Raw genomic sequence first — 65540 nt, forward strand, 5'->3', positions numbered from 1 at the left:
CAAAAAAAAAAAAAAAAAAAGAACCTTTGCATTGACTCATCTAATAGGAGAATCTATGCTAGCTGTGAGCCTTACGGACACTCCCAAGCCCTCCTTCCCTGACCTGGGCTCCAACTGACACCAGGACCCCTCACAGATGAACTCAGGGTATGATGCCCTTCCGCCCGTCTTTGCTCCCCACTGCTGCACCCTGTGGAGGAGGAAACTGAGGTTCAAGTGGGTGAGCAGACCTTCCTGCGATCACAGTTTTATTAAGTACCCAAACCAGCACCCGGTTTAATCCCTGTGACTCCAGGTGGACTTTAGAACCCACCTGTGTTGGGCTGGATTCATTCATTCGATAAACACTGAGCACACCTGGGCCAGGTTGGTGCTGGACCCTGGAAACTGAAGGGTCACTGTCTGGCGGTGCCGGGGAGAGCCGTGGGACCCTGAGAAGAGGCACCTGCTGGGAGGTGGGCTCTGAGAGGCCCCAGCAAGAGTTTGCCAGGTGGGCAGGGAGGGGAGGAGAGACGGCCGGGCATCTGGTCAAGTGGTATGGCCCTGTTTCTCCAGATTCTCAGTGTCAAACAGATGCCAAAGGAAAAGGATCAGGAGAGGGTGCCCAGGGACAGTGCTGGAGGCCACGTCCAGTGCTGGCGGGCATCGTGTTGTGACGCTGTGAGGGTGTGTGGGCTCTGTCTCTATGGCCAGCACAGGAGCTGATGACCTCGGCCACCCTGAGCTGCACATGGCTGCGACCTAGCTTCATGGTGGCTTTGGAGTTGGAATCCCATCCCACGTGGGGCCTATTTGCTAAGCGTTAGCTGTGATGGTGGTGTGGCCGCAGCAGGGAGAGTCCACCTCAGAAGACGTGGGGGAGGCCCCATATCAGGAGTTCCGTGGCAGAAGGAGCGTGGAGAGGCACCTGAGGCGGGAAGAACAGCCCGGTCTGGAGAGAGGCCGTGGCGGCTCCGCGTAGGTTTAGCCGCCTACAGTGTGTCTTCAAGGAGTCCTGAGGGGGCCAGGCCCCTGGCCATGTGCTGGACGCTCTCAGCCCTTCTGCAGGGAAGCTCAGGAGACCGATGTCCCCAGCCATCCCTGTTGGGCTCACCTCCTTCCCAGCCCTTGGCTTTGCCGCTGTTTGTCTCCGGCTCCCTGATCCTCGGCCGGGCGCTGGCCATGGCTCGAGTAGCACAGCAGGAACCAGGAGCTTCAGGACAGGCCCCGGCAGAGCCCAGGCTGTCCCGGGAGGCTGTTTGTGGCCAGGGCCAGCCAGCCGCACATCCGCCTCTTCCCCCAACGTCTGGGACAGCTGGGCAAGGGCAGTGGCTTGGTCCTCCTCGCTGATTCCCCAGGGTCTGCAGCACGAGGGTCAGGACCCAGGCAGCCATGCACTGCCCTGTTTCTTAGTTCATCTTCAGCCTCTTCTCTGCACATCCAGAAACAGCTGGTTCATTTGCTCACTCAGCAAATGTTCTACTGAGCTCCTACTATGTGCCAGGCACTGTTCTCTGTGCAGAAAGGAGCCAGAATGCTCTCTGGCCTCCACGGAGCTGGCACTGCAAGGGACAGAATTTCCGTTGAGACAGGAGCTACCCTTCCCCACTGCCTCCCCTTGCCTGTGGCTGCCATTGCCCCACATGGCAGGCCCTTCCCCTCCCCACCAACCTGTTCTCACCCTTCAAAAGTTGCCCAAAGTGTTCAAAGAGCTGCCCTGACAGGGACGGGACATTTCAGCTCTGTGCACCTGCCCCCCCCCCACCCCATCACAAACAGAAGCTTCCAGCAAAGGGAAACGCCTGACATGGAGTTGTGATCTCACCGCTGTACAGGGCTCCTGCTGCATCCTTAGTTTTAGTTTCTTTCTTGGTGTAAAATGTGCAGTGTTTACTCTGAAACAGGAAGAAGTCAGCCTGTGTCTCAGGTTTCACATTTCACGAGGCTGACTTCATTCACGACCGCGTTTCACACGTTCTCATGTTTCAGACCACCACCGCCATCCGCTCCTGGGATCTGGGGTTTGATGGTGTTTGACGCACCAGCACATGACGTCAGGCTCCGGCTGGGCAGTCCACGGGGGTGGGGGGGCATAGGGCCATGTTTCTCCTCCCGGCCCTCTTCTGGGTCCCCACAGGTCCTCATTCCCTGGGTCTTGGCACACAGCACCCATTTTGGCCCTGCCTGCTTGCCATCTCTCTCACTGCAGGGTGAGGCTGCCCCTTGTTCATGTCAAGGTCCCCAGCTCAGGGATTGCCCAGAGAATGTGCATGTGTGTCCTGCATGCATTCATGTGCAGTCTCTATGCATGGGAGAGCCTGACCTGTGAACGCACCTAATCAGATCCTTCCAGGAGCCTCAGGGCCGGGCATGTGTCCCTCCTCTATGGGTGCTGGACCTCCACAGTGGCCACATGCACACACCCATGGACAATGGAAGGCTGCTGCTCAGGTGGACTCCCAGGTTCAAAGGCAGATTCTGTCAAGACCTGGCAAGCCACACACAGCCTGGGCCCAAGAGGTGCGGGCACATTGTTCATTTACACAGGGAGAAACCTGGGCCCAGCAAGGCCTGTAGCTTCCCAGGTGCCCACGGACAGGGAGAGGCTGAGCCTGGTGCTCTCCCCTCCCCACCTCTGACTCCAGTGGGAGCTTGAGGCACCAAAGCACCGGAGAATCCAGGAGGCTCAAGCAATGGACACTCATGATGTTTCCAGCCTCAACTTTGTTAAGAGTCCAGGATGAGAAGGAAGACAGGACTCTTCAAAGAGCAGGACTCACCTGGCATGACTCAGGGTAGGTAGAGGGGCACGGCACTGCATGTACAGGAACAAGGGTCACAGTGCTACAAACAGAGGCACAAGAGCCAAGTCTGAATTTCCCAAATACTTTGGAAAATTCCACAAACCACATTATAATCCTATTAAAGGAAATAAAAAAGAGGAAAAAACCCACAATTTGATCACCCCGACCAGCCAGTCTTAATTTCCCCATGTTCCCTGCAAGGTCTTTGCATGGTTGCTTCGAGGATCTCTCCAGTGGGCATCCCAGTGCGGATGCAATTCTGCATCTGGTGGTTCCCCTAGAGCACATTATATTTTAAAAGCAAATATGAGGATACTCTATGTAGGAGACATTCTTCCTGTGTTTTGTAAATTGGACTAAGTAGTACATCATCACGGCCCATGTTCCCAATGCCATGATTAGAAAAAGCTGGGTGAATGAAAATCAGACTTAAAAATGCACGGAGGAGCCCGGAAGCCAGGGAACTTGGGAGTTGCCATTGGGAAATGTGCACTGACGGTTTTCAGCTATTATTATTATTATTTTTTCCTGAGGGCTAAGGATTGGGCTGCTGGCAGAGCCAGAAGAGAAACCACCAAATACTTGAGTGGTCACACAGGACAGGGTGCCTGTGTGAATGTGTGGAGAGGCACCTGAGGCGAAAAGAACAGCCGAGGAACTGGAGTGGGTTCGGATGCATAGCTGGCTTCCCCTACTGGTGCATTCTTGGAAGTCCACTTGGGTGGAGTGGGAAAGCTGAGCTAGGAAGGCCGAGCGGGCTGTCCTGTGGACATTCAGGGCCGTGGAGACAGAGGCCCACCAGGTTCTCAACAAAAAGCTTCCAAAGGCCTTCAACAGCGTGGCCAGGGGCAGGTTGCATGTCCAGCCCCTTTCCTGCCCAGTTTCCGTTTGGATTGAAGTGAACAGCTCTCATATTGTTTATTCAACAGAATCAGTTGTGTGTTCAGCTTCTTTCACGTAAGCACAAATAGTTTTAGGACATGAGGAGGAACCATCCTGGGGAGCGCGATGCCACCTTGAACCTACTTCTCGTACACAATGTCCAGCACACCATTCAAATCCCTAGACACGAAGAGTTAAGAACACGGGGGGGGGGGGGAGCAGTGGAGGGAAAGATGCTCACAGAACCAAGGCAGATGTTGAGATCAGTGCACCAGGATCTTAAAATGATAATGATGAATATGTCAAACAAGACAGAGGAAAATGTGGACAAAATAATAAGAAAAGGCATACTTTCAATAGGAAATCGGAATCTTTGTAGAGAAAGGGCCAAATTAACATTCTAGAACTAATAAAAAAAAAATTAGAAATTAATGGAAGACTTTAACCACAGATTAGTTAAAGCAGAGCACAGGAAAAGTAAACTCAAAGGAAGCCTGTAGAAGATACTTAAATTGAGGCAGAGAAAGAAGAATGGATTGGGCTGGGGATGTGGCTCAAGCGGTAGCGCGCTCGCCTGGCATGCGTGCGGCCTGGGTTCGATCCTCAGCACCGCATACCAACAAAGATGTTGTGTCCGCCGAAAACTAAAAAAATAAATATTAAAAAATTCTCTCTCTCTCTCTCTCTCTCTTAAAAAAAAAAAAAAGAAGAATGGATAAAATATAACAGAGGATACCAAGACTTGGGATCTAATCCAAAGGTTTAGTATACCTGTAATTGTAGCCTCAGAAAAGGAGGAGAGAGAGAAAAGAACAATAGCCATACTTTGATTATGACTAAGAATCTCCCCCAAACAGGAACAGATGCCAATCCAAAGGTTAAAGAAGCTCAACTTACCCAAATGGGCGGGGAGGGGGGAGGGGGGAGGCACAAGGAAAACCACCTTCTAGGTCCAGCAGAGTCAAATGCTGAGGAATAAACACAGAGAAGAGTCTCAGAAGGAGCAGGGGGTGCAGGCAGGACAGGTCTCTCTAGAGAACGCTGACGGTCTGGGTGGCAGAGGGGGCGCTGGAGGGGGCAGAGCCTCCTTCACTCCCTCTGAAACACAGAGCTGCACGGGACGAGGGCCACCCCCTAGAGGAGCTCGCAGACTGGGACCCAAACAGAAGATTGCAGCACCCTGGGATCAGGTTAGGACAGAGGGACTCACGGAGGACAAGGAAACCTAGAGAGGAGACAGGTCACCCTGGCCCAGGGTCGGTCTTCCTAGACCGGGAAAATGTGACCCAAGGACTCTTAAAGGACAGGTGAGGATCACCTGGGGAGAGAGAAGGCATTCCAGAGAGAGCAGCCAGCGGGTCCTCTGCGAGTGACCCCCACCCTGGCCCTCACCCACTGTGGTGCAGGCCCAGCTGTCCTGGGGAGGAGCAGAGAGCGGGCACAGGTCTTGGCTGCGCCAAAGGCTCTCTTCTTCCCCTCCCAGAAGTCTCTCCCTCCGCCAAACAGCTTCTTGGCTTTCAAGGCAACACCTCTGCTCCGAGTTCCCAGAGTCCATTTTGGAAGTGAAAGACAGGGCAGCACCCTCTGTCCTGAGGTGTGACTCCTACTCCCGGGGAACCTGTCCGTGTCCCCCGCCTCTCAGGGCAGTGTGTCCAAGTCAGGCAGCTGGCTGATACCCGTTAACACCTCACACAGCTGGGCACCAAGCAAGGCGGGAAAATTAAGGAAAGAAGGCCTGTCCCCGGGGAAGGAAGAACCTTAATGAGAAACACGTGCAGGCAGCCTTTGGGTAAATCGATTTGGGGCCAATATGCTGAAACACTGTTCCCTCCACCCCAGGGGATTAAGTTTGGAAGTACATGTCCCAGGCGCTTTTAAAACCTGTGCTGCATCCCCACACACATAAGTTACTGGCACGGAAGAACCCGGAATCAAGGCTCTACAAAATGCGTGAGAAAATCTGGAGGGTGTATAATCTCATAATTTTATGCCTTGGAGTCACAGTATGGATTTAGGCCAAACAAACAAAAAAGAAGCCCAAACTAAAAAAGAAAAGATATCTGTTAAAGACTCTCAGCCAAGACTGAACCCTGAAATCAAAACTGAAACATTCCCCAGAGAACACGTGTATTTTTATGGCAGGCTTTATTCGAGCCTAATCTCTCTCTGCGCACGAAAATCACTTTAATAAAATTTCCCCCACACTCACATTCTAGAAAAAGCCATCTGTTGGCGATTCGGAGGTCTTATGACTCATTCTGATGCCAGGGAACATTCAAAGCTTAATGGAAAATGAAACAGACCATAAAGATATGAGGTCTACCTTAGAGAAACAAGAAAGAACGGGTTCAGTTACACAGAACACATAATGCTTCAGAACTCTTCCAGAAACCGTTCTTTCTAGACTCTGAGGTCACCCCGGGGACTGGCAACAGAGGCTTTGCTGTCCGGATCCCTCTGCTCGCTGCACTTTGGCAATAGGAGATGTGTCCCTGACCCTCTGCGAACGCCACCCAGCAACACCTCGGGTCACACATGTGCAGAGAGCCAGTCCCCACCAGCGAGCTTGCCCAGGGTTGGAGCGCGTCCCTTCCAGCCTGTGTCTTTTCATTTTGACAATTTTTGAATGGAACATTTTCCAAAATGCAGAATCTATTTCCTTGCCTTTAGAAACAGGGTGTGCCATCATTTCTTCTTTATCAGTGGTTTGTGGTCATTATGTCGGGAACACAGGCATGAGCCTGGCAGGGCTACTCTGTCCAGTCCTCCCTCAACGTGCAGTCCTGCCCAGCCCAGACACACACAGGCATGGCCACAGGACCTTGGCTGGTGGGAACGGCACCCCAGGCACTTGACACCTGCCTGCGCCTTGGGATGAGCACCCCTCTCTTTTCTGGGCTAATGACCCTGGGTGGTAGGGGAGAAAGGAAGGGAAGCAGAGAAGACCAACAGCACCTTGTGCGTGGATTTTCAATTTCTGAGAGCGGGAGGGTTTGTTAGGGAAGCAGGCCGGCTCCACATGGTGCTCCAACCACTGATACGATGTTTGCAAAAGAGAAGATTCATTCATGAGGCGGCGGCACGTGAAGAAGAGGGGCAGGTCTCAAATCCCCTCTCTGAGGATAGGACTTAGGGGCATTGATGGCCGCAGCGTGGGGAAAGGGGCCAGGAGGTTAGGCATTGGTGGCTTGTGCATGCATAACGCAGGTGCACCCACGGGTATCTGAGCTCACACGTTACAGGTGGTTTTTATGGGGAGAGGATGGGAGGACTGAGACTCGGACCCAAGGCCTCGTGCGTGTTAGGCAGGCACCGTACCACCTGCTACTCCATCCCCGGCCTCACGCTGGTCAAGTGGCCAAGAGCAGGTGAAGCGAGGCTGAAGGATTTATCAGGTTTTCCTCCTCCCAGGCTCCTCCAGGGCCTTCTCCCTGCCCTAACCAGGCTGGAATCAGGGCTGTCTCTAAGGGCTGCACAACAAGGGCTGTGGGCCTCAGGGGAGTCTCCGGGGCTTGACTCTGAAGCTCTCTAGCCCGGACCCACCCTTCGGTCGGTCAGCTCAGCCGTTCATTTCTCAGGTTATCGGCGCAGCCTAGAAAATCCAAAGCCACAGCTCCCCGTCTAGATACAAACTCCTTTGTTCCCAGCATCGTGAGGACCTATTGTGTCGGGAGAGGGATTCAAGGTGAGAGGAAGAGCCTAAGGGAGAGTGAACATGTCAAAGATGGAAGGAAACAATGATGCCAGTTTTATACAGACTCTTTCAGAAAACAGGAGGAGGGACTATTTCCCAGTCCACTTGGTAAGGCCAGCCTTGCCCTCTTCACCAAGACCAAAGGCTCTACCAGAGAGGCCATCGCACTTCAGTGTCCCTCGTGAATACAGACGAGAAGGCCCTTCATGAGGCATTACCAGACCAAGGCCAGTGTAGAAAGGGCAGCACGCATGGCCAGGGGGCCTCAGCAGGAACCAAGGTAGGTCCGACGTGCCAAAGTCGGCCACATGCCAAAGCTACCCACGTTGGCAGGAATCCGACAATCACTCCAGGGTACCCAGAAAAAGTATTTGACAAAATTCAGCCCATGATGAAAGCCTGGGCACACTGGAGAGGGGTGGTCCTGGAGGCCTGGTGGTGAGACATGCTCAGTGGTTGCTGAACAGCCAGGCTGTCCCAGCTGGGGCCATGAAGAACAGGCATAAGGGCTGAGGTTGTAGCCCAGTGGTACAGAGCTTGCCCAAGACCTGTGAGGCCCTGGGTTCAATCCTCAGTGCCACATAAAAATAAATGAATAAAATAAAGGCATTTTGTCCATCTATAACAATATTAAAAAGAAGAAGAAGAAGGCACAATCTCTATATATAAGTACTGATGTGGAGGGAAGTCTTCATTTCTCAGGAACAGTTGCTAGTGCCTGTAGAAGCTGACTGTTTAGTTCTTATAGAGAAACTGCCGCGTGGTTTTGCGGAGTGGCTGTACCACGTTACATTCCCACCAGCAGTGCACCAGGGTCAGTTTCCCCGCGTCTTCACCAGCACTGGGTGTTGGCCCTCTTTCCCATCTCAGCTGTTCGGGGAGGTGTGCAGTGAACCGTCCTCTGCGGCTTTAATTCACAGGAACTTGTCGGCTAATCTATGTGCTTATTGTCATCTGTTCTCTTGGGTGAAATGCTTCTTCACATGCTTTGTTTGCTTTCTAAGGGGGTTGTTGGCTGCGTCTGGTTGTTGTTTTGTTTACTGCTGAGTTTGAGAGGTCTGGTGTCAGTCCTTTGGAGGGTGGGTGGCTTGAAGACACTTCCTCCCAGTTGGTAGCTTTCATTCTCTTAGCCAGGTTTTTCATAGCACAAAAATTTTTAAATTTGGATGAGCTGGATTTATCCATTTTTCTGTTTATGAATAATGATTTGAGTGTCAGCTCTGATAATTCTTTGCCTTGTCCTAGATTCCAAAGATTTCCCCCTACTTTTTCTAAAGATTATACAGTTTCATGTTTTTCATCTGAGCCTGTGATCCATTTTGTTTAATTTTTATGAGGCCTGAGACTTTTTTTTTTTTTTTTGCCAGTGGGTGTCCAATTTAATTTTCTTTTTCTCTTTTTGGTTTGTACTTGATTTTGAACTCAGGGGCACTTAATCACTGAGCCACATCCCCAGGCCCTTTATTTATTTATTTTTGTATTTTATTTAGAGACAAAGTCTCACTGAGTTGCATAAGGCCTCATTAACTTGCTGAGGCTGACTTTGAACTTGCGATCCTCCTGCCTCAGCCTCCTGAGCTGCTGGGATGGATGTCTGATATCTCTAGTGCTATTCATAGAGCAGGCCTCTTTCCCCGGGACTGCTTTGGCAACTGTGTCAATCATCAGCTGGGGGTATTTGTGTAGGTCTAATCCTGGGTTCTCTGCTCTGTTGATTTGTCCCTGTGACTGCTCTTCTGCCAACAGCCGGCTATATAGTAAATCAAGTGACTAGATCCATTCCTCCTACTTTATTCTTCCTTTAAAAAATTGTTTGAGCTATTCTCATTCCTTTGCTTTTCCATGTAAGTCTTAGGATGCTCTTTCTAATTCTATGTATGATCTATTCTTGCTGGGATCCCGATGGGAATTGTGGTAAGTGTGTGCATATTTGGAGAGAATCGACAATCGTTTTGTCTTTCAGCTCAGGAACAAGGTGTGCGTCTCTCTTCACTCAATCTCTTAGGTACTGTCATCTGCGTGGGATAGTTCTCAGTAGACAAGTCCCATCCATGTTTAGTTAGATTTACATGTAATTCGTTTTTTAAAGTGATCATGAGGTTGTGTTTTTAATTTTGGTATCTACACATTTGTTGTGACTACATGGAAATAACGTGGAGTTCTCGATGTTTACTTCACATCCTTCAATCCTGCTGAACTCACTAGTTCTAAGTATGTTTTGCTGAATCCAAGGGATTTTCAACCAAGGAAACTGTATCATCTGCAAATAGGGTCAGTTTCATTTCTTCCTTTCCAACCTGTAGACCTTTGGTTTCCCCTTCTTGTCACGTTTACTGGCTTAAACTTAGAGCACTATTTAAATAAGAGGGGAGAGTGGACATCCCCGCTTTGCTCCCAATTTTAGGGAAATGTACCTCATTAAGTCTAGCTGTAGGGTTTTGTAGGTGCTCTTTATCAACTTGTGGAATTTCCTCTTTATTCTCATTTTCTAAGAATTTTTTTCCACACATAAGTTTGAATTTTGTCTAATGTCTTTCCTGCATCAATCGAGAAGCTCATAGGATTTTTCTTCTCTAGTCCATTAGTATGTTATATTGTTTTTCAAACACTGACCCAGCTTTTTGCCTCCAAAATAAAGTCCACATGGTCGTGTTGTATAGTTCCACACATTGCTAAGTTCTACTAGTATCTTGTCAGGATTTTTTCACCTGTGTTTAAGGGGAATATTGTTTTTTTGTTGTTTGTTTCACTATCTGTTTTTTATATTGTCTTTCTCTGGTTCGGGTATCAGAATAATGCTATGTTCATAAAGTGAATTGGAAAATATTCCCTCTCCTTCTGGTATCTGAAAAAGATTGGTTGAATTTGTCAGTTAAACCTTCTGGACCTCAAAAAGACTTCTTTCAAGGCATTTTTAAATTATATGATCAATTCCATCAAAAGTTACAGAGCTGCCCAGATGACCGGTTTCATATTGGATGAGTTGGGACCAGTTGTGCTGTCTCCTGTGTTTGATCTGTGTGTACAGAGCTGCGCATATTGGGCTGGGCACGTGGCTTAGTGGTTGAGTGGCCCTGAGTTCAATCCCCAGGACCAAAGGAAAAAAGAAAGAGAGGAGAGAGAGAGAGAGAGAGAGAGAGAGAGAGAGAGAGAGAGAAACAACAGAGCTGCCTAGTTTTCCCTTGTCATCCTTGGGAGCTCTGCATTTATTGGTAATCTGTATACTGTCTCTCTGTTTCCTTTGGCAGTGTCGATAGGTTGGCCAATTTTAAAGAACCAGCTCTTGGGGCCGGGGCTGTGGCTCCGTGGTAGAGCACTTGCCTTGCACATGTGATACCCTGGGTTCGATCCTCAGCACCACATAAAAAATAAATAAATAAAAATAAAGATATTGGGTCCATCTACAATTAAAAAAATTTTTTTTTTTTAAAAAGAACTAGCTCTTGGTCTAATAGATCCTCTGGTTTTGATGGTGTTGATTTCTGCTCTGTATTCTTCCTTCCGCCTACTGCCAGGGTGGCTTTTCTCTTCCTTTTCCATCCCTGAGGGGGAGTCCCTGACTATGGACTCGGGCTTTTCCTCCGTTCTAACTGGGCACTGACTGCTGTGAGTTTCCCTAGTAGCACGGCTTTTGTGTCTCAAAGATCTTGAAGCATTTTATCTTCATTTTTATTCAGTTTAATGTATTTTCCTTATTTCCCTCAAGACTTTCTCTTTGGTGTATGGATTACTTAGAAATAGGCTGTTTAGTTCTAAGTGTTGGAAATCTGTTTTCTTTCTGTTATTGATTTCTTATTGAACTCCATTGTGAGTAGAAAACATGCTTGGTATGACCTCAAGTCTTCACAGTGTGTGGAGGTTTCTTTTATGGCCCGGGAAGTGGCCTGTCTGGGTACACGTTCCCAGCCACGGGAAAAACACGAGGCCTGCCCTTCTGAGGTAGGTGTCTACAGATGCTGTTCAGGTCCTCTGGATCAGTGGGTGTTGATTTCTTCTATATCCTTATTGATGGTCTGTCTAGTTGTTCTATGAATTACCAAGACGGGGTTACAGAAGGCCCTACAAATATTTACCTACTTATATTTTCAGTTCTATCACTTCTTGGTTCACACATTTTATAGATTTTTTTTTTTCTTTTTTGTACCAGGGTGAACCCAGGGGCACTCAACCAATGAGCCATACCCCCAGCCCTATTTTGTATTTTATTTAGAGACAGGGTCTCACTGAGTTGCTTAGCACCTCGTCTTTACTGAGGCTGGCTTGGAACTCCCAATCCTCCTGCCTCAGCCTCCTGAGCGGAGCCATTGGGATTGCAGGTGTGCACCACTGCACCCAGCTACAGCTGTTTTTTTTATGCAAACATATTTAGGATTGCTATGCTTCTTGGTGGGTTGGCCTTTTTATCAATATTGATTGCTCTTCTCTGTCTCTAGTAATTTTATTTTATTTTTTTGGCTCAGAGTCTATTTTATCTGATATTGACACGGCTTTCCTTTGATATATCATTTTCCTTCCTTTTGTAGTTAACTTGCCTATATCATTGCAAGTTTCTTACAGATAGCATATAGTTAAATAGTGTTTTTTAATCCACTGCCAAACTGTGCCTTTTAATTACTATTTTTAGACCATTTATATTTAATGTAATTATAGGTTTGTTAATGCTGAAGTCTGCCATTTTGTCTTTTTGTTTTACATGCATTCTGTTTTTGTTTCTGCTTTTTTAAAAAAATATTTATTTTTTTAGTTTTAGGTGGACACAATATCTTTATTTTTTATTTTTATGTGGTGCTGAAGATCGAACCCAGTGCCTCATGCATGCTAGGTGAGCGCTCTACCACTGAGCCACAACCCCAGCCCTGTTTCTGCTTTCTTTTTCCTGTTATCCTGTAGATTACTTTATCCTTTCTTTTTTTTCTTCCTTCTTTTCTTTCCTGTGTGTGTGTGTGTGTGTGTATGTGTGTGTGTGTGTGTGTGTGTGTGTGTGATACTGGGATTTAACCCAGGGTCTTTTTACATGCTATTCAAGTGCTCTAACACTTAACCACCCCCCCACACACACACTCCTATATTTCTCCTTTTATTTTGAGACAGGGTCTAGCGAAGTTGTCCAGGCTGGCCCCAAACTTGTGAGCCTCTGACCTCAGCCTCCCACATAGCTGGAATTACTAGAATTTTAATTTAGCTATAAAAATGTATTATTTAGCAATTTTAGCAGTTGCTCTAGATTATATGTACATGATATATACAGAACTTATCTATCAGTATGATATTTACCAATTAAAGTGTAGAAATACTACCTCCCTTTAGGTTAATTTACCTTCTCCCATTTATAATTGTCTTAAATCATGACAATTAAAATGAAAATTATAACACTCTCTGATGTGGCTCTAAATGTATGTGCAGGAAATATTTAAGAAGACGGGGAGCCTCCTTACCTTGGATCACAGAGGGAGTCCCGGTGCCTGACGCCACCTCAGGGGGACCTCATTACCAGCTGGCGGGAATGCGAGTCCCCTGAGCCTTCTCTGGTACCTGCCCAGGGCAATGGTGGCCGAGTCGTCACCGCCTGATGTGGCTGGGCCGTGGCTTTTTCTGTGGGGTGGAGCACTTGCTGTCTAAAGGGTCTCCTTTTAAGGCTATCCCTCTCTGGACCCTGTGGGTGGAGGATCCGGCTTCTGCTGGGTCAGTTGTGGGTTATGGTTAGGGCCAGTTTCCTCCCAAGGCTACGATATTCAAGACCAAAGGGAACCCATCGCCTTGTTGTTCCTTGGGTCCTGAGGTCCCTGTCATCTTAAGCTTCCCCCCTGTCCCCACTGGTCAGTCTCCTTATATTTGTCCAGGGTTTTTGGCGCATTTAGTGAATGGAATAGGAAAAACGATCCGTTCCATCTTCTCAGAAACAGGTCTCTCTGTGCTATTTTTATTTCTCACGACCTTCCGTGAATTTATAATCATTATGAAATGAAAAGTTAAAAAGCAATGCTAATGTTGGTGCCTAATTTGTTCAATCAGACTGCAAGGATGATGCTTCTTTTTTTTAAATTTTTTAACATTTATTTTTCAGTTTTGGGTGGGCACAACATCTTTATTTTATTTGTACGTGGTGCTGAGGATGGAACCCAGCGCCCCGCGCCTGCCAGGCGAGCGCGCTACCGCTTGAGCCACGTCCCCAGCCCCAGGATGACGTTTCTTCTAAGAGAAGAAAGCTATCCGTCCCTTCAAGTCAGCATGTGACAAATGCCAGTGTGTGGAGGGGCCCAGGATGGTGGCTCAGAGCCCGAGCACACGCCGGGGTCCCGTCACTAGCAGCAGGTCCCCGAGGCAGCGGGAGAGTACAGCGTTCCGAGAGGAGGGGCTGAGCAGGCAGAGTGGAGGCCTCTCTGAGGATCTCAAAACAACATAACGGGCATCAAGACTGCCAAGCCCCCGGGGCTGGAATGCCTGACTTCCGTCCTGAGGCTCTCCAGCCCGGAGCACAGCATTGGGAATGCTGGAGCCCCAGGGGCCGTCGGGCCGCCTTCCCGGCCCTTCACCACCCCAGCTGCACTGGCCAGAGGAAGGCGAAGGCCATCTGGATGTGCGGGTGCTGGGCTGCGGGGAGGCCCGTGCTGGGGGCCCAGCTGGCCAGCCGGACTCCAGGCTGGAAGAGATTGGAGGAGATAGAAGCATCTGGAAGGCATCATTCACTTCAGCCAATCAATGTTTAAAGGCCAAACAAAGGCACAGTGAGCACAGGCTTTTTTAATTTTTTTAGCCTTCCAAGTCGAACAGCACATCTGGGTGTTTCATTTAAGCCCAGAATCCTTTGTGGGGAGGGTGTGAGCTGCTCATGATCAAAGGGCACATTTACCCCTCTTTTACTCCCAGAAAGTAGGCTGATTTCAGACAAACAGAAATTCATACTTGCTGATGAAAAACTAAAAATTAATATTTTCGTATTTTTATTTTTATTCTATTCCTGAGCCAGGCCCCTGGGGGAAGGGCTGGGGACATGGATGGAACCCAGCTCCTGCCCCAAGTGGTCTGCCATTTCTGGAAGACATGAAACCGGACTCGTGCCAGAAAGGAGGAGGCCATGTGGAAGATCACTCCCTCTCCCCTGAAGAAATCTTTTTCTTTTTCCCCCTTTGGTACCAGGGATGGAACTCAGGGGTGCTCAATCAATGAGCCACATTCCCAGCCCTTTTTATTTATTTTGAGACAGGCTCTCACTAAGTTGCTTAGGACCTTGCTTAAGTTGCTGAGGTTAGCTTTGAACTAGTGATCCTCCTGCCTCAGCCTCCAGGCGTGCACGGACAAGCCGGACTCCCGTGAAGAAATCTTCTTGGGTTCCTTCTGCAACTCCCCCTCCCCTCGGTCTCCTCCTGCCCTGCGGCCACAGCTTCCACCTGCACTTCCCACGGTGCGCTCCTGGGCTGTGGCCAGGTCCTCCTTCTCCCACCCCTCTTTTTTTTTTTTTTAAAGAGAGAGAGAGAGGGAGAGAATTTTTTAATATTTATTTTTTTAGTTTTTGGTGGACACAACATCTTTGTTTGTACGTGGTGCTGAGGATCGAACCCAGGCCGCAGGCATGCCAGGCGAGCGCGCTACCGCTTGAGCCACATCCCCAGCCCCCTCCCTCCCCTCTTGATGTTGGCTCAACTCTGCCTCGAATCTGCAGCCGCAGCCAAGCACCTCCCTCTGAACTCAGACCCCCTCCACCTCCCCTCGTGGATGGCTCTGGGTTCTCAGAACTCAGCCTACTCAAAGCCGTCTGCCTGCTGTTGTGGTCTGAATCATCCCCGCTCCCCATCCCCGGCCACATTGTCGAAGGCCACATTCCCAGGACCTCAGAATGTGAGAGAGAGGGTCAGTGAAGACACTGAGATAGGGTCTCCAGGGGGTCAGTGAAGTAGAAAGAGGTCCCTGCCCTGGGCCATGATCCAATGCGAGGCTTGTCCTTCTAAGAAGAGGAATTAGGGACAATAGGAGCGACCACACAAGGACGCAGGAGAAGAAAGCCATCTGTGAGTGAGTGACGGAGAAGGGCCAGCAGACACCAGACCTGGGCCTCCATGACGGTGGGAAATGCTTTTCTTCTGCTTGTGGCCCGTCTGCCGGGCTTGGTGCCGCGGCTCTTGCAAACTCATACACATGCTCTCCCTCTGATTGTGGCTTCCCGCCTCTTTCCCGCTCTGTTCGTGTCACCACACCTGGGCAGCAGCCGGAGCTGCAAAGAGCCTCCTTCCCCGTGTGACCCCGACTCCCATGGCCGCATCTGGCAACTGGGTCTCCTAAATGTCTCTTCAGTCCCCACAGCCCTCCCCCTCCCCCAACGCTGGATGACCCCCCCCAGCAGGCAGAACTGCCAACCTCAGGGTTTCTCAGGCCCGGTGACCCCGGTGACCCCAGGCACTCAACTTGAATGACCCCCCACAGGCCCTGGTTTCTTGGCTGCAGGGACCCGACACATGGGTGCTGCCCAGACACTATGGAACCTGTGGGCCAGTCCCCGGATGATGCGGTGCTAGGAAACTGCCCTGGGATTGACCCCGTCACCAGGCGCTCAGCAGCCACACAAGAGTCATGCTGCCACATCAGAGTGAGCATGTGGGGCTGCAGGAGAGCCCCTCTGTGCTGGGAAGCGTCCCTGCACCCGCAGGGCTGTGGCCACTCACCCCAGTGCGGCTCCCTTGGACGGGGCGACTGAGGCATCCCCGCCCGTGTTTCCTGGGCGCTTCATTATTGAGACGAACGGTGATGTTCGTAAGGTGTGTGCGTCTTTGCACGGTCACACGTGCCCTGGATACCGCATGCCAGGGGCACCAAACGAGCGTGAGGAGAGCGGGTCGGAGAGGGGTGTCGTGCAGAACGTCACGACACCCGGCTCGGGAGGCACCTTTCCGTTTCAGCGAATGCTAAGCTGGAGTTTCAAATCACCAGTGAGGAGCCCAACTTGGGGTGGCTTTGGCACCAGGTCAGGGGGCAGATCATAAGAGGAGGCTGGCCTGGACATGGGGTCAGGGGCCCCCTCCCAAACACTAAGCAGTTACACGGGCCAGAGCGTGCAGGATTCAAGGACACAGATGCTCCCCGGGGCCGGGTGCCTGTCCTCCCAGGGCCCACTGTCCACTATAGAGGAATGCTGCGAGGTGTCCCAAGACAGGTGTGCCTGGCGGCACGGGGGTGGGAGGGGAGAGGAAGGAGGACAGGAACTGCTCCTGAAAAGACCCCCGACCGCTGATGCCTGGAAGGCCCTGGAAGAGGACGACGAGGCGTTCTCACCTCAGCAGAGAGGTGAGCAGGACGCTCTGGGGGACAGACAGCCTGGGCAGAGGCCCGGGGGCACAGGGGGCTGCGGGGATCCTGGAAAGCGGCTGGAGTGGCAGTCAGGACCCCGAAGGAGGAGGCTTTGGGGCCCAGGTCCATCCACTCTCTTGGACTGAGGATGCCCTGAGGGTCCAGGAGAGGGACATGGCCTGGTTTGTTTCTTGAACTTGGCCTCATGGCCCCCGTCTCTCAAATGACGCCTGAGCTTCCTCCTCTGCTACGTGGGGATGCTCAAGGGACCAACCCGTTCATGCAACGGAAGTGTCTGGAAGAGCGCCTGGCCACGGCCACACTCCGCCCGTCAGTGGTGTTCTCAGTGGCCTGAGGCGTGGGTTCAGGAAGACAGGCTGCCCCCTGGTGAGGGCAGTCAGGTGCTGCCCAGTGGGAAGATGTTGACTGCAGCCAGACAGGCCGGCTGAGGGCGACCAGCAGCCTGGTGGCCACCCCACTGTGAACTGGCAACTTCACGCCTGGGCAAGCGGCCACACCTGCTGAGAGCCAAGGGGACTTCCATGTCCCTTCCACTGGGTGAGGGCTGGAGACGAGCAGCCTTCTGAGTGGAGCTGGAGGGGTGGGGTGTCTCAGGAGTGGGGTCCCCTCCCTGAGCCCTCAGGACTGGGCCTTTCCAGGGGCAGTCAGGCAGATGCCACGTGACAGGAAAACCCGCTGGTCTTTAGAAGCGAATGTCCCTGTGTAGGGTTGCGAGGCCACACACAGGGAAGCTGTTGAGCATCATTTCTGACACAGAAAGGGTCAAACAAACCTGGATTCAGGCCCCTGCTGCACAGTGGGGCCCGTGAGCCATTTTCTCCTCTCTAAGCAGGGGAGGTGGTGAGACTGCTGCCCACAGCCCATGGAAACAGAGCCTGAGAGGCACACACATGTGTGGCAACTGCACAGGGCCCGGCACAGAGCAGGTGCCCCAGACGTGCCAGCCGCCAGCCATCGGGGGTGGGGGCAGCAGGCACCCATGCTGTCCACTGACGCCTACATTCCGCTGGAAGGTGGTAGTTTGGCCAGAGCTCTACTCTAATTAGGAAGCAGCAGGGAAACTGAACTCAGGGTAGGTAAGCGCTTGATGATTTCTGCAGGAGGTAGGAAAAAATGCTAAATGACAAAAACAAACTGCGAGACATTCTTGAGGGGAAGGGGGAGAGGCCGTGAGCAGCGCGGCCTAAATATAGCTAAGAGTATTTTTGTAGATGGCGAAAATGGTGCCCAAGTCCTGCAAGAATCCGCAGCCTCTTCCCAAGTTTCCATCTGGCTCTTTCTTGAATCACGGGGGGCCAGCAGCGTCGGGGAGCTAGAGCATCCGCTCCGGTGCTGGGCCCTCTTGGCACAGAGGGACTAAGCAGGACAGTACCCGACCCTGCAACTGCGAGGCCTTGTGCTTCCCTGCTGCCTCGGGGCCTTCCAAACAGCACTTGACAAAGGAAACACGACTCCAAAAAGGCAGATTTTGGTCAAAGAGCTTCATAAACAAACTGGAGGCCCTGAGCTCCCCAGCCCCTAATTGGGACCAGGTTAGTAGAGATGCCCACAGGGAGTCGACCACATGGCCCCCCGACAAGGCCTTCCCCTCCAGCTCCTTTCTTTCTGATTTTTCAACACAAACCATAACAAACACCATGCAGAACCAATTACACATCACCCCACCGAGGAGGCCCTGCTGCAGTCGGGGTGGCTGGAAGCGGGCCCCTCGGATGCCTCCTCTGTGCGGGGACCACCCCACCGGCAGTTCCCTGACGCTCCGGTGCCAGAGCCAGGCCTGCCTTCCAGAGGAAAACATACGCTGGGATTTACTGTGAATTCAGGGTGGAGCCTATGGTGCTCAGCAAATGCCGTGGACCAGGGAGCTGGCTGCTGGCCGAGGCGGCACTCCTATCAGACATCCAGGGATGGGTCTGCTCACAGGGATGGCTGGATGAGTGAGGACTCCCCTCCCCTCCCGGATATCAACTTAAGCTAGCAAGGGGCTTTGGTACTGGAATCCCAAGGAGGAGCTGGCGCCAGGGGGGTGGGGCTGGGTGGGGTGGGCTGTCTGAGGGAGCCAGGCGCCCGGTGCTCTCTGCAAATGTCTGCTGAGTGCCGGCTCCTGCCAGCTTTGTTCCAGGCTCCGTGAGCAGGGTTCCCTTGGATCCTATGCCCGGGTGGCATGCAGGCTCAGAGCAGCGCTGGTCGAGAGCAAGAGAACACGCAGCAGCAAGGTGCAGAGCCGAACCCAGCATCACTGCGTGCGTTGTGCAGCCAGAATGACGGGTCCCCACCCTCACTGACTGTGAGACTTTGCAGCCCAGGGCCTCGCTCGCTCACCTGCAAATGGGAGTGACAGAGCGTGGAGCTCACAGGTGCTTGTCAGCAGGGCAGGACACACTCCAAGACAAATACTCAGCGCACAGAGGTGACATGGGGAGCCTGGGGTGTTTGCTAGACAGGTTAAAAGTTGGACGAGCTGTCGATGGGGGTGGGGTCTGCATGAACCCCAGGCTGTGCCTAGGAGTGGGGCTCTGTTCCGTGTTGCTGGCCTAAGGACTCCCTCAGCTCCAGCAAAGAGCAGATAAACCTGGCCAGAAGTGGCCTCTGCCTAATTATCGCAGTAGGACCCACTCCTGCGTGGAGACTGCAGCTGCTAATGACACAGGCCACAGTAAAGATGGGGGCGGAACCACCAGGCAGGACTGCCCTCCAACCCCCTCCATGTGATGACGAGTGGCTGAAAGGAGTCACCCAGAGACTGAGGGGGATTAAAAGGCGTAAGAGGGACACAGGGAGGCCGCAGGGGTACCCTTGACAGTTTGCTCACACATGAGAACAAAGCTGTCTCTCCTGTACCAAGGTGTCCCCAAGGAGCTCCTCTGCTGAAGGTCACAACCACCCACGGGTGGGTAACAGAAGGGCCCCACGGAATGAGCTGTTATCACCCTCCTGCTGGAGCCACCAGCCAGGGGACAGAAGCCACGAGAGCTCTTGTGAGCTTTGCCCCTCGGGTTTCTCAGGGAAGACTGGTAGGGGAGCTGTGTTGAGAAACGGAGACTATTCATTTACCCGACAATGTTCATTGTCCGGCTGCCTTCTAGAAACAAAGCAAAGTGGAGCAAATGCACACAAATATGTCAGAAGCCTTTGGGGCCGCAGCGGGCAGAGCTCCCAGGGCTGTGGAGACACTGGCCGAGGCCCAAGAAGCCCATGATCTGTAGGTGAGGGATGGCGGGCCCCATGTCTCTTACCCCATCCTGATTCCCAAGTGTGAGTCCCAAGCAAAGGCTGACAAGGCTTGGGAAGTCTGTAGTCTTATCACTAGAAAGCCCAGCACTGCTGCCCACTAGTTCTCCACCAGCCCCCAGCCCCCAGCCTCTAGCCCCCAGCTGTCAGCCCCCAGCCCCCAGCCGTCAGCTCCTAGCCGTCAGCCGGTCTGCCTTCCAGCGTCCTCTCAAACTGGCTCTGCCCCTCTCTGGCACCTCCTTTTGCAAAGCCTCCTTTCAGTAATCCTCAAGTGCCCATCCTAGATCCCTCACCAGCAGGGACTGAGTCTGGGTGGTCTCCATGTCCAGGGCCACTCTGGAACCAGCTCCTGCCACCAGACCGTCCGTTCCATTATGAGGATGTGGTGGATGGTGAATGGGAGGAATGGGTGCAAACCTCACCCCGAGTGTCCTGGGCGCAGGCAGCTCAGAGAGGTTCCCCTTCAGCAGATCCTAGACAGGAGTTTCTACTGTACCATTTACATTTTTCTTCAAAGGTGGAGTTCAAGTGGAGGATATTGATGGATCAGGTTCCAATTCAGTTTGGGTCACAGCCAAGTGTGATCTGGGTTTTTCCAAAGATCAGTTTGGCTGGAGGTGGGGTTGGAGGGTAGGGAACTGACTATTGGGGGCTGGCAAAGGGAGCCTGCTACAATGCTCTGGGACTCAGACAGGGACCCCAAACCAGGACATGGTCAAGGGGATGGATAAGGGGTAATCCACTAGGACCAAGAGGGGCCAGCCTGGACCCATTGGGCTGCATGGCTGAGGAAGGGGGTGTCAGGAATGATTTCCAGGTTTCTCCCATCAGTGGGGAGTCTGGAGATAGAAGAGCAGTTTGGGGGAAATATGAGTTTGGTTCTGATGTGACTGTGGGACGTCCAGGTGGAGATTTCTAGAACCAGTCAGAGACAAGGCTCAGACGAGAGGTGGGGGCTGCAGGTCTAATTTGAGCTATGGGACATTTACCACCAACTGGTGAAAGGCTTTGCCCCGGTGGCTTCACCCCAGCCTTCTGATGCCAGAGAGGGGAGGAGGCAGGAGCCCCGAGGGTTGCAACATCCGAGGTGATTTATCGAGCAAACGTCTTGTGTGTTTGTTTCTCGGCGCTGCCTTCCAAGAGGGAACCTAAAACCCCACATTCTGATCCGAAGTGTAATTTCCAGTCATTTCCACCGACAACATTTGGTTCTTATTATCAAAAGATACTCACACAGATGTAGCATTAAAATGTTGGCCCCACAGATAAAGAAAACAAGGTCGTCTCCAGGCTTGAAGCAACCCTCAGACATTTACGATTCCAAGAAATGGTTGCTGGATAACTCCTCTAGAATATCCATTTCCCAATGTGTTTCTGAGTGGAAGAAGGCCAGACACTCGGTCAATGTCAGGCTGTCATCTGAACTTTCAGCCGCGAAGGCCGAGCAGGCTTGGATGATGATCCCCGGAGGCAGGCGGGCCCGGCATTCCCCCCAACCCTGGCCGCCCCAGCTTTGTACTCGGGGTGCACAGACGGGGCTAATAAAGGGTTTGTTGATTGAGAAAAGAAACAGGCGGACGCTGGGAGTCATCCCAGGCTGTGTTCCCATTGACGTTTCTTGCCAGAGGTTCCAGGGGCTTATTACGGGGGGTGAGAGGGGGACTTCTCTAGACAGAAACGGAAAATATTTATACAGAACTCGTGTTTTGAACTTTAGCAGAGAAGCTTATCCTTCCCCTGTTAAATTTTATATTAGTGCTTTTGGCTCCTTCCAAATAACACTGCCAGCCTGGCAAGGCTCTACGCGCGTGAGCCCTGGAGTCCCCAACGGTATTTTTCACGTAATAATTTATTAAGTTCATCCTATGTGCCAAATGCTTTAACAAATTGTGTCATTTAGTTCTCAGAATCATATGGGCACGATGATGTATTTACTGACCCCATTTTATGGATGTGGAAACTCGCCTGGGAAATGTAGGACATTTTTCCACAGTGAGGCAGGCAGTGCAGGGGGTGCCACCCCACAGCCGCTTTGCCCAAAGCTTTCCGGCTGCTCTGAGCGCCAACCTGACCAGCAGGGTGGGGGACACCCCTCTCTGTACATTTTCTAGTCACTCCTTCTTACATCTGGAGAAGCTGAGTCTCCTGCAGGATGAAGTCACTGGCAGCAGAGGACCTGGTTCCAAGGACACTGGGGAGCCTCTTTCCCTCCTGTTGGCCCCAGGACTCCTCCCCTGCTCCTCCCCGGCAGCCCCTCTGCTCCTTCCACGAGAACGGCACAGGCCTATGCCCCCAGGTACCACTGCAGCTGCAGAGGGGGGTCTCCGTCGGGGAAGTCCAGGGTCCTCCCGGCCTTGGTGCAGTTGTGGCTGTGCCTGGCCAGGTTCAGGGAGTCCTAGAGAGGAGGCAGAGGGTGAGCCACCAGCATCAGAAGCCCTTTGACATACCCACACCTTTTGGCTTGGGCACAAAGCCACGTGAGAGCAATGCAGAGACTGACTCGATCCCTCCCTCCTCTGGGGCTTGCTTGCCTGGTGGGCTTGAGCCAAGACTGGGGCAGCCTCCCTCTTCCTCCCCACTTGGTGCCGCAATGACCAGCCAGCTCCCTGCCCCACCCAGACAGACCTCGCCAACTTGCAACCCCCGAGCAAAGACTGGGCTCTGGGAAAACAGCCTCACATCATCCGGGATGCTGACAGCTGCGGGCTGGTGCCCAGGGCGGTTCTCGTTGGCCCTCCTCCTGCTCCTGGCATTGACCGGGGCCCCAGACACAGCTGTTAAGGGAGCAGCTCCCGGGGACTGGACCTGTGCACACACCTCGAAGAATTTACCCATGGGCCCTGCCAGGTGAGCAGGGTTAGCTCCAATCCACAGATGGAAGTCAGGAGTCCCTGATGGGCCACGGGGCTGCACAGCCTGGATCCCCCTCCCGGCTCAGTACGCAGTCTGGCGCATCCCTTTCTTGTCTGAGTCTCAGCAATATGGGTGCACCCTGAGGGTTCTTCACCTGGATCCACAGAGTCCTAAGGTGCACATGGAAAGGACCCGGTGGGGGTTCCTTGGGGAAAACTGCCTCTTTATTCCAACCAACCTATAACTGAAATGTGGCAGTTCTTCCCACAAGGAAGGTAGAGAACATTCCAGAGGAATATCTGTGACACCTGTGACCATTTCATCAACACATGTGGCCATCTCTACTCTCCACTTGGCTGTTAGACTCGTCACTGGGTCTCACTTAATGCACTAACTCATCAACTCCTTTCCTAAATGCGTGTCCCACAGAGGAAGCCGGGCCTCGGCTGGGCAGCGGGTCTGTCTCTAACCCCACTGTCCCACAGCTGTGCCCCTGGTTGGCTTTGTCACCTGCTGCCATGTCTCCTGCTGGAGGCCGGGGCTGAGCCGGGGAGGACAGCCAGCCCCTGCCCATGGGCTCAACTCAGCAGATTCTTTTGTACAAAGGGGTCATTTTTGGCAACAGCAACTCCATGCAAACAGATGCTCTGTCCCCAAACCTTGGAGTTGTCCTCAACCCCTCTTCAAACCCTGCACCACTGTGCCAAGAGGTCTCTCCACTGTAATTTTAGATTTTCCCAGCAGCAGACTCCTTCTCGCCACCTCTGCTGCTTTGTCGTGGCCCAAGCTGCCATCGTCTCCTACTGAGATCATTGCTGGGGCCTGGCCTCCCTCTCTGGGCTCAGCGCAGGAACCAGATGGATCAGTTCAACACACAGGTCAAATCCCTCCTGCTCACAGCTCTCTCAAGGCGCCAGTCTGGCTCCCAGTAAAAGCCCCAGAAGCCTGGCGGGATCGCCCGCCCCCCACACTGGCTCCAGCTGCGGGGCCTCCGCCCAGCTCCTCGGGCACCCAAGCCCCGTCTCTGCGCAGGCTGTGGGCCTGCAGCTCCTCTGCCTGGAGGCTCACACTGAAATGCCTCCCCACAGAAGCCTGCCCCCCTCGCAGATGCCGAGCCGGGTGTCCAGGCTCGTTCCTCCCCATGGCCTCGGGGAGGCGGCCATTGCTTACAGCCTTCTCTGAGCCTCACCTCGGCCTTGTCCAAGCCTGCACTCCTGCAGGGCTGCCTCGGCCACAACTGATCAGTGTGGGGCACGAAGGCCTGCTCCTGCCCCAATTCCAGATGGTTCTGGGGGCTCATTCCTGTCTGGAGCACCTCGTGGGGATGGTTGAGGCCTCTCTGGGGCCTGCGTTGTCGCTCGCTGTCTCCCCCCCACCCCGTCCCACCTACTGTCCCTAGTGAAGCCCTGCACACTCATCTCCGAGTCAGTCTGCTCCCTGGGGATCTCAGACAGTGTCACCTGCCACCCCACCCAAGCTGCGGCACCCCTGCCAAAACCACTCACCACCCCCTCCTGCTCCTGGACACCTGTCACCACCTGCACGCCCAGGTGCCACATGTTTGTCTGGTCTTCACCTGTCCTGCAGAGCATGGGCTCCGTAAGGACGGGCGGGTTGTATCTGGTCTGGTTTTGAATCCGTTCCCCAGACTAGTACCCAGCGCTTGAGCATCCAAATGCGTCACGTGAATGGGTGGCTGAGAGGCCACATCATCCTTGACAAAATCCTCCACATTATTTTTACACGATCCGGGACCCTGACATCACCTGCTGCTGTGTCTCCTGCTGGAGGCTGGGGCCGATCTTGGGAGGACAGCCAGCCCCTGACTGAGGGCTCAGCCCGGCAGTTTCTTTTGCACGAAGGGGTCATTTTTGGCATCAGCAACTCCACACAAACAGATGCTCTGTCTCCAAACCTTGGAGTTGTCCTCGACCCCCCTTCAAGCCCCGCACCACTGTGCCAACTGGTCCGTTTGCTGTATCCGTGTTTGTGCAGTTAGTCTGGGAACCTGACCCCAGGTCTTGATAACTTACCATTATTAAATTCCGTTTTGCTGCCCTTCAGATTGTGTGGGTCTCGACTTCTGGCTCTAATCCCCTGATGACCCCCAGAGCACGTTTTATAGCACCTTTTCTCCAAGTCACCAATACAAGCCTTGAGTAGAAAACACCGCTCCCCTGCCCTCCGTTGTGCTTGTCTGCATTGATCTCATCGTGCGTTTATTCGCTTGTTCCTCTCTGTCCCTCCCCAGCATGTCTTCTAATTGTCTTACGTGGGCCTGGCGTGCTGCGGGCTCTCTATGAACCTGTCAGATGGACGAGTGGCTCTCCCCTTCCCGAGTGCGAGCTCTCAGCACCAGCCAAGTCCCCGAGTCCACACGCAGCCTTACGATCTCGCTTAGTAGGGCTGGCCCCCGAGCAGGAGGATGGCCGTGATTCCGGCCGAGCCACGTGAGCCTCTTGCCATGGCCTCTGCCCCTAGGAGAGGCCATCATACTCCCTGATATCAAGCGTGGCTGGCCATGCTCCTGATACTGGGCCATCTCTCGGAACCACCACCAGGTCAAGCCACCTTCTGTCCCCTACACCTCCCCGGGATGCCTGTCCTCAGACTTCCAGGACCCTCCCTGGATCTCTAACAGCCCCCTTCCCCGGAGCTGAGACTGCTCTCTCCACCATCTGGCCACTGTAGTTGGCCCTGGCCTGGCTCCCCCAGGAGAGGCTTCCCCAGTCACCGTGCCACCAGATCTCTAGTGTGGCGGGAAACAGATGGCTCGAGAAGCAGCAAGCAGCACTCCAAGAGGGTAACACAGCTCCACATTCTGAGCCCTGGGCCCAGCTCCTCACGGCACTTACAGGTTGTTTGGCGTCATCTTAGAGCCATGCTACCTACCACGGGGCTTTTTCCTCTATTAAACCTTCCGACTCTCGGAGGCTGAAGCCTGTGCAGGGTCTAAGGAGGAGCAGCTCACAGGAACGGACGAGAAGGAACGGCTCTTTTCACAGCGACTGCTACCTTCCAGGAGGGAGTGGTCAGACCCCAGGGCAGCTATTGAGAATCCAAAAGGCAGGGACCCAGGGCTAACTGGGCTTCCTGGAGAAAGGCTGGGCGAGGGGAGGCAGAGATGGGGAGGCTGCTCAGCCCCAGGGCCACGAAGGCCCCAGCAGGGTGTTTTCCAAGTCCAGAGAGAGACTCCGGAGAACTCAGTGGAGAGATTTGGGGATTTTTTTTTTTGCTTACTCTTTGGTTGCAGCAGAATTCAATGGAGAGTTGTGTCCTGCCCACAAGCAGGGGAATACACAGGACAGGTGGCATGCTCCTGCGCAGGGGGCTTTTTCAGAGGTGTTGTGAGAGCATTCTTTAACAACCAGGGAATGGCCAGCTCCCCCCACTCCCCTCCTTACTGCATTCTTTCAGAGAGCTTCTTATCTCACTTTAAGCTTCCTCAGACAACGGTCAGTGTTTAGCCCACAGAGGACTTGGGAGGGACAGGTTTGGAAGAGGGAGAGGGAAAGCGGCTGTTTGGACAGATGGAGTAGCGCATGGCCAACTGCTGCTCTGCAAAGTGGAAGAGCAACGGGTCAGGCCCAACCCGGAGACTGCTGTTCTGTGTGCCACTGAGTAAGCACAGCAGGGCACAGGGTTGTGACCTCTCCACATCCAAGGAGAGCGATCCAGTCCACATTAGACACTGAGCCTGGAAGGTGGCTAGAGAGATAGTAAAGCTTCTCTCCCTCTCTCTCTCTCTCTTTCTCTCTTTCACACACTCACACACACACACACACACACACACACACACACACACACACACAGTTGTCACCTGTTTTCTATTAAACTGAATGAAGTTTGGCCTAGACTTGTCTCCAGACTAGGGTGATAAAGTTTGGCCCCAAATGGCCTCTGTACATAGTGAGGGTGCCCTGCATACATACAATATAACCACATTGTAACCCAGGAGTATACTCCTGTGACTGAACAACTGAGTCTAGCCAATCTCAGCAGCTGAGCGTCAGGCAATCACAGGCTGTCAACTGATCAGACCCGGCCCACCGAAGGCCGGTGCCCCTGCAGTCATCAGGCTGTTTCTGCATGCCACTGCTTTGTGTGGCTATTAGTAGAAACTGCATGCTGGTGGGACGGAGCACGCTGAGCCCATTGTGATTGGTGATATTACCCGATTGTCGTGAGTGAGCTGTCACTGACATCGACCAGGCACATCTGTGCCTTTCAATGTCAGCGTTTATTGAATAGCAATAAATTCACAGGCTGCGCCCCTTCAGCAGTGGCAGTTCTCCGGATGCTCACGGTCGCCTGGCAGGCATGAGCCGGCCACCCCAGGCTCTTTATTCCAGTCTTAGTTACTAATATCTCAACACTTGAGTCACACATCAACTTCACAGTTACATACATAGGTGACAGAAAGGCAGGGAATACCTGAGACAGCCACAGGGGTTCAGGAGGCAGAGCTGGGAGCTGGGAGCAAAGTCAGAGGACGACCCGCGGCAAGCGTTGCTATAGGTGCTCAGGCGCAGGGCCGTCAACGCACAGGGACTTATTCTAGCCAAGGTCCTGATGGAGGGCCATGTCACAGTGTCAGCCTAGAGTGTTGGCTTCAGGTTTCATCTTGGAGTGGGCCATGCGTGGTCGTAAAGGGCAGGACAAACGGCACCTTGCTTAAGCCCGAGGACAGAGAGCCACGGTGGTTTTCTGGGCAAGGCTCATGACGAGTGACCAGGTGACAGAATCAGAGTGTCCCCCCTGTTATGGGCCACAAGCAAGGGGTTGCACCATTCTGTGGTCTAGTGTGTTCCATAAGCTCGTGGGCTGGCTTTTTCCTGGATGAGCTTGATACAAGCCATGCATCCACTTGCTTCGGATTAATTTGATAAAACACGGTGGTCATTTGATCAGCATGATCAGGTTGTGCCTTGTGGCGTTGCCAGGCAAATGGTGGCTGCTGACTTGTACGAACAAGGTGTGGAGTCCCTCCACCTCAGCACTTAGATGCAGTAGCTTGTGGCAAACTGCCGCTTCACAAAATGGACGGACAGAGGGCCAGGCCCAGCCTGGAAACTGCTGTTCTATACGCCATTGAGTAACACAAAGCCGGGCACAGCCTGCTCTCTACACTGATTCCAGAACCTTCCTCTTGGTCAAATAAACCTTGTTAAACTTAAATCATCTCAGAATTTTCTCTAACATTTCACTACCCTGGGGCTCAGCTGACCATCACGTTGTGGGCACTGTCTCAGAAGTGGTCAGGACTTTGGAATCAGAATGAGGCTCCCTGCCTGGCCCCACCCTTACCTGGCTCTGGGATCTTAGGTCAGTTCGTTGGCCTCTGGAAGCTCCAGTTCCTCAACTGGGATGTAAAACTGGCCTCAGAGACTTGAGGTGGATTTAATAAGATAATATATGCTGTGCCAGCATCATGGGGGGCCTCACAACAGCAACTGTAAAAACCAGGAGCACATCTTGCTGGACACATCATTGTTGCTACAAGCCAACTGACCTTTTACTCTGCGGTTACACAAGATCCTCTCTTGGGAGGAAGGGGCCCTGGCTTATGGGCCATCTGAGCAGATGACCCTGTCTACTAAGCCTCCTGCTCATGGATTTGGGTTGAGAACAAGGAGACTGGGCCTGTCAGTGGAGGGTCTAGAGAAGAAAGGCTGTCCTGGGCCACTTACCCAATGAGCAAGCCAAGGACTGAGTGACCTTGGGTGGAGCTGGCTCCTGTTCTCTTCCCCAGCAGACCCAGATGGCTGAGTCCTGTCCTCAGGCTCTGCTAAGTCCTCCTGAACATTCAGTCAATAATGCTGCATTGTGAGCCCGAGGGCCCAGGGAGGGTTTGGCGATGATTAATTCCGAGCCCGTCCTGGTGTAGAGGCCGTCCTGGTGTAGAAGAGGGCCTCGCTTGCTTCTTTCTTCAACCTGCTTTGAAATGTTCTGTCCCCTGAAGACTGTGGACAATAGAGCTGGGGTTTCTTCTGGCGTTGTTAGGGCAGTGTGTTCAGAAAGCTTTCTGGAATGACTGGTGAAAGACAAGGCCCCTTCAATCCTGGGAATCCCATTGGCCCATTCTGCCGTCCACGTCCACCTTCTGGGCCACGCTAGGAGCTGGCGCCAGGGGCTGTGGATTCCTCCTTCATTTGGTGAAAGAAGAAAAAGAAAACTGCCTTACCAGACGCAGAGTGGGCAAAAGTGACTTTGCCAGGGCTGGGCGGAGGGTAGCTGCATTCTACAATGGAGCAGCTCAAACCCAGGGTCCGGACCTTTGCTGGGTGGGTTGCAGCACGATGAAGCCTCAGCCTGCGACTGCCTCCGCCCCGGAGCTGCCGGCCTGGCTCCTCTCACTTCTTTCATCCCTTGGCTGTGCTGCATATGGTCATGGAGGCCTCGCTCAGTTCTCCCGGGCCTCCACCCAGCTCCTCTTTGACCAGGATCAGAGTGCAGTGGCAGTGTCTGTGGTCCCAGCTTCTCAGAGGCTGAGGCAGGAGGCTCACTGGAGCCCATGAGTTGGAGATGAGCCTGGGCAACACAGCAGGAAAGACCCCGTCCCATTGAAAAAAAAAAAAAAGGATGAATATTATGCTGCGGGTCAGCCAAGGAGTGTGGGGACCCATCATTGCCCTGACATGCCCAATGGCTGTGGCACAGGCTTGATAACTGCCTCCACACCGGCCTCCCCTGTCTGCCATGAGACCATAGGCTCTGCCGTGGCTGGAGCAGGAGAGCTAGCAGCGCCACCTGCTGGTGGATGTCAGTGAGCACGGGGGGGGGCTCACCGGGAGCACGGCTAGGGTCCGGGTGCAGAGGAACCCTTCCTTTGCAGGCCCAGTGGGAGGGGTGTGATGATTTTTTCCCACTGCTCCCAAGTAGCCCAGGCCCCTCTGCAGTCGCCCCCTCACCCCGTTGCCGCGCCCAGGCAGCCCTGGTTCTGCACAGAGCTGTAGTGCTCTCTCTTTGGCGCCTGCCACCATGTTTCTGGATAAGGTTTCTGGTTCCGCTGTCTTGCTGGGGGTGTAAGTGGTGAGTGGTGTGAAAGCAGCGTACTTGTCTTCCTGATGACCTGTCGGTGGACATTTTGGCTGATTCTGCTTTGGGCTGCCGCGAGCTTTTCTGTATAGGTCTTTTTGTGGAGGTGTATTTTCATTTGTATTGAAACAGCAAGGTCCTCGGGTAAGTGCAGGGTTGATTTTGTAAACACTGCCTCCTCCCACTTGCATCGAGGCCATCATTTGGTGTGTGTGGTCGGTCTTTGTAATTTTAGCTGTTCGGTGGCCGTGTAGTGAATATCTCATGAGCTTTAAAAAACTGAGACATAATGGACACAACATAATACTCATCCTTTTGCGTGTGTGTGTGTGGTGGGGGGACGGGGTCTTGCTTGCTGTGTTGCCCAGGCTCATCTCCAACTCATGGGCTCCAGTGAGCCTCCTGCCTCAGCCTCCGAGTAGCTGGGACCACAGGCGGCACCAGTGTACCCAGCAGTACTCAGTATTGAAAAGTGTGCAGTTTGGTGGTTTTGGAAAAGCCTCACGCTGTGCCACCATCTCTGCTTTCTGGATTCAGAATGGGGAGGTGGTGGAAGGGGGACTCCTGTGTTCTTAGCTATCAGCCTCACCTCTAGAACGACTCTAATCTGCTTCTTGTCTCTGCAGACTCTCCGTGGTGGACATTTCATGCATTGTAAGTGGATCCTGCCGCAAGTGGCCTTTGTGCCTGCTCCGTCCCCTTGGCCTGCTGTTTTCCAGGCTCGTCTATGTTGTCTGTTTACGACAGTAACATCACATCCAGACACATGGCGTTTCGTCTCTTCTTCAGTTGGGGGACATTTGGGTGGATGTTGTTTTGTGGCTGGGGTGAATCATGCTGTTCTGAACGTGGGTGTACGAGTGATGTGTGGACGCGTTCTCAGTACTCTTGGGTACTTGATACGGGGTGGAACTGCTGGGTTGTGTGGTTACTGTGCCCCACAGATTCCAGCCACCTCTGAACTGGGAGAGACTGGTGTGCTCAGCACGGGTCCCACCCTCTGCCGGGTGCAGCCCCTCCAGGAGAGAGTCCTGGAGCCTCGCAGCTCGTGTCTCTCAGAGATCACAGGCCTGAGCTGCCGTCCAATGTCTGAAACAGTCGTCTCACTCATTAGGTCATTGCTCTGCTGCTTATGGGAAGAAAAATCAATATGGCCATTTCAGCAAGACTGGAAGCAGAAGACCCTTACATTTATAAAGTAGTTATTTCTGAAATATTCATGATCTAATATTCTTGGAAGATCTAAATCTGGATGTTTTTTCCACTGTGATTTACTCCCAGTGTCTGGTGTCCTTGTGTGTTTAGAATGCTTATGTGAACCTAATTTGGGTTGACTCCCTCTGGGGAGTCCTGAAGGGTTTAAGGGGGGCCACTTTCTTCCAGAGACGACTGTGTTAGCTTCCACTAGATCCCCTCCTACTCTTTTGCAGTCAGTCTCTCATCACTCTGGAAAAACTAATCTGAGAAAACTCGCATGAAATTTTTGTCTGCTGGGAATTTCCTTTATTTCTTTGAATACATTGGAACTCTGGGGCTGTAGAAGAGTGGACATAGGGTGTGAGTTCTCAAGACTACCATCACCATCACACCAGCATTATTGTCACCACCACCGCCACCACCATCATCACCACCATCATCGGCTGAGCACGGTGGCTCATGCCTGTAATCCCATTGGCTAGGGAGGCAGAGGCAGGAGGATTTCAAGTTCAAAACCAGTCTCAGCAACTCAGCAAGACCCTGTCTCTAAATCAAATATTAAAAAGGGCTGGGGATGTTGCTCAGTGGTTAAGCACCCCTGGGTTCAATTCCCAGTACAAAAAAAAAAAAACCCACTACCACCACCACCATCACCATCACCACCATCATCATTACCACCATTGTAACCACCACCATCACCATCATCACCACCACCATTGTAACCTTCACCACCATTGTAACCATCACCATCATCACCACCACCACCATCATAACCACCACCATCACCATCATCACCACCACCACCTTCACCACCATCATCATTACCACCATTATAACCACCACCATCACCACCATCATCACCATCACCATCATTACCACCATTGTAACCACTACCATCACCATCATCACCACCACCATCATTACCACCATTGTAACCACCACCATCAAAACTACCACCACCACCATCATAATCACCACCATCACCATCATCACTACCACCATCTTCACCATCACCACCACTACCATCTTCACCACCATCATAATTACCACCATTGTAACCACCACCATCACCATCATCACTCTTCATTACTATCTCAGAGCCTGCTGGCAGTCTCTTTTCTATCCACCCTCCTTTCACTAAGAGTACAGCCACCCTCCAAGATGCCAGACTAAGGCAGAGCTCCGCTTTGGGGCCCTTTCCTTGTGAAGGCCTCTCATTGTCCTCCTGACTGTTAACCTCCAAAGATCTAAGTTCCTGTTACCAGTTTTGACACCAGCGCAGCCCTGCTGCTATGGCTCATTCCTATGAGCTCTCTGGTTTCCTCTGACTGGTTCCTCACATGTGAATGTGACTTTCCAAGGTTCCAGTTAGGCTCGTGAGGTCAACAATGCATTTTACTAATCAATCCTGGATCTAGTTATACTTTTTAGGATATTTCATCAGCCACATAGACCGTTCTGTTGGAAGCAGAACACGACCGTGTCAGTGACTTCATCTGTGATAAAGGCAGTAGCCCTGATTTCTGAGGACGGTTGAAAGGGGCAGAGAAATGAGTAAAGCACAAATTGTAACACAAAGCACTGTCAATTCCTTCCAAGGCTAAGGTAGGCCAGGGGCCAGAGCAAGGCTCCACTGCAGTTTGGGAGGTTCCGTGTCTTGGGCTGGTCTCTGTTGGTGGCAAGAAGCCTGAGCACTAAAGTGGAAGTCAGCATGACCTGAATCTAAATCCTTATCAGCCTCTTGTAGTCTGTGACATCATGCTGTCCCTCTATTCCTCAGTCTCCTAATCTTTAAAAGAAGGTAATAAATAATTGCTGGTTATCTCCCAGGATTAATGCAAAGCCAATGACATCATGTGGATGAGATGCCTCTGTCTACAACAATACCCTAGGTAGACACCAGAAGTCATTAAGAAGAGGAGTCAGGGTCGAGGTGGAGACAGGACACTCAGCCCTAGGATATACCTTCAAGTCACTGAATACCTGATTAGAAAAACAAAAAGAATTGGTGTGTGTACATATTCAATACCGTGGAGGTACGAAGGGTGAAGAACCATGAATTTGAGACGTTACCAGCTAGCACAGACGAGGCAGGCCAGGAGAGACGGGGCCCCACAGGGAGAGTCCTCACAGTACTTGGTACATGGAATATCCCAATTTCTGAACATTAGAACTTGAACTCAGAATAAGAAACCACAGGCAAATGAGTGTTTTCCTTCCTAGTTATTTGATGACTTCACTTTTTAAAAAAATAGGAGGTTTTATCTTTTTAGATTTACAGAAAACTTGAGGGCAAGTACTGAGTTCCCACCTATCACCCCCCACCCCCCATTTTCCCATTACTATCGTCTCTTACTAGAGAGGTGCATCTGTTGCCGTGTGTGGGCCTGCACTTGTCGTGGGGAGTTGATAAATCATTGCTTTGAACTATGTGACCCCTGGGCAGCGAAACACTGCTCTTGGGAGCCCCTCATTGCAAGGGCGCCCAGTGAACACCCACCTGCAAGGAGAGTCCCACTGATGGGGGAATTCCGTGTTTGCCCTGGAACTCACTAGTTCAAGAAGCCTTTATTCCAAATGCAGCCCCCAGAGGTGGAGGAGGTGGGCGTAACCTGCCACACCCCAAACGAGGTATTTTTGCCATCTTTATCCTGTTTTGCTCAAGAAGCCTGTCGCACTGAGACCCTTTGATGTTCCTACCTATGAAAATAAAACGCAGGCTCAGGCTCTTGTTCCCCGTCCTGCCTTGTCTTTATCTCTTAACTCCCTCAGACCTTTAGTATTTCTCGTCTGACTCAGGGCCTTGTTCAAACTGAGGACACGCTGCGAGGATCCCGACAGGCACTGACAGGCCACTCCCACCTGGGGCATGTTTACAGTGGGGTTCACTCTTGGTGTTGTGTTGGGGTGAACTCCAATTAGTGCCCCGCCATGAGGAGGAAGGACTTCAAAGACTGTGAGGAGGTCAGCAAGCAGAGGGAGGGCCGCTGTCCTGGTCTGGGGCTTGGGTGAGGGAGGATCAGAGTGGCCTGCTGCACAGTGATCAACTCGCTCACGCACATCTGCAGACTGCAGCTGCACTGGCCGCGCCCCATCCTACCCATCCCCTGCTCACAGACGTGGGTGGCCTCCACTGGCCGACCTCCCCCAGAGGCGGGAGCAATGAAATGTCAAACCCTCCCCCTGGAGTCCTCCAAGTTCTTTCTTTGAGGTTCCCTAATGGGCACACGGGGGCTGTTGCAGCCCTGGGGTTGAACATGTGTGTTCTCTGGATTTGGACAAATCTATCTGATGTGGGTCCATCGTTAAAGTACTTTGCAGAATAGCTTCATGGCCCTAAAAATCCCCGTGCCCTGCCTGCCTGTCCCTTCTCACCCCTGGCAGCTACTCATCTTTCCAGACTCCACAGCTCTGCCCTTCCCAGAGAGCCTCTTGCGATCACGCACGTAGCCTTTCCAGGTTGGCTTCTTTGACTTAGTGATGTACATTTAGGATCCCTCTGGGCCATTTCCTTTTTTGGCGGGGGAGTACCGGGGGTTGAACTCAGGGGCACTTGACCACTGAGCCACATCCCTAGCCCTATTTTGTATGTTATTTAGAGACAGCGCCTCACTTTTGCGGGAGCAGGCTTCAAACTCTCAATCCTCCTGCCTCAGCCTCCAGAGTCACTGCGATTACAGGCGTTCAGCACTGTGCCTGGCTTGGGCCATTTCTTTTTTGTTTTTTTTATACATCCATGACAGTAAAATGTGTTTTCACATATTATACATACATAGAATATAACTTCCCATTCTGTGGTTGGACACAATGTGGAGTTACACTGGTCGTGTATTCATATATATGAACACTGGAAAGTTATGTCCAGTTCATTCTACTGACTTTCCCATCCCATTCCCCCTCCCTTCCCTTCATTCCCACTTGTCTAATCCAATGAACATCTGCTCTTCCCTAAGCCCCACCATTGTGTGTTAGCATCCACATATCAGAGAGAACATTTGGCCTTTGTTTTTTTGGGGGGGACTGGCTTATTTCACTTAGCATTTTAGTTTCGAGTTCCATCCATTTACTGTCAAATGCCATAATTTCATTTTTCTTATGGCTGAGTAATACTCCATTGTGTACATATACCACATTTTCCTTACCATTTGTTGAAGGGCACCTAGGTTGGTTCCATACTTTAGCTACTGTGAATTGAGCTGCTTTAAACATTGATTTGTCTGTGTCACTGTAGTATGATGATTTTAAGTCCTTTGGGATATGCCAAGGAGTGGGATAACTGGTTATGATGTTCCATTTCAAGTTTTCTAAGAAATCTCCATACTGCTTTCCAGATGGTTGCACCAATTTGCAGTCCCACTGTGCCATTTCTTTTAAATGCTGGATAATAATCCACTGTCTGGATGTGCCATGGTTTGGTTACTCATTCACCTATTAAATAACACTTGGTTGCTTCCAAATTTTGGCAATTGTATAGATTTTGTTTGTTTCGTTTTGTTTTGCACTACTGGCTCAGGGACTGGCAGGGACTGCAGACTTGAACCCAAGGATGCTCAACCACGAAACTAATTACCCCCAGTCCTTCTTACTTTTTGAGACAGCCTCACTAAATTGCTGAGGTTGGCTTTGAGCTTGTGTTCCTTCCACCTCAGCCTCAGAGCCTCTGGGATTACAGGTGAGCCTCTGGGATTACAGGTGTCTGCCACTGCACCTGGCTCAAATGACTTTTGAATGCTATTATTTTTAACTTTTCTGAGCTGTTTTTAGATGTGTCTTTTTATAACAGCACAAAACAGAAATTTTTATATATATTTGTTTTATTTTATTTTTATGTGGTGCTAAGGATCGAACCCAGTGCCTCACGCATGCTAGGTGAGCACTCTACCACTGAGCTACAGCCCCAGCCCAACAAAACGGAAATTTTAAAAAACAAATCTTCAGGGAGGTAGGCAATAAAGGAAATATAACAAAATATTCATTGTAGAATACAGGTGGCAGGTATCTACAGTCTTTCAGTTAGCAGAGGATGTTAGAAACAAAAACAAAAGTCCTCTGGAGCTTATGTGTTGTGTGTAAAATTCTAACAGGCCACTCGAGAATAATGGAGACAGCCGCACCTGGGCTTTGCCTCCTGGGGATGGTAAATCACTTAGCTTATTTCACCCTGTTTTCTCTGGATGACCACGACAAATATCCAGCACTGTCCTGGGTGTTGCAAGAACTTGCCCAACGTGTGACAGAGGCTCCTTAATGAGCGAATCATTCCATTTTCCTGGGGAGAACAGGAAAGGCGCTGTGCTGTGTCACCAGCAGAGGGCACATCTAACACAAGCAAATGCCCAGCTTTCCCGCCTGTCCTTCTTTCTGGAACATTTTTTATAAAAATGCAAAGTTCAGCGTTAAAAACCAGCCTCTCCACATTGAGCCCACCATTCTGGGGTATAAGTGCCCTCTCCAGGGCTGCAGCAGCCTTCTGGTGGTTCTGGCCCATGCTCATGTGTGACTTGCCTTATGGTCCTATGCAGGGCTCCACTTCCACCCCTGAACTTCGAGTTAGACTGGCTCAGGGACTGTGGACTTGAAGAGCCCTTGGTGCTCTCAAGGGTAGCCTCCCATTTCTCAATGTTCATCCTCAAAAGCAGGACGACAAAGCGTCTGTTCTGTCAGTCCCCTGTTGTCACGTTGCTCCCCAAGGCCTGCCTAGCTCAGCTTGGGTACGATTACCTGAGGCGGCAATGGAGCAAGCTCCCCTCTGCCTTTCCCCTGTAGTGGGTTAATTGTGTGCCCCCCCAAAACATGTTGGGGTCCTCACTCCTGGTACCTCATAATGTAACCTTTCCTGGAAATAGGGAATCGTAGATGTGATCAGGAAGACGAGGTCACAGGTGAGCCCTGATCAGTCATACAGGGGAGATTTTGTGAACAGGAGCTTGCAGATCAAGGGATGCCCACACTGAAGTATGCCGGAAACCACCAGAAGCTCAGCAAGAGGCCTGGAACCACCCTCCCTCGAGGCCTGGGGAATGGGGCTCTGCCTTACAGCAACCCTGCCCACACTTGGACTTCTGGCCTCCAGAGCTGCCATGAACTGTTAAGTGTCTATGGTTTAAGGCACTCAGTTCATTGCCCTAGGAAACCACCTTCCTCCCCACGGGGAGTGTTCTTGCCCCTCAATCTCACTGGGAAGAGAAATCCCTGCTCTTAAACAAAGGCCAAGTTCTGGGGGACCCTGGGCTCTGCAGAGTGGGACCACAGGTGTTTGCTCCAGCCTTGTGCAAAGGGGGTGTGCTGCCTTTGCACACAGGTGGGCGGGAGCACGTCCTGTGGAGGGGACTCTAGGAGGGGCCTTGGAGGGGTCTGGGTCCCTGGTCTCCCCCTCAGATGCATGTCCTGTGTTTTCCCTGGACCTTTAGCAACTCTTGATGTCACGGCAGGGTCCCACCTTGCTCCAGAGAGCAGACTAGAGGCATGGTTCACCTATGGCTGGCATGACTCAGGGCATGGGGTTCCTGAGGCCCACACAGGGGTGGGGCAACAGGTCCTAGATAGCAGCATCTGTGGGCAGTTTTGTGGCAGGCGTGGGCAGAGTGGAGAGCTCCCGCAGAGGCTGAGGCCTGGGCCATGTCAGGGAGGAGGGGGAGGGCGCCCCAAAGCCCTGCTCCACTCCACCAGACTCTGGGCCTCTGAGGGCATCTCTCCACCCTGCCGCCTAGGGTGACAGCCTGAGTGGGCCAGCTGTTATTGTGTCCTCAGAGTTCAACGCAGCCTGGCTTTCCTGGTCTCAACAATGGGACTGCAGGTGACAGCAACGGGAGCAGGAGCGATGGTGTGATTCAGAGGAAAAGTGTTTGTCCCACCCTTGGACCATGAGCACATAGGACTGGAGAAATGGGCAGAGGCAGAGCGTGCACTTTCCAGGCATGTCCCCAAGGGAAGCTGTGCCCTCTGCTCTGTTCCTGTCCCCCTGGCTGCCATGGGGTGGCATGAGAGTGGGAGCTGGAGTGGCAGCCTGGGGGGCTGTGAGAGTTGGGGAGGGCCGGGCGACCTGCAGAGGGAGCCCAGGCGAGCAGCGCTGCTCAACAGGGTTCCCGGTCAGCTGGAACTTCCAAAGGGTAGGAAAGAAACATCCGCCCTTCCTGGAGGCCACTGTGGTTTGGGGTCTGTTTCTCCGGAGAGGGGAGTGGCTGGGCCCAGCCTTCTGGGCTCACCCTGAGCTTGCTGCTTCTCTGCAGTGGGAAGGACGACAAGTCCCTGTGCATGTCCACACCAAGGTCTCCAACTAGAAAATGTGAGTGGAAAACACCAGCTCCGGCTGCCTTGAGAATCACAATGGGAGCGACGCCCGCTCATTGGCTACCTCCTGATGGAGCGACGCCACTCGCTAACAACAGCACTTGTCACCGAGGGCAGCAGCTGAACCGCAGTCTGAGCAGCCACAGGCACACCCTGATGCCCCCTCTCCCTGTACTTCCTTTAGGAGGAGAGGTGTCGCTCTCCCTCCTCCCGCTTTGCTGGCTCTCAGCTGGAGGTCACGCCACTAGTTTCCCACGGACACCTCTGACACGTGGGTTAGGATGGTGACAGTTGCCTAGGAGACCCTTGGGGACCCGAAGGCCACTTCTGCTGAAACACTTCTGCTGACTCTTCACTTGGGCCTGTGGACGCCCGGTGGGTGACACGATGGGGTGGAGGGAGGGGCGTCCTGCCTTCACGCATGTCTGTCTCCTCCGGTGGCCTGACCTTTGGGTCAGAGCCGACTCAGCTTTGTGCGACGTCACTGGGGACAACTGGGAAAAGTCTGGGGCTATTACACAGGTTAACTGGACCTGGACGCGGCTGGTCACCAGTCTCCCCACTGAGTGGATGGACAGCTGCCAACCCCCAGACCTGGAAGACCGAGGCCGTGAAAGGAGAAGAGTGGCGCGAGCTCCCAGGGGACCTCGCCTGTTCCCAGGAGGAGCGTGGCCACGCCTTTTCCTCACTGCCCCCCATGATTGCCAGCCGCCTCTGGGGCCCCTGGGGTCAAGAAGCGCCTTTGGTGCTGAGCCCCTGCTTCTCCACTCTGGGCCACTGGGCCAAGCTCTCTTCCCCTCTTCTGCCTCGACTTGCAAAAGATTCAGACCTTTCCATGGGGGTTTCTGGACCAAGGAAACGCAGGCTTTTTTAAATAACGACTCTTAAAAGGTTGCCACACTTCACACGTGACCCAGGGGAGTGAGGGCGTCCTTCTCATCGACTGCTGGTATTAAATTGTGTGAAATAATCTCCTGTGAGCTGATTGGTGCTGACTTCATCCATGTGTTTTTTCCTAATAACAAAACGAGGAGAAAATGATTAGCACATATGTGTACTTCCTAAGTATTTTAAGAAAAAGCTCATGGGCTTTTTATTAGTGTTACCCCCATGATGCAGAAGACATTTCAACCCCAAGGAGCCCCCAAATTGTTCCCCTTCAACTCTCCTCAGCAGCCAGGGCATGTTGCAATCACCCTGCAGTTAAGCAGGGACCGTGCTAGTGTCATCTGGGGGTGTCTAAGATTAGGCCTCCGAGGTATGACTGTGAAGAGGCTCTGCTTGACCCTGGGGACATGGATACCTTAGTGCTCCTTCCAAGCCCAACAGAATGACAAGTCACGGCCCACAGGCAACCCGAGGTCTGACAGGAGCAGATGCTGTGGGTCCCTCAGAGCCTGAGCCAAGGCTTGACATGTTTCCGTAACTGGTTGTTGGAACTACTCCTGGGTCCTATCTGTACCCAACAGGTGCCAGGCAGCTGGGGAGTCCTCTGCTGCCCCAAGAGCCCTCCTGCGTTGGGGACCCTCTCTCAGACCCCCAGCCAACTCGGTGCTTTTTCCTGGGGCCTCAAAGGTCCAAATCAGGAACTGCAGGTTCCCCCACCTGAACTGAGCCTGCCTGGGGTCCCCAGTGCCCAGATGAGGCTGCCCAAGGAGTGGTCTCCACGCTGCCCAGTCCCCTGCCCCTGGGCACTCACTGCAGACACTGTTGCCTGGCCAGGCTGCGGTTGCTGCTGTCCAGGGCCCTGCGCAGGTCTCGCTGGTGTCGCTGCATCTGCCGTTCATACATCAGGTCCTCGCGAGCCTTCTGGATCCTCCGCTGGTCCCAGTCCATGTCCCGCTGGCACTCCTCCTCCTGCAGCCTCTGGAGGAGGAGAGGCGACTTGCTGCTACCTTGCCCAGAGCCCAAGGGGACTGTCCAGGACCCCCAGCCTCCCCTTCTACAGATGGGGAAATGAAGGCTCAGAGAAGGGGCAGCTGGAGGACCCCCAGCCCACCCTCATCCTGCCTGGCCCAGCTGCTTCCTGCCTCCTGTTCCTAAAGGGACAGCAGCAGCAGCTCAGTTCCAACAATGTTCCCAGCCCCATGTGCACAACTGAGAGCAGGGTGAGAATTTAGGTCCTCAGGAGGGCTCCCTGGCTGGCTCAGACACCTGCCCTGGGGAACTCCGAGAATGTGCTGGTGCTGGAGATCACCCTGCCACCACAAAGCCCAGTGGGCAGCTGGCCCTGTGGTTCTGCAGTGCATCCCCATCACCGGCCAGACCCTGCTGTGCAGAACTAGGAGCCCCAAAGGGGAACCTGCACAGTGTAAAGGGGGCTACCTCATGAGTGGGGCAGTGCAGGTCACCCATCAGGTCCCCTCCTCCCAGGAAACCCCACTGCAGTGGGTGGGCAGGGCAGCAGGTGCCCTCCCAGACCCCTATGAAAGGGTGGAAGACAGAGCACCTCTCTCTCCCACATAGCAAGCAGGGAGAGTCAGGCCTGCAGGCCTGGCCTAACCCCACATGCAGATCCAAAGGCAGAGGGTGGGAGCGGCCTCCTGTGAGCAAGTGACCCACTCCTGGGAGCCTCCATGTGTCGCGAGGCTGCACACAGGACCTGGGCCATCACACAGGCTGCTGTCACAAACATAGTGGCAGGGGTGCAGCACTAGGGCTAATAGCCAGGCAGAGGCCCAGACAGTCTGCAGGATCCTAGGTTTCCACATCCCACTGCTCACAGCCCAGAAGCTGGGAGGAGAGGGTCCAGATGGCATGGTGGGGGGTGGGGTGGTGACAATTTAGGTGGCCCTTTCCCCCCCTTTATGCTTTGTCTTTTGAATTTTCTACAGATTGGACATTAGACCAAAAGCTGCCTTTAGGGCAGATGGCTAACCGCTGGGGCTGAGTCGAGGAGTGAGTGAGGCGCAGGACCTGCGCCCATTCCTGCCTCTGTGCTCTCCATAGCCTCCAGGCCTCCTGACCCACCACCCAGGCCTGGCTCCTGCCCTGCCTCACATATCCTAACCACCCATGCCCACTGCCCCTCAGGACCCTTGTCTGGGCCAGTGCCAGGGCCCTTCCTCCTCCCAGTAAGTTCTCTGACTTGGCAGGGCCACCCCAGCCTCTGATCAGCCCTGGACCGGGCTGGTTTCAGCACCTCCCCATCTCTCCTGCCAGGTCCTGAGTGGTCCAGCCCGCAGGTATACTCCTTTCCTGCCCTGGCTCCTCAGCGCCAGTGCTTTAGCACCACCTCCTCCCCTAGGGCCCCCACTCCCAGGGGCTCCAACTCCAGCAGGCCACCAGCTGGCCATGCTGGTCCCGGGTTGCCTTCGCCTGTGATCACCAATAATGCCACCCCTCCTCGTCTTTCCCCCAGGTCTACCACTCTGACCTGTGTCTTACTCTCTCTAGGACCCTGGTGGCTCCCATGACTGTCCCCTGTCCCAGAGACCTTCATTCCACTGGCGGGAGCACCCTTAACCTTAGATGTGGCCGCACCCACCAGACTTCATGGGATGAGCCCAGCTCACACCTGCGCGAGCATGGCTGGAAGCACACCTGGCCATGGGGTGGGGTCCCCGAGCCCAGGCCTTTGGCACCTGGGTCATCTATCCCATTCCTCTAGAGGCCACTCACACTCTGTCCTCTATGGTAACTGGCTTCTCGCCTCCCTGGGAACAGCTCCGGAGGAGCTCCTCGAGCCTCACCTGCAGCCCTCCTGAGACTGTGATGGGTCTGGGCGCCCAGCCATGCCAGGTCCTTGCTTTGCGTCCTGGCCTCAGGCCCCCCCGCCCTCCAGGGACATGGCTCCCACAGGCTCTCCTGCCCTGAAAACACTGCCTGCATCTGTGACCCCTCCACTCTCTCTCCAGAGCCCATCAGGCAGGCCACTTCCCCTCCTGCACCACAGCACTCCCCACAGAGCCCCAGGCATGGCCTAGGTGCAGGACCCAGCAGGCAGCCGCATGCCGGCAGCAATGTAGGCACGGGTCCTCCTTCCTCCCAGACACCTCTCACCTGCTCTCCAGGATACCACAGCTGGTGTCCTTGGGTCAGGCCCCCTTGCTCTGTAGTGAGGGTGGAGAGTGGCCCCAGGACTCGGTCCCCAGTTCCCCGTCTAGGCTCACCCCTGTGCAGTCTCCCTAGGTCTGCCCTCATCATGCTCAGAGGTGACCACTCCCGGTTACATCCGCAGCCCAGCCCTTGTTCTGAACCCAGGCCGTACACCCTGCTGCCCTGCAGGCCTCCCCAGGCTTCACTGTCCCACAGCAGCTGTGATTCCTTCTTCCTTGGTGAAGAATCACCGCACTTCACTGCCTAGAATAAACAGTAAATCTCCCAGCACTCTGTATAGTTAGGAGCAATCTTGTGACTAAACATTGTCCAATGGAATCTAAGTGGAAGTGTCTTGTAAAACTCCCCACAGTGTTTTTCCTCTTTCCTCCTTCTTCATAGCTGGAATATGCATGTGACTGCTAATGCTCAAGCAGATGTTTGTGCTAAGAGGTGAGAGCCAGGTGCCAAGGATGGCCCTCTGGCCTGCCATAGAAGACTTGGGTTGTTTTCCTACAAACCTAGTCTATATGCAAGACAAAGTTCTATTTTGTTCAAAATGCTGGTATTTGTGTTTGGGGGTTTTCTTTTTTGCCACATTCAGTGAATTGATCACAGCAGGTTCAGGTGTCTAAAGGACACTGCACACTTAACATATCTGAAACTGCACTGGTGACTTCCACTCTCCCTGCCAACCTGCTCCTTCCACCATTTTCCCTTCTCTGTGGACACCAGCTCTATCCTTCCAGTTGCTCCTCAAGACCCGTCTCCTTCACATGCCACCTGCCTCATCACACATGGAGGGGTTTCTGGCTCTCATCCCCCAGCCGCTCCCACTCAGGGTGAGCGTAACACTGGCCAAGGAAAGCCACGAGGGGCTGGGGGGTGGCGGCAGGGGCACCACGGTGCTCTAAGGGCTGGGAGGCGGGGCAGGTACCAGCTTCTCCAGGACTTGCTGCTTCTGAGTGAGGTGGACCTGTTCCAGTTGCTCCCGGGACATTCCCTTCCAGCGGCCTGGGATCACACGGTGGGGACCAAAGGAGCTGGCCGCCTGCTGCGGGTTCTCAGACAGCAGGTCCCCGTGCAGCAGGCTGGAGATCTCGGCCAGGTTGTCTTCCTCCTCCTGCTTTTTCTCTTGTTTTTTCCTTTCTTGTGACTCTATGGCCTACACAGGGAAAGACATTGGGAAAGATGCTTTGAGAGACTCCAGGGGTGGGGTTCCTAGGCCTGGGTCAGCAATTCCCCTGGGGCCCTGGCAGGAGGGACATGCTGCAGGAGCAGGGAAGGAGGGGCACAGGCTGGTGTGGTATGGATGAACCAGTGGGCCCTGGCTACCTGAGCACTGCAGGTGGGTGGGTGGGTGGGATGGCAGGGCCACTACTGATGGGATTCATGCCTTGGGCCGCTCCCGCCCCTCATCAGCCTGGCACCACAGCTGGACAGGGCTCTGTGCCCCTCCTGTGGCCTGGCAGCCTTTGGACATCTGCAGGCTGCAAAGAACATGAATGACTTCTAAAAGCTGGGAGAGGTACTTCTTTTCACTGACCCTGATGGCCCAGCCATGGCCCCCAATACCAACTGCTGTTCAGATGCCCAGGACAGGTGGCTGTGTGACCTACAGTAAGTCAGCTCCTCCCTCTGGGCTGCAATAGCTTCTCTGTAAAGTCAATAGACAGAATGGGAACCCCTGTGGTCAACAGTTCTCCTTGGTGAGGAATGGACAGCGAATCCTGCAACGCAGGTGCTCACGACAGGCCTCGTGCCACACAGCATGGGCTCTGCAGCCAGACACCCCAACTCCATACTTGCCACTTAGAACTGGCACCCCTGAGAAAATTTGCTCACCTGCTGAGCCTGTCTCTCCACCAATTAAATTGTATTAATCATGGGCACATGTAGGGGCTCATCAAAATAATAGGAAATGAACAAACAAATTAACAAGGCAATGTGGTTTAGCAAGAACCCCAGCAGTGCCCAGTAAGAGGCTCAGGGATAAAGGAACAGAGTAGGTGAATGGAGGAAAGGAAGGAAAGACTCCCAGGCACTGGGTCCATTTGTTATGGAGCCTGAACCAGTCTCCCCTGAGCTGCTCTGTCAAAGGAGGGCAAGGATCAGATAACCTCTATGACCCCTTGAACCTCACTGCTTGGTGACCTGGGGCTCTGGTGCCTCATTTCTCTCCCTGCTGAAAACCAATCTCCTCTGCTCTCTGCCCAGGCTCTCCTGGCTTTTTGATTGCATACTCCAGGACATATTTCAGCTTGGGCTCAAATTTATTTGGCTTACAATGCAGCACTTCTAACCCACAAATAAAGGATGTGCTTTGTAAGACACATGGACACAGCATTAAAAAAGACAGGGCTGAAACTATGTGAAGCAAAGTCCTGGTATTGTTCTCCTGCTGTCTCAGGGGCCACCCTGCACAGCTCCTTTGGAGACCAAGTGCCAGTCAACCAGCTAATCTGATCAGCTGAGCCAGACCCAGCTCGACCTCACCCAGGAAATATACCTGCATTTGCAAAGAAAACCTGAGAGGGGCGGGATCCGAGGAAGCTGGGAAGGACTGAGAGGAGGGGGGTCGCCAGGAGACCACCATCGTCCTTGCCACTGTCCTCACTTCCCTGGTAAGTGCCTATCCACCTCTCCTGGTTGAGAAGAACTGAACCCAGTACCAGGCCACAGAGCAGTGCCAGGTAGCATCTGCTCTCAAATTATGAAAGAAACTAAAGCTAAGTTTCTAAGTTTTGTTGCTGATTCAGAGCTAAGGGACAGACCAGACCCAGGGCCATCCACCTCAGCAGGGGCTCTAGAGGGAGGGTGGGCTTGGGACCCTGAGGCTGGGGTCCAGCCAGCCGCGTGTGCCCATCCACCCTGTAGGCACAGTGCCCCGGCTGGGCACCTGGTTCCTGTTGAACTCTTTCACAGCTGCACAGACGGCCCTTCTGGCGTTGCTTTCCAGCATCTGCAGGTGCCTCGCTGTTTCATCAAACTTGAGCTTCGTCTGCAAGTAGAGGTCCTCTACAAGGAGGAGAGACACGTCAGACCTGGCATGCCCACACGGGTGCAGAGTAGCCTGCATCCGGGTTGCTCATGCTGTCACCTCCCCTCTGTCACGGGGAGGCCAGGGATGATAATGCCAGGACCTGCCTCCAAAGGCTGAGGGGTCCCTGACTTCATCCACGCAGAGCTCTCATGTCTGCTGTGAATGGGCAGTGCCTGGGGCTGACTGCTGTGGTCCTGGGGCAGTGTGCCCCTTGCCGTCTCTGGTTTTGCAGGAGAAAGCCTCATCCTTACAGTGGGCATGGGGCAGTGAGAACCCAGAAAAAGGAGCTGCAGAAACCAGAAGGACAAAGGGGAAGGGGTGGCAGGTCACAGATACTTGTGGAGGGACAGTAGGACAGGACCTTCCCAGGCCAATGGGAGGGGCCCCAGTGGAGGGTCCCAATGGCAAAATGTGAAGATCATCCAGCACTTGCAGACATTCCTAGTTCTGTACCTGCAACCTGGCTTATCCTGAGCCACTGCATCCCCAGGCAAGGCAAGAAACACCTACTTCACTTTGGGTTGTTCCGTTTTTCAAAAATCATTAATCAGAAGTTCCTGATTTCTGTATTTGTGCCTGATAGGTCCCCTCATTATTTCCAAAAATGACAACCAGACTTTTTTTGGGGGGCAGGGTACAAGGGATTAAACTCAGGGGTGCTTGACCACTGAGCCACATTCCCAATCTAATTTTGTATTTTATTTAGAGTCTCACTGAGTTGCTTAAATTGCTGAGGCTGGCTTTGAACTCACGATCCTCCTGCCTCTGCTTCCCATGCTGCTGGGATTACAGGCGTGGCTACCGCGCCCGACTACAACCAGACTCTTGAACTTCTGGCCTCTGCTCACCCCCAACCCCTCTTGCCCTTCATTTGTTCCTTTATCCAACACACAGCATCAGAGGCTCAGGTGGGCCGCTGGCTGTGCTGGGGACACAGACACAGCAGCGAGAAAAACACAAAAGGTTTCCTGCCTCCCTGGAACTGGCTGTCTTGGAGAGAGTAAATATGTGGAGTTCAAAATAAGTGCAAAAACACACATCTGACCATTGGTAGAGGAGAGAAAGCTGAGGCAGCAGGCGGTCAGATGCCACTCGAGCACACACCTGAAGACAGGGAAGGCTTGGCAGTCAATGAGCCGGAGTGGGCAGGGCCAGCAGTCAGCGCTGGAGGCCGGCAGAGGCCCAGCACAGCCTCGCGGGCTATGTCAGGATTTCACTTCACCATGTGCCCTGGGAAGCCATCACAGGGCTTTGAGCTGAGGATGGGGGGTGCCGTTCAACTGGACATTGTTTAAAAAGCATCACTGCCCACCATGTTGAGACCACAGAGGGGAAGGACAGCTATCAGCATGGTCCATCTGGATGAAGAAGGTGGTGCTTCTATCCCAGCAATGACAACAGGGACGGAGAGAAGTGGACAGCTTGAGGTATGTGTGGGAGGGTCGCATGTTTCCCTCCTATGTGGAAGCTACAAAGAGGGAAAGGGAACTAAAAAGGATCTCATGAAAATAGGAGGGAGAACGGACAGAGCAGAGGAGGGGGTATGGGGAAGGACTGGGGAAAAAAATCTACCAAGTTTTACACCATGACTTCTGCTTATATCTATGATTATAATGTGCTGATTAAAATGATGACAACAACAATAGAAGGGGGGTCAGCAGAGCAAGCGGGTCAGGGGAGGGAGGAGGAAAGACAAGGGAAGATGCTGGGGCTGGAGACTGATCAAATGATGGGTCTGACGCAGTGACCCACTATCATGTATGATCATCATGCACCACATCATAGAAATATGTGCAGGAGGTGACAGGGACAAGAGGTGAAGATGTCCTGCAAGGGGTCAGGGGTGGCCCCAAGTTTCTGGCTTGGTGAAGGGGAGGAGCAGAAAGGCAGGAGGGGCAGACCCAGAGGTGAGGTTAGGTCCCAGGGCCCTGTGAGAAGTCCAGAGAGGGAAAGGAGGCCTCTGGAGGACCAAGGCCAAGGCTGGGATGAGGGTCCTGGCCAGCGATGGCGATCTGGAGCAGGTGGGGAGGGAGGAGATCCCCAGAGCCCACGAGTGGGTTATTCCCACAGGTGTCTGTCTATATACGCAGTAGACAGACCAACAAAAGTCCCCGCCTTCACTGAGCTAGGGTGTGACACTCAGGAGCAGTGTGGCAAGTACAAACCCAAGGTGTGCCAGTAATTGAGCCTCGGGAAAACGGAGCAGGGAAGGGACGAGAGGCCCAGGAGGCCCACATTTCAGCACAGCCTGTCGAGGACAGGGATGGCACCAGATGCGCCTTGTCCAGGGAAGGACATTTCCAAGCAGCAGGAGCAGAGACCCTGAGGCAGAAGCGAGCTGGACACACCCATGTCCCAGGAAGAGCGGAAGACAGTGTGCAAAGAAAGGAACGGGTGGACAGGGCAGGGTCCTGGCTGGAGATGGGCCACACCCCGAGCCTCAGAGGTCCTCGGGAATTTGCTTTCGCTCAGTGACTGGGAAGCCGCTGAAGGGTCCCAGCAAAGGATCCCACCTGACTTTCAGGGTTCCACCCTGGCCACGGTTGAGTGGAGGCTGCAGGGGGAGAGAGCAGAGGCAGAGGGTAGTTAGAGGACAATGCAACAGTCCAGCTGAGAGGTAATGAAGCCGAGTCCAGGTGGCAATGGTGGCCATGTGAAAAGCAGCTGAAACTCGAGATGATCTGTGGGTGGCCTGGATGTGGAACTGAGAAAAGAAGGAGTCTTGATTGGGGCTGGTGTGATGCGAGAGGAAGGTGGGGCCTGGGGGAGAGCAGAGTGACCGGACCTGCGCTGAAGTTCAGAGCTCATCAGAGGCAGGGCAGCTGAGTGGGGCTGTGAGTGCAGATTCAGGGGAGAACATTCATAGGGACACATGAGCTTGGGAAACGAGGCCTGGGGGTGAGCACAGCAAGGAGGGAGGACCAGGCCAGCCCATCCTTATCAGCAGTGGGCACAGGCAGAGGGGAGGCCCAGAGAGCGCTGGTGAGCAAGAGCTGCCAGAGCAGGGGAGAGAGTCCCATCAAGGAGCCTGGGCAGGAGGACCAGCAGAGGGCGGAGTCCCAGAAGCCAGATGGCCTGTGTGTCTCAGAGCATGAGATGATCAACTGTGGCACCTGCTGCCAAGAGGCCAAGCTGAAGACCTGAACCTGAGTGACAGGGAGGCCACTGTGCAGCTGGCCAGGAAAGCAGAGGTCTGTAGAAGTGGGCAGAGAGAGAGTGGGGGAGGATGCGAGAGGGACCCTGCTCCCAGAGAGTGGGAAGAGCAGAGGCTGGAGAGGACGCTACCAAGGAGACAGCAAATGAACAGCCCGAGCGGAGGGGCTCGCAGTGGGGTACAGAGCTCCCGCCCCAGTGCCCTGCTCTCTGTACCACCCACTGGCGTGTCCCACAAGAGCAGGGATGCGCTGGCACGGGAGATAGGCCAGAGGGGCAGCGGCAGCTGCTGCTGCTGCTGCTGCTCAGACGGCTGGAGGAGGGGAGCTGCTAGAGCAGGCGGCTCGCAGCCTCCCTGAGAGCAGGACTTGGGCTGTGGCAGTCCCCTGAGGAAGACAGCTTGCTGCCTTGGCCTGGGGAGTCCTGGTGCGGTGTGTGACCACAGGATGCAACTAGGTCCCCATAGGCCCCCCTCTGACTTCCAGCACTCAGAGGACTCTGTGGGCCTACGTGTTCCCATCCATCTTCTAAGCACTGTGCACACAATGGGGGCAGAGGCCGACTCTGGGTTATCTGAGCCCCAGAACCCACTGGGGCCCTAACACCGGGCTGACCCGTGGGGCTCTTTCCCCACATGCCAAAGAAGCGTGTGGCTGTGCACTTCAGGAGGATGAACAGCACCTGGGCCCCTGGGGGACTGACTGGTTGGGATCACTGAGCCAGTTCGCCTCTCTCCCTTACCTGCACATTTCTGGTGGGCACGAGCCCTCTCCCATTCCCGTTGCTGTTGCAAGGACCATTCTCTGTTTTGTTCCTCTTGGAATTTCTTCCTCTCCCAGAAGTTTAAATCCTCCCCCATGAACTTTTGCATTCCTGATATGGTATTCCGGATGTCATTATCTGACTGCCGGGCTGGAAGAGCTTTCTTAAGGGATAGGGGGTCAGACAGGTCAAATTCACGGCGAGTTTCTGGCCTCTGAAAGCTCTGCTGGAAATCATTGGTAGCTCTACAGAGAGTTTTCCTATCTCTCCTTTCCCGATCTTCTAATATGCATGTGATCTTGTCATTTTGCCTCATTTCAGTAGCTAGAAGAGACACAGTATATGAATGAATTTACGAGTAAAAAATTTAAAAATCCATTTAAAAGTAACTTTTAATCATTGTTAAAGTAATACAACCCTCCAAAACAAGTAATGTTCCATTAAAGGATTAGTAACTTAAATATAAAAGAGCCCCTATGGACTAATAAAAACACAGACAACCTGGGTTTGGATTGTGGCTCAATACCTAGCACATGGAGACACTGGGTTCGATCCTCAGCACCACATAAGAAATAAACACATAAAATGAAAGTATATAAAAGAAAAAAACACAGACAACCCAACCAAAAAATGAGCAAAAGATAGGAACAGGTGAACCACAATAAAGAATAAATCGGAGATATCAATAAACTAACAATAAACAATAAACGGTGAGTGATCAGAAACAGAAGAAACGAAGGTAAGAGCACTTGTGCTGATGGTGTGATAAACAGGGTCACACTTCCAAAAGAGCAATGTGGCAACAAGACCTACCAGTTCCACTCCCCTGTGCACTGGGGACATGATGCACAGACGGTCACCACAGCAAGGTTTCAATGCTAAAGAACTGGAGAAAATCCAAACTGTCCATCCATAGGGGTGATAAAGAAACTGGTTAATTCATACAGCAAAACGCCATCAAATAATGAAAACAAATACTCTCGCTGGGTAGATTATTGATGAATTTCAAGAATATTGAGTGAAAAAAAGTGTTATAAAAGGATAGGCTTGATAGGATAAATTTTTGTAAATTTTAAAAAGTTTTAAAAACAAAAAGCAATTTTATATTGTCATGGACATGCAGACAGTGTAAGCAGGAGAAACACATGGGAATGCTGCGAACTTCCCAGGAGGAAGGACAGGGAATTGTGAGGACAGTACTCTGGCTGTGAACCCACGGTTCTCAGAAGCACTCAGAACAAGGCAATCTGGCAGATGTGAGCAGCTAGTCTAGTGTCCATATGTGTCCTCCACTTTTTTGTAATTTGAATTATTTTACAACAGGAAATAAAGAAGGTAAAAAGCTTAGAAAATATAGAATATTAAAAAGAAAATAAACTCCACTTATAATACTATCATCTGACATTGCCACTGCTGAACGTTGGCCTTTTTGTAAGCATATTTTATTTTTTTTTAAAGACAGAGAGAGAGAGAGAGAGAGAGAGAGAGGAGAGAGAGAGGATTTTTTAATATTTATTTTTCAGTTTTCGGTGGACACAACATCTTTATTTTTTATTGGTGCTGAGGATCGAACCCAGTGCCCTGCGCATGCCAGGCAAGCGCATTACCGCTTGAGCCACATCCCCAACCCACGTAAGCATATTTTAAAAACGTAGCCGATAGTCCATGGCATGTATGATTTTGGGTCCTGCTTCTTTTCTGTTTTAAAAATCCTCATGATGTATTAAAAAGCAGTTTTTAAATAGTTAAAAATTTGGTCATGATAACGGAAAATGAATTCTATGTGAAATCTTGATCTAAGACCTAGACACTATTATTTGAATCACATTTGCCCTGGAGTCAGCTCAGGGACTGGGTTCTGATATGTGCTGCCTGGTATGAACAGCTGGTCTCCACAGAAGATCTTGAACTCTGGGGCGAGAATGTGTACATGTGTGAGTTTAAAAAAGTTTTCCAAAAATTTTAAGAAAAAGTAAAACATATATTTACTCTTAAAATATATTTCCTATAATATATATTAGAATTCAAAAGCTGTTTTCCTCTGACAAAGGATTGAGCCCAAGAAGTTAAGAAATTTTAAAAGGAGAAAGAACGTGAAAATGGTGTGTGTGTGTGTGTGTGTGTTGGGGATGGAACCCAGAGCCTGGAGAAGGCTAAGCAGGTGCTCACCACTAAGCTACATCCCCAGCCCAACAACTTTTTCAATACTGTGAAGAAGTAAGGAATGGAGCCTGAAGACCCTCCACCCTAACCCCAGGGACAAGCACTCAAGAAGTGCTCACCAAAGGTTTCATGTCTAGCTCTTTCAGTTGCTTCTCTTATCTTCTGGTCATGAACCTGGGAGTTCCAGGCTTCTGTGTCTCCCTGGAAGTGGAAAATCAGGGACAAGATCAGAGCCAGAAATGGGTGTTCAACAGACCATCCTGTCTACCTTTCTGGTCTGACTGCAAAGTAGCTACCTCAGGCAAGAAGATACCTTTTGCTTCCTCCCTCCTGCTCTTCCTCCTTTTCTCCCAGCCACCAACCCCGCCCTGCCTCTCTCTCCATAATGGGGTTGCCAAGAAACGGTGCTAGGGGTGCCACAGCCTTTTTTATTGAATTTTCAGGCAGTTTTCACTAAGCTGCCCAGGCTGGCTTTGAACTTGCAGTCCTCCTGCCTGTGCCTACTGAGTCGCTGGGATTACAGGTGTGGCCACCAGGTGCTGCGCTATCAGGACTCTTCATGCTTGGAAAACTTTGTTTGTAGTTGGTTTTCTGTGCTCTGGACTCCCCCCCCCCCCCTTTCCCGGTCAACAGACACATCCTCAAACACTGCTTAGGCATCTCCTCCTCTGGGCGGCGTTCCCCTCCCTCACAGGCTGACCCCACTGCATTTTTCCTGTGAGCACTTTAATGCCCGCCTCCTCCCCTGGGCCGTGAGCTCTGCAAGGTCCAGAACTGGCTAGTCCCTCCTCGGGACGACTCTCCTGGGGCCGGGCTTGCCCCAAAGGGTTGTGTGTCCGACATGAACTGGGCTGGAAGGGACCCTGGCAGTGCAGAAAACCTGGCTCAGAGGGAGCAAAGCCTGTCCCAGTGTCCCCATCACCCCCAGGCACGGCCCTGTCTGTCCGTGGGGCGGGTGGGAAGGCCGCCTGGGCCGCCAGGGCTTCCAACCGCTCTGGGCCCTGCGCGGCTGCGCTCGGGCCAGGCTNACCCCCGGCCACCCTCGCTCCTTTCCGTCCACTCCAGGGAGCCCCCGCCACCCTCGCTCTTCCCCTCCAGGGACTCCCGCGACACTCTTCCCATCCACTCCAGGGACCCCATGGCGACACTCGTCTCTTCCCATCCACTCCAGGGACCCCTGGCCACCTTCACCCCTTACCGTCCACTCCAGGGACCCCACGGCGACACTTGCCCCTTCCCCTCCAGGGGACCACCCCCCTCCCCGCCATCTTCACCCCTTCCCGCCCTTTCCAGGGACCCCGGCCACCCTTGCCCCTTCCCCTCCAGGGGCCGTGACCCCCGCTGGCCGGCTCTCTGCCACACTTTGGCGCAACCTGCACCGCGGTCCCCTGACCCACGGCCCCCACCCTGGACCCCCGGTGCAGCTGAGGCAGAGGCGACCTGCACGCCCATGCCCGGGGAGCCTGTGACCTGGGTGTAGTGACAGCGACGTCGCCGAGCTCCTGGCCACCCTTTTGCTCAGTCCTGTCACAGGGCCACGTCCCTCACCCCTGGGGGAGCGGCCAGCCGGAGGCTTTTCTCTCAGCTTGGAGTGTGTGGTTCAGAAGCCACAGTGACCTTGAAAATCAGCCTTTCCCAATGAAGGGAGCACGCCGAGGTGCTGTGGCTCGGGGACCCAGAGCGCCAAGGCGGTGGAACTCCGCAGCGGTCCTGTGGTCCTATGAAATAGCTGCTGTTGCACGAACACGTGAAAGAATACCTGAGCGTAGAAATAGTCACACATTTAAAGTTTCCTTAGGTCTTCTATGAAATGTCTTTACTCTGTTTTAAAAAAAAAAAAGAAAAGAAAAGGAAAAAAAAAAAAAGATTGAGCCAGGTGCGACAACCCTTGCCTGTAAACCCAGCCCCTCCCGAGGCTGCGCAGGCAAGACCTGTCTTCAAAAATAAAAAGGACTAAGGTTGTAGCTCGGTGGTAAAGTGCCCCTGGCTCAATCCCCAGTACCGGGGGGAGGGGGGGGAGAGGTTGAAAACACGATTACTATAAACACTTGTACTCTTACACTCATTTAGTAGATCACTAGGCCCATCACCAGTAGTTTTCACCTTTTATTTTTGTTACCAGAGATTGAACCCAGAGACACTTAATCACTGAACCATATTCATCCCCATCCCTTTTTATTTTGAGATGGGGTCTTGCTAAGTAGCTGAGGCTGGCTGCCCTACCCCCAGCAGCTGGGATTATGGGTATGTACCACTGCACCCAGCTCACCTTTTAACTGGTGATTGTGTGAAGGTTGCTTAATTGTGTAGCTTTCAGTCATATGATGCTTGGAATAAGTATCTGCACAAAGTCTTTCCCCCCCCATAGCTTTATTGAGGTAAGATTGAAGTACATAAAATGTATATATTTGAAGTATGCGATTTTGGTCAGTTTTGACATGTATGTAACCAAAACAATCAATATAAAAAGCATTTCCATTACTTTTTTTAAATTTTTGAAATCATGAAGAATGTGGTTCCTGCATGATTTCTTACATTAGAAATCAATTACCTTAAGGTATATAGGACCCCACCTCCACATCAACTACTTCAAAATTAAATGGCATACTTATAAATGTCTCTGAGGTCTTGGAAGAAAGCACAAGGAAAGTGAATAAAAAGTGCTTTCAACAAAGTGACAATAAAAACTTAAAATATAAGGATCTCTGGGATGAAACAGTACTCAGATGAACATTATAACTTGTATCAGAAAGAAGCTGGAATAACAAATTATTTTCAAATTAAGTAGTAGGAAGGAAAAAATAAGAGTAGGAACAGAAATATATGAATAAAGAAGGAATAATACAGTTAAAATTTGATTAAAAGTCAAATAAGTCTAATCAAGAAGAAAGCAAGAACACAATATCAATGGCAAGGGAGCTATCAGCCCTACAGATGCTAAAAATATATTAAGGTAATATTACAATTGTATGCCAACATATGTGATACCTTGCATAGCATGGTCTATATTAGATAAGGATATGTGTGCTGCTGAGAAGAAAGTGTATTCAGTCATTGGTGGATGAAATATTCTATATAAGTCTGTTAAGTCTAAATTATTGCTTATATTATTTAGTTCTAGAGTTTTTTTGTTTAGAAGATCTATCCAATAGTGAGAGAGGTATGTTTAAAGTCACCCAGTATTATTGTGTTGTGGTCTTTTTGACTCTTGAAGTTGAAAAGGATTTGTTTGATGTACATACATGCTCCATTGTTTGGGGCATAAATATTTATGATTGTTATGTCTTATTGATGTATAATTCTCTTAAGCAGTATGAAATATCTTCTTTGTTCCTTCCGATTAACTTTGGCTTGAAGTCCACTTTATCTGATATGAGTATAGAAACCCCTGCTTGTTTATACAATCCATGTAAGTGATATGTTTTTTTCCCATCCTTTCACCCGAAGTGTAGGCTTTCTGGTTGTGAATTCTTTTAACTTTTGTTTATCATGAAAGGTTTTTATTTTTATCTTCAATCTGAAGTTTAATTTTTCTGGATATAGGATTCTTGGTGGGCTTGGTATGTTATTTCAGGACCTCCTAGCTTTGAGGGTCTGGGCTGAGAAATCAGCTGAGATCTTCTATATGTAATCTGATATTTTTCTCTTGTAGCCTTTAAAATTCTGTCCTCATTCTGTATGCTAGGCATTTTTATTATAATGTGATCCTCTATATGTAATCTGAGATCCTCTATATGTAATATACTGTTTTTCTCTTGCAGCCTTTAAAACTCTATCCTCATTTTGTATGCTAGGAATTTTCATTATAACGTACCTTGATGTGGGTCTGTTGTAATTTTGCACATTTGGGGTCCTGTAACCTTCTTGTATTTGATTTTCCATTTCATTCTTTAGATTTGGGAAATTTTCTGGTATTATTTCATTTAAAAGATTATGTATTCCTATGGTTTGTATCTCCATGCCTTCATCTGTCCTGATAAATCTCTAATTTGGTCTTTTCACATTATCCATAATTCTTGGAAGTCCCATTCATGGTTTCTTAGCATCTTATCTCCATTGTCCACTTTATTTTCAAGATGACATGTTTTGTCTTCATTGCCTAAGGTTCTGTCTTCCAAGTGATCTATTCTGTTGATTATGCTTTCTATTGAATTTTTAATTTGGTTTATTGTTTCCTTCATTTTAAGAATTTCTGGGTTGTTTTTTTTTTCAGAATCTCTTTATTGAAGTGATCTTTTGCTACCTGTATTTGCTTTCTTATATCATCCTTTACTTTGCAGGTCAGTTTAACTATGTGCATTCTAAACTCCTCTGGCATTTCTTCCACTGTGGTGTCAGTGGATTCTGTTATTGGAGTATCTTGGTTTGCTTGGGGTGATTTGTTCCCTTGATTTTTTTCATGTTGTTTGTGCGTCTACCCATCTAACAGTATGGATCTGAGGCAGTAGAGATTCTACCCTGTGGACTTACAGTGTCCCTGAAGGTTTCCATTACCTTACTTGCTGAGAAGCTGCTTGTCAGTTTTCTTGGTTTCACTCCACAGAGCAGCCAGGAACTTGACATTCTCTATTTTGCCATCTTCTTAATCTCAAGTATCTGCACAAAGTCTTGAACTTCAGTCAGCCTAAATTGTGTGCCCATCATCATTCAAATCCTGTTAAAGTGGTATTTTAAATCCTTTTAAATTAATGCACTTTAAATTTTACACTTAAAACTTAAGTGTAAAAGTAATCTTATTTCTTTTCTTAATTTAAAAATACATATTGTGGGGCTGGGGTTGTGGCTCAGCAGTAGAGCGCTTGCCTAGCATGTGTGAGGCCCTGGGTTTGATCCTCAGCACCACATAAAAATAAATAAAATAAAGGTACTGTGTCCAACTACAAGTAAAAAAATAAATAAATATATTTTTTAAAATTATGTATTTTGGAGCTAGGAAAGTAGTTCAATGAAAGAGCCTTGCCTAGCAGGTGCAAGGCCTTGCTTCCATCCCCAGAACCACACACAGATACATGTTGTGATTAAAAGCCTATTTTAAGATTTTTGTGAAAATATCTCTACAAATTGGCCCTTGCCTGAATCCACATGTTATGGAAGTTCAACTCCGTTTCTGAGAATTACTGATAACTTAAAAATTATCCTTGAAGCACAATGAAAAATATCTGGTTTACTTATTTTTGGATTTTATTGTTTTTTGTCTAGGCTGTTCATATTCTTTTTGCTATATGAAGTTCAAACTCAATATAGTGCTCATCCATAATTAATTTAATGGGTGATATTTCATTTACATTCACTTGGATGCTTCTTAGTGGATCTTTTTAATCTCACAGAAATACTGGCATATTCAGATTTTGTTAAGATGATTAATCACTTCTTGTTATACTTTAATTTGATTGGTTACTCCTTTTTAATAATTTCCTATTGTTACCACATGCCACAGTGATGGTCCCATTTGTTTATTTTTAGTAACTTAATTTTGTTTTCTTGTGGGTGGAGGAAAAATTGTAGTTTTTTTTTTTGTTGTTGGTTTGTTTGTTTTTGTGGTACTAGAGATTGAACTCAGGGGCACTCTATCATTAAGCTGTTGGTTATGCTTTCTATTGAATTTTTATTTTCTAATAAAAAATAATCCCCAGATCTTTTTATTTTTTATTTTAAGACAAAGTCTTGTTAAGATGACCAGACTGGTCTTGAATTTGTAATCCTCTTGCCTCAGCCTCCTGGGTTCCTGGGATTACAGGTGTGTGCCTTTGTGCCTGGTGAAAAGTTTTAGTTTTAACTTTCATGTTTTCCATTCAGTTAGTTTTAGCAAATAGTTGCAAATGTACAGTGCTAGAAACATAAAAAGATACACAGAGTAAGGAGCTTTTGTTTCTAAGGTATGGGGAATACACGAAAATAACACACTAACTGAAATGGAGAGACCAAATAATACATTTATGAAACCTTAAACAAGGAAAATAAATAATCTGATTTGAGGAGGTATCAGCAGAAAGAGCTTATATGGAGTCCAAAGATCTTCAAGAGATGGTGGCATTTGAGCTGAGCTCAAAGTGTATTTTTCCAGGGATTTGTATATGTATATTTGTGGGACAGTTAATGGTTCTCAATAACCAGAATGTAGTACATATTTAAGGAAGTAGTGGGATGGAAAGTTGGAGTCCCTTTGGGTAAGTCTTTGCCAGAGTGTGAAGTTTGTATTTAACTTTCTGTAAAAATAAATGTTAGCCTTTGAAGGATTTTAGTAGGGAAATGCCTGTGTGTATGAATCTAAGATTACCTTTGAACGTGTTTTCTGTTCTTATCCCCTCCTAAGTCTTTACTTTTCTAAGTATTATGTTTTGAATTATTTATTTTTTGCACTGGATAATTTTCATTGGCATACATACATGTTCTGTTGACACTAATTTTAAAAAAAACTCACACTTCACAGGCCCTTCAGTTATTGGCTGCCCCTCCCTCAGATGTAAACATTGGGGTGCCCCCAGGAACATATGCTCTATTGTGTGGGCTCTCTCTCGTCCAGCGAGGAGGTCCACGGAACAGGGTAGAAGAGAGTGTGGCTGTGGAGTCACGAATCAAGACCAAGCTGGAAGCAGGTCTGATTTTTTTTGCATAGTTACCATGTATATGTACTCGGGCAGTAGCTAAGCAGATTATAGGCAGCCAGCAATATAATTTCTGGCCAACTGTCCTTGCAGCAACCAATCAGGCAGCGGGCCACAGAGCAAGCACTGTGACTCTAACATATAGTCCTACGCCCAGGGCTCTGCCTACAGAGTAAGTGGTTTGCCGCTCCCGTGCCTAGCATGAGAGGAGTGGTTTGCCACTCAGGTGCCCTTAACATATGCCACATATGTAGCACTCCATGTACTTGTCCCCACACTCTGTTTCTTCTTCCCCCAGGTAATTTTTTTTTTAATATTTATTTATTTTTTAGTTTTCGGCATACACATCTTTGTTTGTATGTGGTGCTGAGGATCGAACCCGGGCCGCACGCATGCCAGGCGAGCGCGCTACCGCTTGAGCCACATCCCCAGCCCCTCCCCCAGGTAATTTTATCAGTCTTGCAGCTTCACGTAACATCCTTACACTTATGATTTTCAAAGTTCTATTTCAGCCTTAGTACATTCTTTTTTGTGCCAGATTAATATCCAACAATTCGTTTGCTATTCTCCTAGACATCTCAGGCAATACTGCCAGAAAGAGTGATTGATTTTCTCCCCCATCCCCATCAAAACCCAACCTGTTCTTTCCTGGTCTTTACTAGCCCAGTAAGGGGAAACATTTACTCATTAATTAAACCACTAACCTAAGAGCAATTCTGAACTTTTCAACCCCACTTCCCTCATCCAGCCATCCATAAGTCCTATGTCTCTACCTCTAAAACACATCCAGAATCCAGTTACTTCTTGCCATTTTCCAGTGTTGTGAAGTAGTCATAGCTGCTAGGTTGGCCATTGATTATTGCCATAATAGTTGACTATTGCTATAACCTAACAGGTCTCTCTGCTTCTATTCTTGTCTCTCCAAAATCTATCCTCAGCAATTAGAATGAGCATTTTTTTAAGTCTGTAAATCATAGCACCACCACCCTTAGTTTAAATCTTTCCAGTGGCTTTCCCTTGTGCTTAGAATAAAATCCATATTTCTTACCATGAACCATAAAGCCCTTATAATATGGTCACTGTGTATTTCTCTGCTCTAATTTTCTCTTTATCTACATTTACTCTACTGGTTCAGAACTTCTGCTTTCCTTGCACAGACCAGATTGATTTCCATTTCAGAGTCTTGGCATTTACTAGTCCTTAGGTTTAGAATGCTTTTCTCCTAGGGTTTCACATGACTGCTATCTGGATGAATTCTCTTTCATCCTTGATATATTCTCCCTATCACAGCCAATATATTACCAATCATGCCAGTTCTACTTTTGGGCGGGGGGCGGGTGCTAGAGATCAAACCTAAGGCTTCATATATGCTAGGCAAGTGCTCTACCACTGAGCCACACCTTCAGCCCCAGTTCTTCCTTCTTAATAACTCCATCCTCTACTCTGTTCCCATTGCTACTGCTTTATTTCACTGAAAATTTCTTCCTAGGATTCCTGTAGTACTTTTTATCTGAGTTCCCTACCTCTCATCTTACCTAACTTTAAACTTATGTGCTGTGCTACCAGAGTACACTTTTTTTGTTCCTACAAGAAAGAATATCCATTTGATTTTCTTAATAGATGAAAAAAGGGTATTTGACAGAATTCAGTATCCCTTCCCATCAATATTTTTTCTTGGACATTTTGAATTTCAAGTGAGTTTTTTTCTCTATATTTTCCCAGTTTCCTACATTGAATAATTTTTAATCAGGAAACAGTGTCATTTAAAAATCCCATGTTAGGCTAGGCACTGTGGCGAATACTGTAATCCCAGCTACTTGGGAGACTGAGACAGGAGGATTGCAAGTTCAAGGCCATCTTGGGCAACTTAGCGGGTGAACCCTATCCCAAAATAAAAAGGTCTGTATGTAGCTCAGTGATAGAGTACCCCTGGGTTCAAACCAATACTAGGAAAAAATATTAAAAGTCCATTTTAGATAAGCTATAATAATGTTGAATTATTAAGAAAATATATTATCATAAAAGCAATATATAGTTGTAAAACATTAAAAAGTAAATAAGAAGAAAAATCCCCACAATTCAGTTATTACTGCCCTGATCACTTGGGGTATATCCATGTAGATTTTTTTAGGCAAACTTTTTTAAAATGAAAATTAGATCTTACAGAAATATTGTTTTCTAATTTGATTGTTTTCAGGCAATTATCTTCAGCTTTTTCAGTAAATGTTTACTGTGGGAAATGATTTGTGTCTTGTGTCCTGAAGCCGAGAGGCTTTGACTGTCACTACATCTCGTAGTGACCTGGCCATTGCCACCGTCCTAGAAGTTTGAGGACACGTCTTCAGATGTTAAGGTGTCGCCCTATAACCCCTTTGGTCGAATTACACTCACCTGTTCCTTTGTGATACTACTCTTTTGCCCTGTTTGGGATAGAATGTTCCATGGAAACCCCCTTTGTGTATCCCCTTCTCTTGCTCTGCCTTTGACCATGGCTTCCTAGATGTCAGTTAACCTGCTGACAGTAGACATCACTAAGCTAGACTCAACTCCCTGAAACCTGACCCCTTTCCTCATTTGAATGGCTTCTCCTCAATAAAAGGGTTCAGCACGTGCTCACCTGCTCTCTCTTTCTATGGACCCTTAAGGTCAGAGGAGCCGTCACAGGACCCCCCCCCCAAAAAAAAGGTATCCCTGTCTCTTATGTGATTATTTCATGCAGCCCAGTTCATCTGGAGTGACCCTGAGTGTTTTAGTCATGAGGAACGCAACAGTTCACTTCTTCTGATGCACAGCTCAGATTCAGATTGCCTCAACCGACTCTAAAACGTTCTTTAACCAAAACTTTTCCCAACTCAGAACTGCATATTGCATCTGATTGTGACATCCCTTAAATCTCTCTTAATTTTTAGCATGGTGCTTTTATTTATAATATTGACTTATTGAAAAAATAGGAAAAGTTTTTCTATAAAATGTTTAGATTTGGTTGATTGCTTCCCTAAGGCATCTTTAAGTTCACTCCTCTATCCCTCTCTATTTCTATAAACTGCAAGTTACATCTAAAGAGTTTATGAATTCACATTATATATTTTTGGATAGACTTCATATTGCATTGTGTCTATCTGATAGTTTTATCATATTAGCAAGGCTAAAATTGACGCTTGGATTAGGGTGTTGACTGATCTCTTCATTATATGTTCTTCCTTTTCAACTGTGATGTCCAGTTTTACTTTGGCATTATACAGATGTTCTTTATTGACCATTTGCCTGTTGCTTTTACTAACAGTAATCTTGGCCTGAATCAACATTTTTTTTAAGGACTGCAAAATTAGGTTTTCTTGATTGTCATGCTTTCTATATTCAGTGAATGGTATTCCCCTGTAAAAAGAGCTTTTCTTTGTTAACTATTTTTTTTTAATCAAACAGCTTAAAAGTACAGTTTACACTGAAAAAAAAAAACACAGGATAATTGCTGGCCTCTTTCTTTTTTGTTTTTGTTTTTGTAGTACTGGGGGTTGAACTCAGGGCTTGGCACATGCTAGGCAAGTGCTCTGTCACTAAGCTGCAACTCTAACCTTTGTCTCTTTACTTTTAATAAATATTTTCAAAGAAAGGCATTTTAGGAGGGACACTGTGGTGCATAGCCTAAAATCCCAGTGACTCAGGAGGCTAAGGCGGAGGATCCAAGTTCAAAGTCAACATAAGTAACTTAGTAAGCCCTATGCAATTTACTATTTCAAAATAAAAAAATTAGAAGGGCTGGGGATGTCCCTCAGTGGTAAAGCATGCCTGGGTTCAATCTGCAGTACAAAAAAAAAGAAGGGGGGAAGGAAGGAGTTTTAATAGCTGCTTCACATAGTGAAAATGATTTTCTCTCTTTTTTTTCGGTTGATATTAATACAACTTCATGATTTTTCACTGATGTGGTATTTTTAAAAAATATTTATTTTTCATTTGGACACAATATCTTTATTTGTTCATTTTTATGTGGTGCTAAGGATCGAACCCAGGGCCTCGCGTGTGCTAGGTGAGTGCTCTGCTGCTGAGCTACAACCCCAGCCCCTGATGTGGTATGTTTTTAATCTACCAAAATAATTCTTTTTGATTCTCGGATTGTTATAACTTCAGTAACTGGTCACTTCTTCAGGCTGCCCACTATGTCCTATGTCCTTAGGTCATGACTTCATTAATATTAGAAAACTTCCTTGCTTTCTGACATGATGTTCTTGTTCCCAAGCTCAGCTTTGTTGTTCCTGGCCTCAGAACTGGAATTGGCTAGTTCTCTGAAGACGTCAGGTTCCTTTTAGTAGGAAAGTTATTAGAGACAACATTTGAGTGCTTAGAGGTATTGGGTGAGTTCGAATACCATGGGTCCTGGACCATTTTAGTTGCAAGGCTAGAGAATAAATGAAGTACTCTTTCAGGTTGGTTATATATTTTTTAAAAAATTTTAAAAAATATTTTTTTAAGATATTGATTAACCTTTATTTTACTCATTTATTTATATGTGGTGCTGAGAATTGAACCCAGTGCCTCACACATGCTAGGCAAGTGCTCTACCACTGAACCACAACTCCAGCCCTGTGGTTGATTATATTTTTTAATAACTACCTCGTTGAGATAGAGTTTACATATTATAAAATGCATTCTTTTAAAGGGTAATCTATAGGCAGACCTGTTTCCTTCTGCCTTACCAAAAGAATAGGTTTTGAAAGCTAGATTTTTGCCAGTCTGGTAGATAAGAATTGGAAGTTCGTACTGTTTTAATTTACATTTTTTATGAGTAATTTTGAGCATCTTTTCACGTGTTTAAGGGACTTTATTTTTTTTACTGAATTGCATTTGTGTCATTTGCTCACTTTTGTTGGGTTATTGTCTGAAAAATCTTTACAAAACATTTGAAAAAGTTATTTCTAAAGTTCTTTCATAATCTTCAGCATAAAGTTCAATTCCTTTAATATAACATTATAATTTATACTAAAATAACTTTCTCAGTTTTCTCTTACCATTCTAAAACATGTAAGCTCTATTCTACCCACACTGAATTATTTGCTTTCTTACTAGTTTTGGTGCCATGCTCTCTCACTCCTTTGTGCATGTTAGACTATTATTCTCTTTTCCTGGGATGGAATATTTACCTTCAGCACCTGACTCTCCAAACTTCTCATTACCCTTTAAAACAGCCCAGAATTATCTCTTTGAAAAGCCAACTCAAAGCCTCCAACCTTTAGTTCTTCCTAGTGCTTCAATTGTACTTTATGTTCACTATTTTATTATAATTTATTACATTATAATTTTCTCCATTATCTATTCACTGAACATAACAAAATGATGGTTTTTGTAGGATAGGAACACAGTGGATTGGCTAACATCATGTTATGACAGGATACTTTTCTTGTAAGGGTTACAGCAGAGGGAACTTATTACGCCTAACTCAGATGGACAGGACTCTTTCTGATTGATTGCTGTGAACCTCTTGTTTTCAGGATAAACTATTCCATGTGGAGGTTTACCTGCTTCCTCAAAGTTTCAGTTTGATTATGTGGCACTTAGCATGAATGACCCCATTTTGGTTTGGTCTTATGTTCTGATGCCTAGTATAGAAGGCTAGTTCAAAAGTATTATTTCCCATAAAGTTCAACAGAGTAAAATCTGTATTTTGTTTTTTAGCCCCAGTCCTTACAGCAAAGTAAGGACTGATAAATAGGTGTTCAGAAAATGTTTGTAGGATGAATGAATTAATTTGAGGATACAAGAGATCAGAGGTCAAGGAGTCCAGCAAAAGAGGCTTGTACTAGTAGAGGGTTGGTAAAGAGAGGAATAAGGAGAAGTGTGGAGTTGGAATCAAAAGGCACTTGGAAAATCATGTCATAATTTTTATGTTTTATAATACTTGGTTCGTCTTTATGAAGTGGTGGTAGCCTAAAACAGAACTCCTCTAAAATCACTATTTTCCTGATGTTGCTTTTAAATTATTCATAGCAGAGGTCCCCAGTCTGACCACTACAGAACTTGGCATGGTTCATTCATTTGTTCTTTCATTCTTTTCAGCAGAGGTTGGTCGTGATTGTTAAGCTAACACTAACTGGTAGGCCTGCACTGAATGTTTTCTGAGCATCTTATCTGAAGTTGCCCTCTTATTTCATCAGTCAGTGTATTTCTCCATGATGCTTATTAAAATATATTTGTCATTTTTATTGTCTGGACAAAATATATAACCTTTATTAGAGACAACATTAATTGAATGATTGGATTTACATGGGGAAATATTTATTTTAGGAAGATTTTGAATAAGGGTTGACAAAATTTGCTTAGCTATGTTACTGTCAGAGTTAATCATTCAATGAATATTATTTTGTCCTCTATGTATTTCTTTTTAAAAAAATTTTTTTATTGTAGTTGGTCACAATATCTTTATTTATTTTTATGTGGTGCTGAGGATCGAACCCAGTGCCTCACACATGTGAGGCAGGCACTCTACCAATGAGCTATAGCCCCAGCCCCTCTATGTATTTCTTATCAGTTAACGCCCCCCCCCCCGCCAAAAAAAATATGTTTCATACCTATTAACTGATACTCAGCTAAATAAATTTTCACCATTTAAAATACTTCTAGTCTTTTTTAGAAAGATCCTAAACTCTAAAGCTAAATCTTATTTCTAGTAGCCGACAGCATTCCTTTTTCTTTATTCTTTTGGCACTGAAAATTCAGATTGCTTGTTGATATGATTTATAGATCCCTAATGTGAAAAAGGAACAAATAATAGAGCAGATAATAGCTGCATTGATATTGCACCTTGGAAAAATTCATGAAGCAAATTGCAGCCTCATAATTGGATAATAAGTTTACCTTTGGGGTTGGGAATCCCCAGGACTACTCCCAGGTTTGGTGATTTGCTGGGAAGACTCATAGGACTCAACATATAGTTATACTCAGGAACATTTTTATTCAGTGAAAAGGTACAAAGCACATTCAGCAAAGGGAACAGGTATATAGGGAAAACCTGACAAAACTAGGTACAATATTCTTAGAGTCCTCACCTATTGAAGTCACAGTGCTTAATTCTCTAGCAACAAGTTCACAAGTAGAAATGATGCCTACCAAGGAACCTTGCTAGAAACTCAGTGCCCAGGGTTTTTAATTGAGAGATGATCACATCCTCTAACTAGAGCATACCAAAAATTCCAGACCCCTAAAAAGAAAGAACATATTCAATATAAGTCATATTGTTTGCACAAACAGTTTAGGCATGGTGAGCCATTCTTACCAGGGAATTGTAGAAACTCTCCACAGGTCCAAATCTAAGTCCTCAGATGCCAGCCATCTTGCAAGCAGGCCTTTCAAAAGTAGTACTCTCAGGCCTGCCGTTTAGCTGTTGTAGCCCCCTATCACCCCACCTATGAAGATACAACAACATGACCTACCTTTGGAAAGATACTGAATTTAGTTAGCTTATCTTTTTTTTTTTTTTTTTCAGTATGTTGAGGGTTTGGTGCTACTATAAATGCTTT

The 65540-nt window shown here is 49.8% G+C and overlaps 1 protein-coding gene and 1 long non-coding RNA gene across 2 annotated transcripts; both read right to left on the bottom strand.

Annotated features, from left to right (window-relative positions):
- Positions 1 to 231: 231 nt before the first annotated feature.
- Positions 232 to 1972, bottom strand: LOC125616770. Its single transcript, XR_007347509.1, has 2 exons — positions 1805 to 1972; positions 232 to 1541 (listed from the first exon to the last, which is right to left on the bottom strand). It is a non-coding gene; the product is annotated as an uncharacterized LOC125616770 (long non-coding RNA).
- A 33934-nt stretch (positions 1973 to 35906) lies between these two features.
- Positions 35907 to 51636, bottom strand: Ribc2 (RIB43A domain with coiled-coils 2). The gene is made up of 6 exons (XM_015501738.2): positions 51547 to 51636; positions 49244 to 49588; positions 45206 to 45324; positions 43244 to 43471; positions 39968 to 40134; positions 35907 to 39283 (listed from the first exon to the last, which is right to left on the bottom strand). The coding sequence occupies exons 2-6, from the start codon at positions 49578 to 49580 to the stop codon at positions 39205 to 39207; spliced, it is 930 nt and encodes a 309-aa protein (XP_015357224.2). The 5' UTR covers positions 49581 to 49588; positions 51547 to 51636; the 3' UTR covers positions 35907 to 39204.
- Positions 51637 to 65540: the final 13904 nt, after the last annotated feature.

Source organism: Marmota marmota, unplaced genomic scaffold (assembly GCF_001458135.2).
Source record: "Marmota marmota marmota unplaced genomic scaffold, marMar, whole genome shotgun sequence".
Taxonomy (NCBI): domain Eukaryota; kingdom Metazoa; phylum Chordata; class Mammalia; order Rodentia; family Sciuridae; genus Marmota; species Marmota marmota.

What these genes read in the sequence shown, in the direction of transcription:
- Ribc2 (XM_015501738.2), bottom strand. Translation starts at nt 49,580, where the DNA reads ATGAGGCAAAATGACAAGATCACATGCATATTAGAAGATCGGGAAAGG. An exon ending in TGCCCACCAGAAATGTGCAG is followed by an intron (nt 45,325 to 49,243) that starts GTAAGGGAGAGA and finishes TCCTCCTTGTAG; the next exon opens with AGGACCTCTACTTGCAGACG. An exon ending in AAGAGTTCAACAGGAACCAG is followed by an intron (nt 43,472 to 45,205) that starts GTGCCCAGCCGG and finishes TTCCCTGTGTAG; the next exon opens with GCCATAGAGTCACAAGAAAG.